The sequence below is a fragment of the Equus caballus genome, chromosome 9 (assembly GCF_041296265.1).
Source record: "Equus caballus isolate H_3958 breed thoroughbred chromosome 9, TB-T2T, whole genome shotgun sequence".
Taxonomy (NCBI): Eukaryota; Metazoa; Chordata; class Mammalia; order Perissodactyla; family Equidae; genus Equus; species Equus caballus.
In genome coordinates this window covers 68,390,510-68,462,598 of record NC_091692.1, presented here as the reverse complement: position 1 = coordinate 68,462,598, position 72,089 = coordinate 68,390,510, and the positions used below count along the sequence as shown (strand labels likewise).

General features: G+C 37.6%; 1 protein-coding gene and 1 pseudogene across 2 annotated transcripts in view; one reads left to right on the top strand and one right to left on the bottom strand.

Annotated features, from left to right (window-relative positions):
• TMEM74 (transmembrane protein 74) overlaps positions 1 to 5,373 on the top strand; it is an 8,731-nt gene extending 3,358 nt beyond the window's left edge. For both annotated transcript variants that reach the window (XM_023648863.2, XM_001495248.5), the window contains exon 2: positions 1 to 5,373. This exon is cut by the window's left edge. In XM_023648863.2, coding sequence (XP_023504631.1) covers positions 1 to 133 — 133 coding nt within the window. In that variant the 3' untranslated portion in view covers positions 134 to 5,373.
• A 29,030-nt stretch (positions 5,374 to 34,403) lies between these two features.
• Positions 34,404 to 64,228, bottom strand: LOC111775095 (large ribosomal subunit protein uL13m pseudogene; annotated as a pseudogene).
• Between the last annotated feature and the right edge of the window lie 7,861 nt (positions 64,229 to 72,089).

Genomic DNA, 72,089 nt, shown 5'->3' with positions numbered 1-72,089 from the left:
CAACAGGTTTGCTTCTTCCAAAGAGTCTGCAAAACTTTATGGTTCTTTCAACTTCAGGATGAAAACCAGTGCTAATGAAAACACCCTGGAACTGTCCTTGGTAGAGGAAGATGCTCTCACTGTACAGAGTTAATTCTACTGTTAACTCAGTTGTGTAGAGTTTACTGGTTGTGAACCTCTTGAGAGTCTGCCTTGGCATTTTTTATGAAAAAAAAAAAATCCAACATATTTCTTAAAATTTGCAGTGCAGTTTATTTGCCTGGTAAGAAAAGTTTCTTTCCCAAACTAACAGCCAGTGAGTGTTTTTGTTCTCTCTCTATTTTTTATTTAGAAGAAAAGCCATGTAAGATGCATTAAGTAAACACAACCAATGACACCTGTCCTTCTAAAGAGCTGAGACTAATTAATCTGTATTGGCCATCAGTTTCTACTTTATAGCAAAATATTTCTAATGACCCAGTGTACAAAGGATTTCTTTTACATGATATGGGATATTCTTCGGACACTAGGAGGTCCAACACACAGTAGGATTAATTAGTAACCTATTTTGTGAAAAAGAACTGAAGCACTAATCACATAATAAGGCTTACATTTAATTCTCAAAAGTGCTTATCCATTTTCTTCTAAATTTTTTCTTCCTGTAATTTGGCTAAACACTAAAATAAGGGTTTTGACTTTGAATATTTTGAAGCTTGAGGATGTTGATTATTAAGGAAAAAAAGGTAAAAATACATTTCTTATATTTAAAATTATTCCTGTACTCAGAAGTGGCAACTAAGTCATTAGAATAAACTTTCTAGTAAAAGAAAATTATATAAATCATTATAAGACCAATCCAAATTTAACCCAGAATGGTAGTGCCAGATATTAGCCAGTGTTGCATGTTCATTTTCTAGATAAAGTAAATTAGTTGCTGATATAAATTTCATTTTCTGTTTGTGGTTTAGCCATCATATGGTTACCTATGCTTTTGAAGTCTTTCTTGGTTCTCACACCCGAAAGGCAAAGTGTAAGACATTTTTAATATATTTCCAGACACCGAAGCATCTAGGCAGGTCTGAGTCATGACTGGCGGCTCAGGCACGCTCCCAGGTGACGCTTTGTTGTTGTTGTTTGAAGAAAACCTCCAATACAAGTGCAGCTAGACTCTTGGGGACTCTGCCTAGAAACGGGTATCACTTGCTCTAGGCCACGCTACAAGTCGTTGCCTCAGGATGGCTGCAGTCCTTCAGCCCACAGCCAAAAATTAAAATGAGAAGCAAGAGAAAGATTAAGGACATCGGTTGGGTGGGAATCACACACCCCACCAGAACTCACCTCCCCCCAGCCATGGTCTAGGCATCATTCTGAGCACGTTGTATCCAGGCCCTTAGTAACCGTGACATCTTGCCTCATGAAGTTCAAACTTGCTCCGTGAGAGGCATGATGAGCAACATGGTCACAACTTTACAAAACACACACCTAGCATTCACACTAAGTCACTGTCTCAGTATGGTTATGGTTCAGGAAGAGGGTGGGGAAATATCAGAAATAGCTTGCATTTTGTGACTATTCCTTGAGGTGTTTCTAACCTCCCACTGCAAGAGTTGTTTTAACTTCCAGTCCTGTGTTAGCTGGATCAGTGGGGGCATTCTTCAAGAGGACTGGAGCTGGGAATTGGGGTGGGAGTGCAGGGATGGGGAAGTGAGAAAGTGACTTCTTTGTAGATTCTAAAGCCTAATTCTAACATCTGAAGTTTTTGTTGAGGACTGTGGAATATGTGGGTGGCTTTGGCTGACGGAGTGTGTGAGTCGGGATATTTATGTGAGTGAGTTCTTGTGGGTGTCAGAGATTGATCTGATGAGTTAGGTACACCGTGTGTTACTCAGGATTAAGATGAAATGCAGAAAGGCAGGGTCAGAGGATAGTAAAAATAGAGAGGACAGGTATGTGAAACAATTATTAAGTAAAAATGAGAAATTATATGGGTATCAGAGGAAACTAGATGTAGCTCAATTACCTTACTCTGTGTGATGGACTATTACTGATTTGGAAATAATTGGGACAATATAAATATGATTTTTGTTTTCTGTTGCTGGTTCTTTGTGCTTTTTGAACAACCTTTTTGTTTTACTGTGATTCTTTGTTATGGTTTGTGTTGAGGCCAGTTTACCAACGGTATAAATTTCATATTATGGAGGTTTATAAAATATCAGCTTCTCACCTGCTTGAGGACCCACTTTGGATGATGTTGTGGCAATAGAGGAATGATCTTCTTGGCTGACTGTGTAGGCCTGAGCTGTGTGTTTTTTAAAAAATAGATTTTTAAAAAATACATATTTATTTGTAGAAGGATCAACTGAGTGGAATCAGTTGAGTTTTGTTTTTATTTATTGGTGAAACAGGATTAATTAGCCCAATTGCAGGCTAAGCTGAATTAATGTGCGGTCCAATTTTCAGCTAATAAAGGCAGACAAATTTGAAAATCAAGTGTTAGGAAGTTCTTTTCAATTCTGTTAAACTGATGATAAAGGAGAAAAAGCCAAAGCTTTCCACTTGGAAGCATTTCATGAATCTTGCAGTGGTACCAAATTATATATAGTTCTGATGTGATTGAAAGGAGATATATGTATCCCAATATATATGTATCTACCTATTCCAATTGGGAAAAGAAAGTATAAAATATTCAGGGGTAAAAATGACCTAACAAGACAGAATATATTTCTTCTTTTCCTTCCTTAAAATTTTATAACTGAAATATAATAGGAAGTAAGTGTTTACTTTTAACAACATTACTTAAATCTGCTCATATATAGGGCACATCTCTTTTAAGATTCTACTTTTATGAGGGCTGACCATTACACCAAAAAGAACCAATTCAGAAAATCAACCAGATACGTCCTTTAGTGCTGTGTTGACATAATACAGATAACTGCCTTAATCCACTTTTCCCTGGGTCTTCAGTTGTGCAGCCCTAATCCATCCTGTCAGTGCCTGAATTCAAGATGCAGATTACTTGAATTTAAGGCCATGGTAACAGACAACAAGAAACCCTAAACTTTAGACACTGTTGTTTCCAGTCAGATAAAAAGGTTTTTTGGCTCTAAATATATTTATTTAGAATTACTTTGGCAAGATCAGGTGACAAATTTTACAGACATTGAACGGATGATAGCCATGGTGTTGGTCTTGGATCCTTCTTGGAGATATATGACCTAATTTCTATCTCTTTAACATGGGGCTGGTTGTTAGCTATGAGAGTTTTCATTGCTAGACCTGTAGAAGCAAAACTCCTTTTTCAGAGGTCTGTAGTTTAGGTCTTTATTTACTAGGTTTTAGAAAACTAAACTCAGAGTCACCTTCGTAATCTGAAAAGAAGGCAGCTCATTGTTCAGCAATATGGCGCAAAGGGGTGAGTATGAGAAGGAAAGCTGCCTTTCTCCATTGCTTCTGGGTATACATGCTGCTAATGGACATTTTTAATAAACTGTTCCTTTTTAGGGCCCCTTAAACTGTTTTTGGGCAGAGCTGAAGCATTTTCTTTGCAATGTTACGTGTCCTTCCCAACCATGTGGAGCTCCTGAAGCAGACCATGTAATATGATGTCCTGGCCTCCTCATAAGAAGAATGTTTTTCTCCAGGCTCTCCATTTCATAGCCGATTTATAGGTTAGAGGAGTACAGGACTGCTTGGACCCCTGAAGTTCTTGGTGGCTGTGGGTGCTTTTACCCCCATGACTGCTACGCCGCTTGATTCCATACTATCTAGATACTTCTCTTGATATGACTATCACATGCTTTGCTGTCTGCTTAAAATATTAGTCCATCCCTCTCATACTTATTTATTTTATGGATCCAGTTGGACCAGTGCTGGCCCATGTCCTTCTAGGTGCAAATTAAGACAAACAGACTTTCCTACCAAATTCATTTGTGCCTTCCTTTTGCCCCAGGGGGAAGGATACGTGTGTGAGTGAGCACCGTGCCAGTTGAATACTGGGAATTAAGGGTCTGAACCCAAGGGGCTCTACTTATTTTCAGTTCTTTGTGACAGGCAAAGTTTCTAGGCAGGAGCATTTGAACATTTCAGCCTTCATCACAGGCGCATGCAGAACCTTACCTGGATTAATCATCTAAAGTTAGAGAAAAAATTTCTATTTATCTGTTAGGAAAAGGCTTTTCAATCTGAAGGTCAGATTCCATTGCAGCAGTTACTGCTACTACAAAAATGTGGTCTGACAAAAGAGATTCACGACCTTTACCAATGGTCACCTGTGCAGTGAGATTTAATACCAGCAGCTAGATTCCACTGTCACAAAGGAACAAGACAGATCCTTCCAGTTCTCTCTAATGGAGTCCAACCTTTCCCAGAATTGGGCATAAAGAATGACTAGGATGAAAAGAATTATAATGAAGTCTCACTGGCTTTTCTCAGTATAAAAGTGTTCATAAGAAAGAGAATTAACATATCGTTGTCTTTCAGCTGATTTCAGCCATATCATTTTATGGTTCATGGTATTCTGTAACATTCTCTCCTTCTGACTTTTATGGGCATAAACCTTGGGAAATAATTTTTCTGACTCATGCACTGACACTGTAAAAAGTAAGATGTTATTTTAAATACTTAAAGCGATTTCAAAAATCCATGGCTTACATTTAAGAGTGTACCTGTGGTTTGTGTTTGTTAGTGTGCCACTTTATGTACACTCAAGTCTATGTATGTATTAGGAGAATATTTTATAATTATAGAACTGTAATACCCAAAGCTATTGTTAGAATAATTTTCTTATAGGAAACTTGGCATGCCTTAATTTTGACTTCAAGGACAAGAGAAGTCTTTCACAGGTCATGAATGAAGAATTTGGAATCAACCTCGTAATGAGATGCCATAATTGTATAGATCTATTTTGGTTGTTCAGCATCCCACAAACCCTTGATTTATTTTTTTAATGTCTCAGTTGTAGGCTCATAAGAGTGTGACCTATTTAGAAATTATTTTACCATGTATTATTATTTTATTTCAGGGAAATATGGGCAGCAGGCAGCATTTTCCTTTGCTCCCAGTTTTAGTAAGTCTCCTTTGTTTCAGGAATAGCCATTCTTATTTTCCCGCTGCCATCTTTGTACTTCCTAGCCAGGCTCCAAACAAATGTACAAGAAGGCAAAGATGGGTTATTACTATATAGTATATTGAGAGTTTTTACTTTATGGTTCTCGCTGTGCTTTTAATTTTACTTTTCTTGCCACACAAGAAAAATAATTTGATGTCGATTATGTGTTTTTTGATATTCTAAAAGGGCAGTTATTAAAGTGATGGGCTTTTCTTAGGGTATTTGATCCTATGTTAATAGCAAGTGTGTGATATAATTTTAAAATAAAACTATTTATTAAGATGTTTTATTGTGTTTGTTAAATTTTATTTAAGTAAAACTGTGATGTTTATTTAATCTTTTAAAATAATATTTGAAATTATCTGCGCCCCCAAATTAAAAGTAATATTTGCCCTTAATTCAAGTAGAATATTCTTCTTGCTACCTATCATAAACAAAGTAAACTATGCTTTGGTTTTTTTACTTTACATGAAATAGTCAAAGCTCTTTGAGTTTCTCTAAATTACTCAGTATTGAATTTAGAGTGTGAATTGCATGATGAGGAAAAAAATATATGAAAAGATACTTTTAAAAACACTTACCTAAAAATCTAGAAAGCTTTTAGGTGAGAAACAAATACTGAATCAGCTTATGCCCCTGCTCTTAAATATCTCTTAATCTAATTTGATCTCCATTTTCATTTGAGGGATGCATCATAATTTATATTATTAAGGAGAATTTTATCCTTATTATGTAGGAGTGCTGTCAAGGTTGAGAATTCTAAAGGGACAATTTGAAGTGAGGCCCCATATATTGCTCCACTTATTTAAAACAAAAGTTATATCAAGATTCTTATCTACTATGAAGGAAGAAAATCTAGTGGGTTTTTTTCATATATATATTTTTTGCCAGAAGACTCTTTTTTTGGTTAACCGCCTCTGATCATTGGGAACGAGCTACATGATGCTGCCGCAGTTCCAGGCTCCTGCTCTCTGACCGTTACAGGTCAGCAGACAGGCTCTCAGGGACCCAGTCTGACACAGCTACTTTTTCAAATTGTGCTGGTTGTCAAGGGAAAAAGAGAGTCTGAAAGGTCTGGAACAGGCACTATACTTCCTCACCACTTGTTAGCCAGAACTAGTTACATAGTTCCACCCAAGCCGGGAAATGCGGTTCCAACACATGCCCTGAAATGGGGGCAGTTAGGACTGTTTGGCAGATGACACTAATGACCCCCATAATTTCTAAGGTCTTTGTGTTGTTAAAGCCCATTGTGTATCAATGAACATAAAACAATCTTACATTCTCTAAGGACCACTTGATCAATTTATTTTTGATATTTTTATATTGAGGGCAAAAAAATTTATTCTAAAACAGCTCCAGAAAAAGCACAATTTAATAGTTCTTTATTAAAAATGCTTAAATAGGGAAATGATCACAATTTACCTTAATATTATCAACATGATTTTTGTTGTAGTATTTTATAATGAAAATTAGGATATTAAAATAAGTCAGTAACCAGTGCTTTCAGCTCATGGGCAAGAGGAAGTACCTTCTTGAGTCCTTACCATGTATTCTTCAATTTATACCTTAGTCATTTAACTCCCACAACATTCCTGTAAGACAAGTATTATTATCTGCATTTTATTTTATTTTTTTCGTAATGGTCACCTCCCCCTTATCTGCATTTTCAAAATGGAAATCTGAAGCTCAAGGATATTAGATGGCTAGCCAAAGTTATGCAAGTAAAAGCAGAGGAGAAAGGATTGAAACTTAGGACTGCTTCCCTAAAAACCCATTTATTCTAAGTTAGAAGAAATATTACCCTTCTTGCAAAAGAAAATCAATTTATATTAGCTATCTTATTTTATAATTTATCATTTTACAAAATAAAATGGCAGTCGTGGGATTTGAGAACTGTTTCTATAAGGAAACCATACCAATATTTTGCTTTTAGATAATATAGTTGTTTGTCAAATTATAAAACGAAATTAAACCTATCAAAACTAGCAGCCATCCTACTCACTGCCCTCACTGAGGTTCAGATAAGCCTGCGCTGACATTTCTTGGAGCTGAAGAGAAAATAAAATTCTTCCTACGTGCACTATAGTTCTAGGATTATGTAGTCTCCAATAAGGAATCCAAAGATGGAAAGAAAGTCATATTTGAATGCTTACTGGTGCCAGGCATTCTGCTTTCATGTACAGTGTCTTGCTTAATCTTTATAATACATGATATGAGAAAGGCTTCAACCACGGAAATAAATGACTTGAGGTTTGAATGCCTGCCCGCTCCTCTACTCTTATCAAGTCATCTGAGACATAATTTCTTCATCTGTAAAATAGGGATAATACTGTTTGCTTTTGCAGGACTCTGATTAAACTTAAATGAGATAAATGAGATGAAGGCTGGGAGAGGATCCTGCCTGGTGTGCCATCTTTAGATCCAGCATTATCTTAAGTGGGCTACTTTGTAACAGCAGAACCTGGGTTTTTGGGCACTATGTTCATGTTGAGTAAGTACTGACTGAGAAATAACTGAACTGGGCCATCATCACCATCAAAAATAATCTCCTTCCCCTTTGCCTCCTTCTGCTCTTCTCCTCCACCTCCTCTTTCTTCTTCTACTTTTCCTTCTCTTCTTTTTCCCTTCACTTTTCCTCTTCCATCATCATCATCATCTATGTGGAAACTGTTCGTTTGGAGGGCTCTTATTTCCACCATCATAGATATGTCCAAGAGAGAAAACTTATTTCTCTCCATGAGACATAAAATCAATCTGGAAAGCTGTCTTTTGTTTAATTGTGAGGTACAATGTGCCAATATCTTGTGCCGTAATCCATCCTCCAGACATTGAATCCTCGGGACCACAGCTCCAATGATCAGCATGCTATATGGCAGAAAACTCAGTTATCTTTTGAATAGAAGAATTTCATCATAGAAAAAGTCCAACAAAACCCTTTTATTTGGTTGAAAATCTTTGTTGTTTTTTTTTTTGTTACATTCGTAGTGTTAAAACTTAAAAGATTCCATTCAGTGAGCACTCTGGCAAAAGGCTGTTCTCCTTCAGTGCCATTTATCCAGACCGGAGAGTTCATGCACTTATATTGAATTTGTCTCTGAATTTTATTTAACCTTGCCCACATTCTGCCAAATTAGCAAAATTAACTGCTGGAATACAGATGACAGTAAGGACAATTGCTAAAAATTGAATTCATTTTCCTTTGGTACTTAAATGGCATAGTCAGCAATGCCCCCTGCTGCTAAGTGGATCCATAGCAGAGAAACCAGGGGCACCAGAGACGGAAGAGGGCAAAGCCAGGACCTGCATTAAATCATACCTTATATGAGTGATGAGCTCAGAAAAGAATTCTCTGGTTGCAAACAGAATGAAAGGGGATTGGGAGAGACTGTTGCTGTATCCAAACGGGAATAGATGAGGCTAAGGGAGACTTTGAGAGAGAGGTTCATGTACGACACGGCCTTACGTCAAAGATCACATTCAGGGCATAGCTGTTTTGGATAATGTCAAAAGAGACGTTATGAAGCTGAGAAAGGGAAGCCAGGGGTCAAGAACCAAAGAAACAATTCAGGCTAAAGACAGGAGAATTTTGAGTATGGTTTTTGCACATGAAACTGATGGAAGCGTGTAGCACAGAAGCCTGTTTCTGAAAGAATTTCATTGCCAAAGAAGCCTTTGACTATTTGAGCCTTAAAAAACAACACTCGGGCCAAAACTTGTACTACTAGGAAGCAGACCTAAAAATTTGTATAGGTCCCAAGGAGGGCATACTCTTGAATCTCCAGTTTAGATGTGGTGATGGAGAATAAAGGACAAGGAAGAAACTCCTAGAGGGTTGAACAGGGGCCTTATGGAAGAATGGACAAGTGAGTTTCTTCCAGAAAACAGAACAGCCTCATCAAGAAATTTACCCACTCCCAGGGCAGAAGGACTGCGTAATGACTGCCGGACAGAATTTCAGCATTTCTGTGGATCAATGCTGTCTTGGGTTATAATGTCCCTGTCCCATCATTTTATATTGTATATGAGGTATAACTTGTCTTGTTTGTTTATAGTTTTCTAGATTCCAAAAAAAGAGACATCCAGACTTCTGAAGAAGAATGAGCACATCCTGGAGGTCTTGGACTTGGAACTGGAGGCAATATCTGGATGGATCTTTGAGTCATCCTTTTTGGGAGTTGAGTATGCTTTGTGTGTAAGGAGAAGGGATAAACCATGGCAGACCTAACAAAGATCATGCCCCATTTCCCTGGTATGGAGTTGTTGCTAGAGAGCAGTGGTCTAATTAGGGACTACATTTCCCAGCTCCCTTTTCATTTAGGCGGAGCCAAATGACTAATTTGCACCAATGGCATGTGAGCAAAGTGATGTGTGTCACTCCTTGACTGAAGTCAAGAAACCTGCATACCTTTATTTGCTTCTCTCCCCCTTCTGTTGGTAGGATGAAGCTGATGGTTAATTTTATGTGTCAACTTGACTAGGCTAAGTGATGCCCAGACAGTTGTAAAAACATTATTTTTAGATGTGTCTGTAAAGTTGTTTCTAAAAGAGATCAGCTTTTGAATGGGGAGAATGGGTAAAGAAGATCACCATCACCAATGTGGGTGGGCAGCATCCAATCTGTTGAGAGCCTGAACAAAAAGGTAAAGGAGGGGTGAATTTGCTCTCTCCTGAAGCTGCAACATCCATCTTCTGGCACTGGCATTCCTGGTTCTGGGGCGTTCAGGCTCCCGCCGAGACTTACTCCGACTGAGACTTACACCGTCAGCTTCCCTGGTTCTCAGGCCTTTGGGTTTGGACTGGAACTATACTATTAGCTTTTCTGGCCCTCCAGTTGGCAGTTAACAGATTGTAAGACTTCTTAGCCTCTGTAGTTGTGTGAGCCAATCTCTCATAAGTCTGTTTTTAAATATCTATGTCTATTTCTGTTTATCTATCTATCTCTTATTGATTCCATTTCTCTGGAGAACACGGACTGACACACTTCTCAAGAAGAGCTTTAAAGCCACAATGAAGATGTCAAAGCCTCCATCAGCCTAGCTAGGGGGGCTGCCTTCTCCACTGTTATTCAGGAACCTAGGCTGATAGAGGCTCTGTCATCTTCAGCACGTGGCTTCCAAGGTCACCCTGGTTATCAATATTTAGCTAGCATAGAAAAAGAGACAGCATGGAGGTTTTCACATTCAACCCAGAGTTTAACTGGTTAATACACTTGCTTAAGGTTAAAGCTAGTACATGATGGAGCTGAGACTTCTCACCCAGCTCTGACACAAAGATCCCTGCTGTTTGTATCTATAATAGGCTGCCATTTACTTCTGTAGTTCTTTTCGCCTTAACTGCCTGTCCTTCCCTCTGCCAAGGCCAGCCTCACTGATGATTACTCACACCATCATTGATCTCTCTCTTCTTTAAATGACCGTAGCACTTAGTATCTGTATTACACAATGCACTCAGTGTAAACTGCCTTATATTGATCACTAATTGTTTCATGCATTAGATTTTTCTTTCCAATTAGACTTTAAACTCAGGGAGGGCAAGGACCCTCTCTTATCTCTGTAGCACCTAGATCAATACTAATTTGTACCAGCCTCTTGATGATCGTTCATGACTTGCATAAATAGGAACATGATGAATTCTCCCATTATGCCAAAAACAAATAGTTTGGCTACAATACTAACGTAGCCTCTTATCCTGATTTCCATCATAAGGAAAGAACCCACGGAAGGAAAAACCCTCTAGAGGAGAGCCATGAAGTGGATTAAAGCAAGAAACCACGATGCAAGGGAAAAGGTAAAAGAACAATGAATTCCTCTTGCAGAGCCAAAGGCTAAGGCACTACCTAATAAAAACTCACTCATTTTTAATAGGTGATATGCAGAATCATTCACTCTCACCAGGAATCAAAACATTCAAGTTAAAATATTAAACGAATATAATTTTTATCATCAAATTGGGAATATTTTTTCCTTTTTAAAAGTAAGACAATGTTGCCATGAAAAATGCTATCTCGTACATTACCTCATGGGAGCATAATTAATACATGTCTTTCTGGAACACAAATTAACAGTATGTATCTGGAGTCTTCAAAATATCCTTTGTCCCAGTATCCCACTTTAAGAAACATGGAATAGGGGCTGGCCTGATGGCACAGTGGTTAAATTTGCACATTCCGCTTCTCGGCAGCCCGGGTTTCACTGGTTTGGATCCCGGGTGCGGACATGGCACCGCTTAGCACACCATGCTGTGGTGGGCATCCCACATATAAAGTAGAGGAAGATGGACATGGATGTTAGCTCAGGGCCAGTCTTCCTCAGCAAAAAGAGGAGGACTGGCAGTAGTTAGCTCGGGGCTAATCTTCCTCAAAAAAACAAAAAAAAAGAAACATAGAATAGAAATATTCAAATAGATGGATAAAAGTTTGTTTACAAAGATATTTTTTACTGTATTAGCTAAATGAGTGAAATACTGAAAACAATCTCATAGCTCAACAATAAGGGGGTTGCCAAAATGAGGTAGGCCCATAAAATGGATTGCTGTAAAATCACTAAACGTAATTTTCAAAGATTTTTAAGGATATGGAGAAATGTTCATAAAATAAAATTCAGTGAAGAAGTTTATGATACAGATTTTTTCTCAAATAGAGCATCATTCCAATTACATGCTATATATGTGATTTATATATACATAAGACAAGAAGGAAACATTAAAATGTACAGTTATATATATAATTTTATATATTAGGTTCTATATAGAGAGAGTGAGGTTATTGGTAATTTGTTTTTTTGTTGTACTTTCTAAATTTTTCTTTCCATTTTATTTTATAAATGTTCTTTTAACCTTTTAACAAACATTTTTGTAAGACTTACTAATGCTAACATTGATTCAAGAGATTTACAAATATCAACTCATTTAATTTAACCTTCATAAGAACCCTATGAGGTAGGTACTATTGTTACCTCAATTTTATTGACGATGAAATGGAGGCACAGAGAGGCTTAAAAATTTCCCCAAGGTCACACGCCTAGTAAGTTGTGGAAGAAGGATTTGAGCCCATTCAAAAGATTGTGAAAAAGTTTTGAAACCAGAAAACAAAATAAAGTAATTTTTAATTGGAGAAAATAACAAATTATGAATTAATTATCTTGACCTCCCTGGGCTAATATAAGAAGATAAGAAAGCAATGTGAAGAATTTAGTTATCCATCAGGAAAACTATTCTGATACCCTGGATTATTATGCTGGAATGAGCCATAAGGCAAAATGTGGGAATTTCTCAGTGGGGCCATAAAAATGGGATGAGTGGTCATCTGGTGTAGGAAATGTGTTCTTGCTGAGAGGGGAAAGGGGGCTCCCGAGGTCCCTGCCAGGCCTGTGATTCAGTGATTCATGAAATAATACAGCAGAGTTGGATGACCCAGTTTGTCCCCTAATTACATTTATATTCTCATCCTTTAAAGGGGCCACATAGACAAGACACTCCTTCCTGTAAATATAATAATTTGATATTTTTTATCTACAACTTAGAATAACAAATGTAATCTAAATACTTTCTAAGAAAAGGGAGAGAGTGCACTGTTCTCTTACCTTTCTTCTCAGACTTGAATAAGTCGATTGAAGAAAATATAGTAGAAAGAAGAACTTGTCAGCATCTTGTCAGGTAAGTATAGGAATTGCACCACATAAATAGCTGCCATGAATAATTTATGTAGTAGCTAGATGGCACTATTTGTGCTGAACTGTATACTTCATCAGTTTTCCTTCCTCTTCTTTTGAGGTTTTTCTGGGTTGAAGTTTTGTGTCAGAATATACGTCAGAGAAAAAAGAAATATTATCTGTTTAACAATCAAAAAATATTCTAATTTGCTAAGAGAACTATAGTTATTCTGAGTTGTTTTTATTGTTGACTTCTATCCAATTGCAAAAGGAAAACAGTTTAGTAGAAAAATCACTAATTTATTTTCTCACTGCACTAAACCATATTGGTTTTAAAAAAAGGAATTTTCCCATTTTATAACAGTGGACCCGTTTTGTGGCTGTTTACTCACAGATTGAACGTCCTCCTCCTAGGGGAGGGGAGGGGACGGTAAAACTACTCTACGTAATAATAATGAGGAACTTGATGGTTGGACATAGGCAGCCAGGGAGAAAAGAGAAGGACAGAGGAGAAAAGAGCAGAGGGAGAGGGCCAAGAAAGTGGTTAGAAGCTTCAGAGGAAAAGTCTACTTGGTGACAAATTCTTGTTTGCAAAGATGTCTTGAAGCTTGAAGATCAGGGATCTACGTATTTAATATTAAGCTGTTCCCTGTTCCTGATTATTCAGTATGTTCTCTCTCAATGTATTCAAACCTTTCATGTAAGTCAGCCATATATAATAGCCTCTTACTGGTGGAGCCATGGGGAATTTAAGGATGGAGCATAGAAGAGAAGGGCAGGCCCTTGGTGTTACCCCTCTGCTGCAGCCCACATGTTGGAGGCATTAGCAGCTGAGGGGGATGGTTGTTCCAGAATTTCATGATCTCTAGGGAAGCAGGAGAAAGTTTGAACCAGATCTAAGAGCAGAAGGTAGCTGCTGGCAGTAGCAGAAAAGCAGGCTCTGGTATGCACTGACTCACCTTTAATTTCTCTCAAACCTACTGGAGAAAGGTGGTCCTTGAAAAGAGTTGTGATGGGGGGAGGGGAAGGAAGTGAGGATAGGTGAAGGGTGAACACTGCCAACACTTGCATTAGAGGAATAAATGGTAGAAATCGGGGTAAGAGACAACAACTATATGTCATTGTTATGTAAACTGAACTTTATTCTATAGATAATGGAGGACTTATTGATATTTTTTTAATAAGAAAAATGACGTAATCAGAATTCAGTTTTAGAAAAAACCTCAGGTGATAGGGCAGAGATCAGATTGGGAAAGTGGGTAAGGGCAGTTGGGAAGCAATAGGAAGAGGTCGAGGAGAAATGATGAACTAGAAGAGTGAAGGAAGAAACTGAAAACAGATAATAAGTTAGGCATTTCAAAGATTAAAAAATAAAACTGATGATTGATTTGAATGGGATGGGGGCAGTGAGAGAAATTGCTTAGAAAAATTTGTCACTAACCAAGGTATGAAAAGCATATGCAAAAGCACTAGGTTTGGCAGAAAAGATACACTGAGTTTGAGGACTATGGGGACATCCAAGCGAAGATGTCTAGTGGTCAGTGGAAATATGGGTCTGGAGTACTGGAATGAGGTTGGGTTTATTTATGATATTAAGCTATGTGACAATATTCTCTCAACCCAAAAGTGGGGCTCAAGGTCTTTCAAATTTTCAATGGTCAGTGAAATTACTTTCATGAAAAATTTCGCAATCTAAGAATGTGGAAGCATATTGTTAGATTTTAATTAATCATCTTTTTTTAAATTAAAGATTGGCACCTGAGCTAACAACTGTTGCCAATCTTCTTTTTTTTTTTTTCTGCATTTTCCTCCCCCAACTCCCCCAGTACATAGTTGTATATTTTAGTTGTGGGTCCTTCTAGTTGTGGCATGTGGGATGCCACCTCAATGTGGCCTGACGAGCGGTGCCATGTCCTCGCCCAGGATCCGAACCAGCAAAACCCTGGCTGCCAAAGCAGAGCACGCGAACTTAACCACTCGGCCACGGGGCCAACCCGCTAAGTAATCATCTTTAAGTAAAAGAATAAAACCACTTGAAATCAAATGTCCCTGGAAAATCCTGGATATATGGTCACTATACTTAAATCTCATCCAAAATTTCAAAGAGGATCGATGCAATTTATGATGTTAAACCAAAGCTTAACAATAAAAAAGAATAATTTAAAGTCAATCACAAGGAAGAAAAGAGAATATAAACTGTATACCTGAAATTAGTCGATAATCACAATAAAAGTTTAAGTTAACCGTAAGGTTTCTATTAAACAAAATAAAGAAAGTGAAGAATATTGGCTCATAGTTACAAAGTATTGATGAAAAGAAAGTCTAGATATTAATTTAGAGGGAGAAACACCTCCTGGCACAAAATTCTAAGAAGAATTTATTGTGTGGATCTTTACATAAAGGACAATGAGTAACATAATGGAAAAGAGGTTTACCAAAGTACAGAAATGTTTTTCAAATGGATGCTTCCAATATATTAATATATTGTTAAATAGTTATATATGTGAAATATATTAAAAACTAAGGACATATTATTAAGACCAAAGGGAGGATACCTTTTCAGAAAACTAAGCTACTATAGCCCATGTTGCTTTCTTTTTGTTGGTGGTGTTGTTTTTGAGGAAGATTAGCCCTGAGCTAACATCTGCTGCCAATCCTCCTCTTTTTTCTGAGGAAGACTGGCCCTGAGCTAACATCCATGACCATCTTCCTCCACTTTATATGTGGGACACCCACCACAGCATGGCTTGCCAAGCAGTGCCGTGTCTGCACCCGGGAACCAAACCAGAGAACCCCGGGCCGCCAAAGCAGAACGTGCGCACTTAACCTCTGCGCCACTGGGCTGGCTCTCCCTGTTGCTTTCTGATGAGAACTTAATTAAGGAATGGAGCTGAAATTCTCTTGAGAACTGGAAAGTTAACATGCTTCTCTAACTCTCAAATATTGGATTTTTCAAGGAAGCTTCTAACAAAGTTGTTAACCTCTGATCTTTTGTTGTGGAATTCTCTGATGAGTTCCTAGATTGTTGATATTTTGTGTGTGGATGAAAGAAAATTTCAAATGTCTCAAGTGTCAGACCTATAGGGGAAGAATTGAAATTCTGTTGTGAAGATTTCAGAGGCTCCTTTTTATGGTGACTCATATGAAAGTTCTTACCCTCTCTCTGAATGGGAGCCACTGGGGACCTTGCAAAAGTCCCTCTAACTTGGAAAATTATTTTGAATTTGTTCACTCCGAATTTTCATACCATAAAGGGTGGAGAGTATGATTTTAGCTTGAAAACTTTGAATGTTTATATTGGTAATTTGTTACTTTGGCCAAAAAGGTAAGCTCTTCATTGCCTTTGTAGAGAACAACCTGAAGAGCCCACAAGATCCAAATAAAATAACCCAATAATTAATAATAAAAATAATAATAATAGTTATTTTTCATTATGGCTTTCACTGGGCACCTTCGTTATCTCTTTTAAAATCCTGCTGTATAAGGTCATTGAGCATTGCCTACTTAAATATTAGGGAATGCCAGTGAATGCAAATGTTCTCATTGTTAATTAGATTATGCTAATACTACTAAAAACAATGTGCTTGCTGTTTTTCATAATACTCTCATATGGAACAAACAAGCTGGTTCTTACAAACTCTTCCAAAATAAATTTCATAGAGAGAAACCCCCCCAAAAGAAGGTTTGGTCCAAATGCTAGGAGCACTTTAGACTTTAGAAGAGGATACACCATTTCGGTTATTATACGTCAAATGTCAGGACTTAGGGTAGAAATATAGAGGGTCAATGTATTTAAAAGCTCTACCTCTAGGGATTGTGAATTATTCAAGAAATCATGGGCTTTTCTTAGTGGTAAAAGTAAAGACTATCATTTACATTAATAAATGAATTTGATAAGGTATTTTCTGTTTTGATACAAGAGGCTGTCTGTGAAGAAATGGCTTTTAAGGAAACAATATTTTCCTCTGAATGATAGTTCATAGTAGAACCATTGCTAATCATGGTATTGAAATCCCTCTAAGGTGGTCTGCAGATGGATCCTAGTGAAGGCTCAGAAGGCTGTCGGATTGAAGCACAGCATCCTGCGGGCGTTCTATGCCTCTATAGGGCCCTTCCAGGTGGGGCTGAACTCCAAACTGGACCAGGTTTCTAAGAAATATGTTCTTATATGTACCATATCGGGTCAAAAGTCGAACATCAATGTGAAATGAAATTGTTCTAGCTGGCCTACTTATATGTTTATCAAACTTTTTTACTGGAAAATTAGCTAAGAAAGAATCCCATAACATTGGACATGCAGAAATAAACTTTTTAAAACCAGGTCCGTTCTTTCCCATTTATCATCTCTGTTCCCTCTGCTAGATTTTTCTATTTCATGTCCTAGTATGCTAAATGTATATATATATATATATATATATATATATAATTCCAAAATGTTAAGACCTTAGCTAGGTTGTTTTGTCTATGGGGTCACCAGGCTCATAACCACCTCGTTAAGCCCTGGATAATGAGGGCTCTGAAGAAGACTGACTTAAAATTGCAGTATCACTGATAGCTGGGGAAAAGAGTACCACAGGTTAGGCAGATTTGGCAGACCTGATCCTCTGCTCTCAGGATTGGCTAAGCTCTGATCTCCAGTTCAAACCTGGAACTGAGTATCAAGGCCAACATTAGTGTAGGAATGGCAAACGTACACTATACAATCTTCAACTCTTACATCCAATTCCAACCACGGGCAAGGCAAGCTTGAGAGAACGTGTTGAGTTGTGTACCTGGAAATTATAACTATATTGATTTAATATGATGAAAACTGAAGAGAAAGAGACTGCAAGGCCCAGGCACATCAGAGCCCTAAAAATATGTGAGAGCAGGTGGATGAAGACTGATAAACTCAGCTTGAATGAGTTCTTATGGATTTCCTGCAGCTGGAGAACATGAGGAAGTGAGTTCATCTCTGGCAAAACTGGGACTAATTTTATTCTTACAGGTGCCTAGCAGAATGCACAATGTCCTTAAAGGTCAGATACAAGCCTTTTTAGCATCCAGTAAATTGGAAGCAGAGATCAAAGCAGAGTGAGAATGGACCGGAGGAAGAGGCACTGCTCCTCTCGCAGCAGTTCAAGCTCATGTTCCCTCTGTCACCACTCAGACATGACCTCCACCAGCTAAGCCTAAAGAGCAAGCACAGCAGAGAGAAATGCCCTGTCTCTTTGCATGGCATCTGCAGGATGAGGCAGCCATATGGCCTTTGTCTTAAACTACTAACTTTATCATGCATACAGAAGGGATAGTGAAGTTTCTTCATCTTACACTCAAAGCAACCCCTACTTCAGAATAGGAGAAAATGTATATGGCATCTAGTAATTCACTTTTTTACTCAACCTCCATTCTCCTGCTCATCTGTCATAACCAGAACTTTATTCTCTCCTTTATTCATCTTTACCTTCCCTTTATCACTCTAGGAAAGTAGTAGTGTCTTTTTTTAGTCAAGCTAAATATTTGGGAGTTTTAATTTGTGTTGTTTTTATTTTTGTTTTGTTTTGTTTTGTTTTGTCTTGATTATAGAAAATGTCAAGTCTACTGAAATTCAGAAAAAGCTCTGTGGCTTATAGATGTCATCTGTACTGCTGAATTAGTCTTTCTTCTTCCATTGTTTGCAGTTGGTTTGCCATGTTGCTGTCACCCAGACTTGCCATTTAGACATCCTCTCCTTTATCTTGGTTGTGTTGTGGAGTCAAGAGAGAAATGAGATATCCCCCAAAATGCTATCATATTTTCTCTCTAAGCATAGGAAGAGAAGTTTCTGAAGCCTCACTTATTCTCACACCTTCCATCTTCTGGAGGTGAAACAAAAAGGAAAAGGAAAAAAGTAAGTAAAATTCATGTCTTACCAGTTGCTTTCTCTCTAAGCACTTTTTCAATAACTCTTCCACTTTCTTTTCCTAAATACTGTTATGTTAAACTGCAGGTGTGAAAGAATATTTAAATAATCAGAAACCTATAATATTACTATGTGGAAGAATTATTGTTTAATTCTGAGATTATGCAAATAGTCAGTTAACTCATACCTGCCTGTGGGATAACTCTGGAGATCATTATAATTTCCCATTCAAGAATGCAGATTCAAGAATTCAGATACAGATTTCATTAGTTGAAATAAAGATATTGGTCAGCAAAGTTTGAGCTTTTTACTAGAGAAGTGCCCTGCACATCTGCTTTGAGTGCTAGGTGTTGATATGTATTTATTCCTCAAAATACCATAAGGGGAGACATTCTTACTTAAGTGATAAATGAATACTTTCTGATGACCTTCATGATCATTCCCAAGTAATCTAAACCACAGATACCAAGTTCAAACATCGATGGTCTATTGTCCATTTTATATTATTTATAAAATTTCCAAAAGTAGTGACTATTGGAGTTTATTTTGTTTAAAACATTCTAATGCTATGCAAACTGTCTCTTGTCTAGATTTGTATTTACGTAGCTAAATTCCAGGAGAGGATTTTTAGTGCTTTAGAAGCACAGTTAACATATTTCAGAATTATCTAAAATGCAACTCTTTGCCCTTAATTGCTTTGGCTTGGTGTTCGTTGTGGCTGACTCATAACACCTACTTTATCTGAGCTAGTTTGAGGCATTTGAGAGCGTTTCAATGGGGAAAAGGGTTGGTTTCTTAGATTTATCAATAGGAATAGAAGAAAGGTTTATTTAGGATTCAGCCAGATACATGGGACAGTTTCATTCCATGAGAAATATGGATTAGGTCAAGATGAGACTGAAAGACTGTGGTAGGGAAAAATAAAACATGTTGGAAGAAATTTATTCTTATAAATTCTTTCATTCGTTCAATAATTTTTTTACTGATTGACTGCTATATTCTAGGAATTTTGCTAGGCAACAGAATATAAGGGTAAGAAAAACCAAACCAGAAGCTACCTATCCTCAAGGAGTTTTAATCTAGTGAAGGAGTCAAATACGAATCAAATTATCACATATGGAAATAGTTATAATTGATGATAAGTAAAACAAAGGAAAAGGATAGATATGAGTGTATCATGGGGAAGGAAATGTATATAAGGAAGTGACACTGGGGCTGAGACCTGAAGGTGGATTATGGTGGAAAGATAAATGCTATTATTCAGGTCATTGACATCATCAAGATAGGTTGTAACCACAGGGTTGAATTTAAAATCCCTAAATACTCATGAGAGAGTCTGAAAAGAGGAACATATTAAGAAACTAGAGAAAATGAGGAGCCAACATTAAGCCCTGAACTTGTGTATTGCTAAATTTGTTTAGGTTTTTGCCTATTCATGAGTATCTACTCCTAAGGATATTTATCCTTAGGAAAATGTATAAAATAATTCAGGATAGTTTCCTTCATGTTGGAGTAAATCCAGCATGATGGAGGCTGCAACCCTTCATGTTAGAGTGTATTAGTACTTTTATTCTTTGACTCTGAAATTTTAATCAGTTATTCTTAGAGAGATGGGGAGATTATAGTCTCTGCTGGGTTTTTTTGTGTGCAAAGAGGCTTTCCTTCATGAAGCACAATTAGTTCCTCCCCCAAACCCTATTAAAGATGATGCCCATTCTACCAACTTTCCTCTTTGGTCTGGATAGCAAGTAGAATGAAACATTGGTGAATCATTTTCAAACATTACTGGATTGAGTTCTGATGAGTTCATTAGTGTAGGAGGCATTGCATTAGGTAGAGAAGGATTCTTTACTGGCCTCTCTTCCAAAAAGTCGTTCAGAAAGGCACCAACCCCTTGGTTAGATCTGTTTTGTGTTGTGATCTGATGGAAATAGTGATTGACTGATTTTTTTTGGAAGTGAAATTTATTTGTATATATTTTTTAGAATGAACTCTTAAAATATATTTCATAAAGGAATTGCCTAACTTTTGGAAGGTTTGGTTGATGTTAAGGAATGTCCTCATATAAGGACTAAACAGAAGAAAGAATTCTGTTGCCCACTGGAAGAGTTTTAGGGCTGCATATAATTTGGATAGAGAGGGAAATAGGAAGAGGGTAACATTCTTTTGCCTGTACCTTCTGTCAACAAAGACCTTGGATGTGAGACTATCAGTTTCCAGGTCCTGGAGAAGAATATGAAGTTCTGTTTAGAAGCTGTTAAAATATCCTCCAAGATGGCAAAGGCATCTTTGTTTCAGGCCTGAGCTAGCTGCAGAACTATTCCTATGGTCTCATTTTAAAAGATACGTAAACAATTTTTATAGATCATTATTAATAAGAATTCACATCTATTGGATACTTACTGTATTCCCACCTCTGTGCAGATCTCTTTATATTATTTCCTTTAATCCTTACAACAACTCTTTAAGGTAGGTTATATTTAAACAATGGGAAAACTGAGGTGTAGAGAGATCAGAAAACCAAAGTAATATCTAGTAAGTGGATGACCCTGGACTGGAGCCCAGGTTTCTGACTGGGCTCTTAACCCAGGAAAACATGTTCTTAATCACTGTGGCATATGACTTTTCATCCCCAGAGCCTAATATCATATCAGTTATACTGAAGATGTTTACTGGATTGACGGAGGAATGGATTGATGAATGAATAGAAGCAAAAATAAGGTAAGTTAATTCAATGAGATTCTCTTGCAAAGGAAAAAATAAAATAGTAAAGATTTCGACTGTAGTAAAATAACACACACACACACATACATACATACATACATACAAACACACACACAGCAAAACCACTCACCAAGCACCCTATACAAGTGAAGAGTGGTTAAAAACCTTCCAGGAAAGCTGCTAGATAGGTGGATTTCTTCTCAAAGAAGTGTCTCATAGTATTTAGAGGGAGGGAGAAAGAGAGAGACAGACAGACAGAGACAGAGACAGAGTGAGACAGAGCCCTGAGTTTTCACTTTCATTCAGTAATTCAGGAGCTGGGGTATCAGAGCTGCAAGGAAAAGAACACTGCAATCAGAAGAAGCCCTTTAATTGACATAGCCCAGCCAGCTATGACCCAATCCTCAAGCAAACAAATCACCTCCTTTCCCTTCTGCCCTGCAGCTTGGCTTGAGTGCTGAACCAGGAAAAGCTGTTGGAGTTGTAGCACTTACAGGATAGTTCACTATAGATCATAGTATACGGTTACATCCCTGTACCCTCTTCAGGTAATGACACCTTTGGCTAAGGCTCATATCAGTCATCGGGTATGACATTGCTGCAGCCAGACTAAAAAATAACATGGAGAGAATTTTGAAAAGGGCAAGGGGATAATTGCTTCTCTTCTAAGGAGAGCTTCAGGCACTCAGCCAAGTAAAGGTTAAGACAAGTTAATGTTGCAGTCAGAGCAAGAACAAGCCACAAGCATTTGCTGCCTCGCACACTCTTGCCAACAGATGCATTCTGTCAAAACCACACTCAGAATGGGCTTGCTAATAATCATCTGGCTCTGCTACTGGCAGCTCAACTCCTGAGATAGGATCTGTGACCAGCAAAGCCTGTGAGAAACAGCATTGCTTCCCTGGTGCACTTGGCTTTTGAACCTAGATCGCCAATCCCAAGAGACCGGTTTGATCCTTGTTCTGCTTTATCTAAGCTGCTTGTCTGTTCCACTCGGAATCATCAGATCCATCATGGGGTCTGTATGTCAGCATGCCCTGAATGTCATAGTGGAAGCCTTCTAAGCAGCACTTTGCATCATGCATATTAGATAATTAAGCCATATAAAATTGTTCTTGTTAGAGGTCAAAATATATAGTGGTTCAACTCAACACGTTTATCTCACCCCATTTTGACTGTACAAATATACATATATATTGGAATAGTATCTGTGTTCTGTTTATAATTCCAACCACTGAGTGCATAGCTTAAAGTAAGTAGAAGATGGGAAAGGGTATTTGCTCATCCCTTAGCTATTTATTTAATGCCACTTGCCTCCTTCACTACAACCAAGCCTCAGTTTCCACAACCATAAAATAGCTATGGCAGTATTGCACCTTAGAGGGTGCTTATAAGAATCAAAACAAATAGGAATATAATGATATACACCTGAAATTTATATATTATAAACCAATGTTACCTCAATAAAAAATAAAGATTTACCCATACTAAAAAAAAAAGAGAGAGAGAACTATATAAAACTACCTGGTATATAGTGGTTTCCAAAAAATGGTGGCCTTCTCTTCTCTCTCTCTCTGTCTCTCTCACCCTCTCCCTTTTCTCTTTCTCTGTTTCTATCCTTCTTCATTCTTTCTTCTGTTATAGCTGGTTTTGATTTACCATTTGAGTCATTTAGATACAGATAAAATTAACATGAAATCAGGAGTCAGGAAACATGAGTTCCAGCTTTATATCTGCCACTAATAATTTACGTGACCTTAAAACGTCTCTTACCAGCTCAGGACCCGAACTTTCCCCATTTGTAGAATATGTGTGCTTTGTGGTGGGAGTGGGAGGAATATTCACTTAATTATTTGGCTATATAACATCAAACATCCGTTAAGAATCCTTAATATCATTGACTAACCTTATATTCTATTTCGTACTTAGTAAAGTGTTGTTTTTCTTCCTATCAGCAAAACTAAGCTGGTGAAAAGAATTATTTGATAATAATTGTTAAAATGATACATATAAATACCGGCAACATCATCACTACCTTTGTAGAAAATATGAACATAATTGTATTAATTAAAATAAGGATTAGATATGAAACAAAAAGACTATAATAGTATTCAGAAGCATATTTAAAATTATTTTCTCATGTTTCTTGATAGATTATAAAAAGACGCTGAAATTAATAATTCTCAATTATAATACTGATTAGGGAGCCAACAACAAATCGGTTCTGATAATCAGAACCATTGAAGCTTTTTATTTGATCCTTTGGTTCATAATAGTGGGAAAGCTATCCTTACCTTGCCTTTTTATTGTAATACTTGATAGTATCAAAATAGCTTCCATAGAGACCAGCATTAAGGTCCAGAATCCCTATGATTTTTTTAAAGGAAAAAAAATCTGGCAGTTCTTTTTACCAGTAGACTTCTCGCCCTTGAAAAATATAACCAGCTGTTGAAATCAGTTAATAATGTATGTGTTAAAAAACTCAAAGAATACACAATTAAATTTCATTTCTCTTTAGTTCTCCCCCACAGAAGAATCTGTTTTTAAAGTTTTATATAAACTTCTAACTATTTTTATGCATATGCTATATAAAAGTATTTCTAAGCATCTATGTCTCTTAAACTAGTAAAACCACATCTGCATACGGTTCCACTCTTCTATGCCTTGTTTTTCCCACTTAATTTATCTTAGGGATCTTTTCATTTCCGTACTTAGAGAGCTACCTCGTTCAGTGGTTGTATGTTTTCCATTGTATGGATATACTGCAATCAGCGTATCCATATATATTTATATATGGATATAAATAAATATATTCAACCAGTACCCTTTTAGTCGTTTCAAAATTTTTTCTATTACAAACATTGCTGCAATAAACATCTTTATATACGTGCCTTTACACATATGTCAAATATATCTGTAGGATAAATCCCTAGAAATGTAATTATTGAATGATAGGTATGTGCACTTTAAATTTTGATAACATTATCAAATTGCCTCCAAGGACACCAATAGCACATAAAACTGTTCACTTTTCTTGATACTTAATCCATCCCTCCAACTTTTGTAAAAATTATTATTTTTTTTAATAAACAAGGACTTAAGGATTAGAATTGCAGCTCCCTTTACCTTTCCCCAAGACCTTTCTTCACTGAGATGACAACTATCTCAAATTTGGTGTTTATCATTCCCACAAAGTTTTTTATACTTTTACTTCTCATATATGGATTGTATGCACGTTTTGAAATGTTACAAATATTTTATATACTTACTATAAATATGGTATATACTGTGTATACATATGTTTTTAAGCTTATATAAATTGTGTAATATCACGTCATTGTCATTTGGCAGCTGACTTTTTTTGTCACATTTTATTCTTGGGATATATCCATGTTTATCTATATGGCTTTGATTTATTTCACATTTTTCACTGCTATGTGGTGTCCAATACCCATTGTTTGAACATACCACCACTTATTTTTTCATTATCTTATGGAGGGGAATTTATATTGTTTCTAATCTTTTTGCTGTTCCAAACAATACTGCAATGAACATTTTGTTCAAGTCTCTTTTTTTTGGTCTGAGAATTTCCCTAGAGGAGTATGGAATTTTAGGTCAGAGGGTGTAAGTATCTTCAGGTTTACTAAATAATGGCACTTTGAACCCATTTATTCTCCCACCAGCAGTGTAGTAGAACTGTCAATACTTAACATCGTCCACAGCTCTTAACATTGTCTAACTTTAAAAGGTTTGCTAATCTGATAGAGGTGAAATTGTACTTATTGTCTTAATTTGCTTTTCCTCCATTACTAAGGTGCTTGTGCATCTTTTCATAAGTTTATTGGCCATTTGCGTTTCCTATTTTGTGAATTGTCTTTACATCCTTCCCCCTAGTCAGGTCAAGAGAGTCAAGCCTGGTGGGTGGGGTTTTTCTAATACCTCCCTTCACAGAGGCTATAAACCTTAGGGATCCGGGATATATGCAGGAGTCTCAGCTTGAATGCTCACTCACTGGTTTTCTGCATTCCCTTGGTTTCTGTGCTACATTTGAAAGCATATTTGTTCTGTTTTTACTTTGTGTGTGTGTGTGTTTATATAGGAATTTTTAGGGTAATTTGTCCAAGCTAGTCCTGCAACTGGCAATTTTCTGTTAGATTTACTTTTAGGTTATTATAAAATTCTTATAGAATTCATTAAATGATATAGCCTAGTTACTGATATCTCTAAGAAAGCAGCTGCATGATTGTCTGAAAGATGTTCTGCTTTTAAAAACCTCATTTTTAAATGTTCAGAGAGAAAAAAACTTTAACTCCTCTCTTCATAGCACAAGAAAAAAAACACAATTCAACAGAAAAGTGAAATATACAGAGTTCAGTACATAAATGATTCAGTGCTAAACAAGTAATGGTATAGACCTGAGAGTAAGTTGCAAAGCGTTTACTAAGGGGAAATTGCTCCTGATTTGATAAGGGCAAAGTAGAAGACGTGACCAAGGAAGTCATAGGGAAATGTAGCACACAAATGTGTTGTTAATTCTGGCATCATTAGCTCATTTTCTCTGTAACAACTACGTAAATTTTAAAAGTACAAATGTGGCTGCTTCTTGGAGGCAATAAAAGCAATTTGTTGGTTTAAAATAAAATAGAGGAGGGATCAGCTTGGTTGCATAGTCATTAAGTTCACACGCTCTGCTTCAGCAGCTCAGGGTTCATGGGTTCAGATCCCAGGTGTGGACCTACACACTGCTCATGAAGCCATGCTGTGGCCGTGTCCCACATACAAAATAGAGAAAGATTGGCACAGATGTTAGCTCAGGGACAATCTTCCTCACTAAAAAAAGAAATAAATAAAATAGAGGTGAGGCAATTTATAGCAGTGAGCACATAAATCAGCTTTGTGAAGATCCTTTCTCTGATAAAAGTAATTAATTAGCTCAGCCCATATAGAAGAATATGAATATTCTAAAAAGGGCAGCAAAAGAATAAATTTTTAGAGTATTATAATATTTGGAAATTGATCATTTTATTTTCTTATTATGAATAGTCTGTGTTGAGATAAATATTGATGTATACAATCTAAGGTAATACAGTAATACAAAAAGAATGTTATATCTTCTTTAAAAAGGACTTCATTAAAATAAGGCTACCTATTTGTTATCTTTAACTTATCCACATTGAGGATGATCCTAACCACTTAGCGTGCATAATCCTGATCAGGCATCACTGTCTGTTATTGCCAACAGTAAGAAATTCCTGGTTTCTTAAATGCTGGGCTTGTAGACTCCAAATTAGGAAATGAAAGAACAGTATATAATCTTATCCTTTTCTGCTGTTGCTCCTTTGGGTAAAGTCTCCTAGCTCTTAAGGAAACAAAAATAATTAATGGAATCACTGAGTTCTGTGGTCAAAGCAGAGGTCTGCTGGGAATAATAATCAGTGTTGGCACCATAAGATCAGAATTTATGCTATTACAGGTGAAAAGAAACTTTCCCCAGTTTAACATCATCCTTGGAGTTCCTGCAGCATGTACAAACCCAGTCATTTTGAACATAGCTAAAAGGAGATGGCAGATCTATTCTCAGAGGGAAAAACTGATTTTATTTCATACAGTGATCTCATTCAGTTTCTTTAAATTTGCAGATATGAATCTTAGGTCATGAGAAACGAACATGTTGATTTGGCCTAAGGTGAGATAAGATTCAGAAGCACAATAAAGCACTAATGTTAAATATACTGAGTATATACTATAAAATTACATCATTAACGTAGCAGCATGAGAGGATCCCCTTGCCTCTCTCCTTCAACATATAGTGAGTAAAACAGCCATAACCCAACAAGACTACATTGCCCAACAGACCAAGACACCGAGATATCCACACATTGTTACATATGAAGGTGGGTGGATTGGAGCACACAGAGGAGGTGAACCACAGGAACAGTAGAGGTGGTGCCTAGGATCTTAGACCCCAGCCACAGTGACCAAGCCAGCTGTCCCCAGCTCCAGAGAATCTGGTGGGCAGCTGTGGAGGCATGCTTGTGACTCTGGCATTGGGAGCAAAGCAGCAGTGGGAGAAAAGCCCCATGATCCTGGGACCCCAGCTGTGGTTCAGAGCCTGGTAGCAGCAACAGATGTGAGCACATGCCTCTGACCTTCCAACCACAGCTGCACCTTGTGGCCACAAGGTAATGGGCAACAGCAGAGGCAGTGCCCCATGAACCCAGCTCCCTCTCCACCCTTCCTCCCCATGCCACATGACAGAGCTTCTGACCCAGGTGATCCTGGATGCAGTGGAGATATCAGCCATCCCTGTGCCCCCAGCACCAGCAAAAGCAAGGCATCAGTGTCTCCCACCCCCACCTCCACCCAAAGGCACAGGTGGCAATGACGAGAGTACTGGTGATACCCTGAATAGACATGTGGAGGGTGGAATGTGTCAGTCTTCAAATATAGCCAGAGGCACCTTAGGTAAGAGAAACCAAAAACTGGGCTATAGCACCACTTATTGAAAAATAAAAGAAAGGCCTCTAATCACCAACTGGTTGAATAGTTAGAATCAAAACAAACAAAGCTATACCTAAATAAGAAAATTGTTTGGTATGACAAATGTACTGGCAGAAGAATAACTCAGCAAGCACCACAGAAGGCGATTGTAGCATAGTGTCACAAGAAAAAAATAACAATTCTCTAGAAACCAAACATAAAGTCACAGAAGATTGTGATCTGATAAAGAATTCAAAATAGCTGCCATAAAGAAACTCAACGAGCTACAAGAAAACTCAGAAAGGCCATTCAATGAGGTCAGGAATAAAATCAATGAACAGAAGGAATACTTTACCAAAGAGATTTAAATTCTGAAAAGGAACCAAACAGAAATTCTGGAGCTGAAGGACTCAATAAATGAGATGAAGAATGCATTAGCAAGCACTGGAAATAGAACAGACCATATGGAAGAGAGAACTAGTGAGCTCAAAGATAGAAACCTGGAAATGATACAGGTAGAAAAACTAAGAACTAAGGTAGAGAGACTAAGATAGGTAGAGACCTAAGATTTTTAAAAAATGTATAAATTCTATGAGAATTATCCAACTTCATTACAAAGGGCAACATAAGGATAATGAGTATCCCAGAAGGATAAGGAGAGAGAAATGGGAGCCGAGAGCTTATTTAAAGAAATAATAGCCAAGAACTTCCCAACCTGGGGAAGAAACTGGATATATAAATCCATAAAGGTAATAGAATACCCAATTATCTCAATCCAAAAAGACCTTCTCCAAGACGCATGGTAATAAAATTGTCAAAAATCAATGACAAAGAAGAAATATTATAGGCATTCAGGGAAATAAACCACATAACTTAAAAGGGAACCCCCATTAGGCTATTAGCAGATTTCTCAGCAGAAACTCTACAGCTGGGGGAGGGTGGAATAATATATTCAAAATATTGAAAGATAAAAACTGTCAGTTAAGAGTACTCTATCCAGCACAATTATCCTTCAGATATGAAGGAGAAATAAAGACTTTCCCAGACAAACGAAACCTGAGGGAGTTCATCATCAGTAGACCTGACTTACAAGAAATACGAAATGTTGAAAGGAGCTCTCTGACCTGAAACAAAAAGTCAAAGGAATACAAAGCTTTGAGCGAGGTGATAAATAGACAGAATCAGAATATTGCAACTCTATATCAGAATAGGTTAGTAAACACTTAATTATAACATAAAGATTAAAGGGAAAGGAAGCATTAATAATGACTATAACTACTTCACTTTGGTGATGAACTCACAATATAAAAAGGGATAATTTGTGACAACAAAAACATAGAAGGGGAAGAGGAAACGAAAGAAACCTGGTATTTGTACAGGTGCTGCTAAGACCAATGTCAGTCTACTGCCTATATTTTCTTCTAGGAGTTTTATGGTTTCATGTCTTACATTCAAGTCTTTAATCAATTTTGAGTGAATTTTTGTGAATGGTGCAAGATAATGGTCTACTTTCATTCTTTTGCCGGTGGCTGTCCAGTTTTCCCAATACCATTTTTTTTTTTTTGAGGAAGATTAGCCCTGAGCTAACATCTGCCATCAATCCCCCTCTTTTTGCTGGGGAAGACTGGCCCTGAGCTAACACCTGTGCCCATCTTTGTCTGCTTTATATGTGGGAGGCCTGCCACAGCATGGCTTGCCAAGTGGTGCCATGTCCGCACCCAGGATCTGAACTGGCGAACCCTGGGCTGCCAAAGCAGAACATGTGAACTTAGCAGCTGCGCCACTGGGCTGGCCCCCAATACCATTTATTGAAGTGACTTTCCTTTCTCCATTGTATGTTCTTGGCTCCTTTGTCAAGGATTAGCTGTCAAAAGATGTGTAGTTTTATTTCTGGGCTTTCAATTCTGAACCATTGATCTGTTTGTCTGTTTTTGTGCCAGTACTATGCAGCTTTGTAGTATGTTTTGAAGTCAGGGATTGTGATGTCTCAAAGTCAGCAGAAGGAAAGAAATAAGAAAAATTAGAGCAGAAATAAATGTAATAGAGACTTAAAAAAAACAGTAGAAAGGATTAATGAAACTAAGAGCTGGTTCTTTGAGAAGATACACAAAATTGACAAACCCTTTGCCAGACTCACCAAGAAAAAAAGAGAGAAGGCTCAAATAAATAAAATTAGAAATGAAAGAGGAGAAATTATAATAGACACTATAGAAATACAAAGGACTATAAGAGAATACTATGAAAAACTATATGCCCACAAATTTGATAAACTAGAAGAAATGGATGAATTCCTAGATCCATACAACCTCCCAAAACTGAATCAAGAAGAAATAGGAATCTGAATAGACCAATCACAAGCACAGAGATTGAAACAGTAATTGAAAACCTCCCCAAAAACAAAGTCCAGGACCAGATGGCTTCTCTTGAGAATTCTACCAAACATTCAAGGGAGATTTAATACCTATCCTTCTCAAACTATTTCCAAAACATTGAAGAATATGGAACACTTCCTAACACATTCAATGAGGCCAACATTACCTTGATACCAAAACCAGACAAGGACAACACTAAGAATGAAAATTACAGGGGCTGGCCCCGTGGCCGAGTGGTTAAGTTCGCGCGCTCCGCTGCAGGCGGCCCAGTGTTTCGTTGGTTCGAATCCTGGGCGCGGACATGGCACTGCTCGTCAAGCCACGCTGAGGCAGCGTCCCACATGCCACAACTGGAAGGACCCACAACGAAGAATATACAACTATGTACTGGGGGGCTTTGGGGAGAAAAAAAAAAAAAAAAAAAAGAATGAAAATTACAGGCCAATATCACTGATGAACTTAGATGCAAAACTCCTCAACAAAATATTGGCAAGCCAAATACAGCAATAGATTAAAAGGCTCATACACCACAATCAAGTGGGATTTATTCCAAGGATGCAGAGATGGTTCAACATCCACAAATCAATCAAGATGATATACTACGTTAAGAAAGAGAGGAATAAGAATCACATGATCATCTCACTAGATCCAGAGAAAGCATTTGACAAGATCCAACATCCATTTATGATAAAAACTCTTAATAAAATGATAAAAACTCTTAATAAAATGGGTATAGAAGGAAAGTAACTCAACATAATAGAGGCCATATATGACAAACCTGCAGCTGACATCATACTTAATGGTGAAAAACTGAAAGCCATCACTCTGAGAACAGGAACAAGACAAGGGTGCCCACTCTCACCACTCCTATTCAACATAGCACTGGAGGTTTTAGCCAGAGCAATTAGGCAAGAAGAAGAAATAAAAGGTATCCAAATTAGCAAGGAAGACCTGAAATTTGTGCTATTTGCAGATAACGTGATTCTATACATAGAAAACCCTAAAGAATCCATCAGAAAACTATTAGAAATAATCAACAACTACAGCAGAGTTGCAGGGTTCAAAATCAACTTACAAAAATCCGCTGTGTTTCTATACACTAACAACGAAATAGCAGAAAGAGAAATTAAGAATACAACCCAATTTTTAATTGCAAGAAAAAGAATAAAATACCCAGGAATAAATTTAACCAAAGAGGTGAAAGACATTTACACTGAAAACTATAAAACATTGTTAAAAGAAATCAAAGAAGATGCAAAGAAATGGAAAGATATTCCATGCTCATGGATTGGAAGAATTCACATTGTTAAGACACCCATACTTCCTAAAGCAATCTACATATTCAATGCAATCCCAATAACATTTTTCACAGAAATAGAAAAAGACTCCTAAAACTTATGTAGAACAACAAAAGGCCCCAAATAGCCAAAGCAATCCTGAGAAAAAAGAACAAAGCTGGAGGCATCACAATCCCTGTCTTCAAAATATTCTACAAAGCTGTAGTAATCAAAACTGCATGGTACTGGCACAAAAACAGACACACTGATCAATGGAACAGAATGGAAGGCCCAGAAATAAAACCATGCATCTATCGACAGCTAATCTTCAACAAAGGAGCCAAGAACATACAATGGAGAAAGGAAAGTCTCTTCAATAAATGGTGTTGGGAAAACTGGACAGCCACATGTAAAGAAGGAAAGTAGACCATTATCTTGGACCATACACAAAAATTAACTCAAAATTGATCAAAGACTTGAATGTAAGACCTGAAACCATAAAACTCCTAGAAGAAAACTTAGGCAGTAAGTTCTTTGGCATTGATATTAGCAGTATCTTTTTGAACATCATGTCTCTTCAGGCAGGGGAAACAAAAGAAACAATAAACAAATGGTACTACATCAAACTAAAAAGCTTCTGCACAGCAAAGGAGACCATCAACAAAATGAAAAGACAACCTAACAATTGAGAGAAGATATTTGCAAATCATATTTCTGATAAGGGGTTAATATCCAAAATGTATAAAGAACTCATACAACTCAACAACAACAAAAAACAAACAACCCAATTGAAAAATGGGCAGAGGATATTAACAGACATTTTTCCAAAGAAGATATACAGATGGTCAAGAGGCACATGAAAAGATGTTCAACATCACTAATTATTAGAGAAATGCAAATCAAAACTACAATGCGGAATCACCTCATGCCTGTCAGAATGGCTATAATTAACAAAACAAGAAATAATAAGTGTTTGAGAGGATCTGGAGAAAAGGGAACGCTCATATACTGCTGGTGGGAATGTAAGCTGGTGCAGCTACTATTGAAAACAGTATGGAGATTCCTCAAAAAATTGAATAGAACTACCATATAATTCAGCCATTCCACTTCTGGGGAGATATCCAGAGAACATGAAAACACTAGTTCAAAAAGACATACGTACCTCTATGTTCATTTCAGCAATATTCACAATAGCCAAGACTTGGAAACAACCTAAGTGCCCATTGACAGGTGAATGGGTAAAAATGTGGTATATACGTGCAATGGAATACCACTCAGCCATAAAAAGAGTTGAAATCTTGCCATTTGTGACAACATAGATGGACTTTGAGGGCATTATGCTAAGGGAAATAGGTGAGACAGAGAAAGCCAAATACTGTATGATTTCACTCATATGTGGAAGATAAAAAACAACCACCACCACCACATACCTAAACACAGAGAATAGATGGGTGGTGACCAGAGGAGAAGAGGGGCTGGAGGAGGGACAAGGGGTGACAGGGCACATGTGTACGTTGATGGATGGCAATTAGACTTTGGGTGGTGAACACGACATAGTCTACACAGAAATCGAAATATAATGATGTACACCTGAAATGTATATAATGTTACAAACCAGTGTTACCTCAATAAAAAGATTAATTAAATAAAATAAATAAATAAAACAAAAAGACAATAAATAAGCGTTTGAGAGGATGTGGAGAAAAGGGAACCCTCATACACTACTGGTGGGAATGTAAATTGGTGTAGTTACTATGGAAAACAGTATGGAGATTCCTCGAAAATTAAAAATAGACCTATCATATATCCGGCTAAGGTGATGGTTGGAAATTAGACTTGTGGTGGTGAACACCATGCAGAGTATATCGAAGTTGAAATATAATGATGTACACCTGAAATTTATGTAATGTTATAAACCAATGTTACCTAAAAAAAAAAAACAAAACACAAGCATACTGTAACAGATCCCGAATTTTGGTCCCTTCCATCTATTTCTAAAATAGAAATGGAAACAAGGAGATCAAGTGATTTCTCTTGTGATATTTACTGAAACAGACAGGTGAGAGGGATCCAAGAATTCTGTACAATCACTTTGTATCATACATTAAAAGAGTTCTCTGATTTATAAACATGGTAAAACTCAATTTCTGTATCATCAGGTAGATTTATACTCCCAAATTTTGGAACACTGCCTTCCATTTAGTTAGAGGTGGACAAAAACCAAATAGTTTAAAAATTTAATATAGAAAAAACAAATTACTTTAAAAGTTCAGAAACAAATTCATTCCAAACACTAATTTTCAATTACACTTTACTTCCTCATTACACAGTTTTTTGTTGTTGCTTTCAAGTGAGTATAAAATAATCCCTTGATCCTAAGACCCCTTTTAAGCACTGAATGAATGAAAAACACCAAAAAGGAAAAAATAATTTATTCTTTTTCATTCCTATATCTCCCAATTCCTGATAGACTTTTTCTTCTCCTTTTTTCTCTGTTTGCCCATCCTCTCTCATGTAAACCTTAAGTTCACTTTAATTTGGTAATAAATTTATGTTGCTGTTAATATTCAACTTCCACTCTGACCTTACTTCAAATGTGACTTTTATCAAACTATAGTACTTATTTTTCTTGTGTGAGTCTCCTATCTTAAAGAAATTTATTTATTAGGCATTTATTTGCTAATTAAGCCAATCGTTACCAGAATTCGCAATGATTTATTTCCTTAAACTCCTGTAAAAAAGCAATCTGTGAGGGTACAGATTGTTTTTGGATTGGTTAGTTTAATATAGAAATCTTAGGCTTGGGCCTTTGAGGAACAAAATCAATGCTGCCAAATAACAATTCTATTACAGCGTAAAATGTTCTCTTTAGACTTAAGTTTTGAAAGATATTACACAGTTTTTTAACCAAGTAAGCAACTTTATTCTTATCATCATTTATAACATTCAAATCAGATTACATAATAAAATAATTCTATAAAATAGTGTATTTTATTTCAATTTCCTATTGAAGGAACGTGTCCTGACCTTTCTCCACAAATTTTCAGCACTCGTAACAACTTTCTTGTCAAAATGCAGCCCTTGGTTCCCTCTGCCCTGTAAGTTAGGAGAAATTCACCAGGAAAAAGTTTCAATCACCTCATTGTTATTTTCTGCAATTTTTAGTCGTCTATAGCCAGTAATCTTCAGGTGGAGACCACATTCTTGGGAAGGCCTCTTTCTTCTTGTGTGTACACTCACCTAGATGTCTGAGTACTTTCCGTGGTTGAGGAAGCTCTTCCACTAAATTCTTAAGAATATCTTCTGGTATATCCTCAACTGGGACAAGATGCAACCTCTGCATCAGACTTCTTCTGTGAAGGTTTTTTGTCAGCATGCCATAAATAGTCAGTTGTACAATCGCCACTGGATCCTTCTGGTGAAGTTGAGCAGCTCTTACTTGTTTAAATCCACCTGGGTAGCCAGTATGTGAGGAGTATACTTTTTGTTCCCATTTTTTTCCAGAAAATGCAATGTGCCTTGTGTTCATTATGACAACATGATCCCCACAGTCACTCAGTTGATGGTACATAGGTTTATGCAATCCTTGACGTTTCATTGATGCCATAGCAGCAAGTTTCCCAGGAGGCTGCATTTTCCCATCTAAGAGATACCAAACTCAAACAAAAGTAGTGCTTGCTCATCAGGGACAATTAACTGTCCAAGGAAGGAATCACACTTGGAGCAGGCCTGGGCTAAGAGGCATCTCAGAGCAACGTATCCAAAACTGAACTCTTGCTCCTCCACCAGAAACCTACTTCACTCTCAGCCTTCCCCATCTCAGTTGATGGCACACCGACATTATACAGCTTTAAGTGAGACTTTCAACCTTATTTCTTCTGCTGTATTTTAAAAATTATTTTATAGTAATGCCTACTCTTGATCTTACAAAGCTATTGTTATGAAAGTTTTACAGTACCTTTAAAATGATTGCAGGCAATTTGAATGTTTCACAACCAAAGTTGGCACTCACTGATGTAAAGCAGACTTACAAATACAAAAAAAGTGCTGATTTCCACTTCTAGCCGTGATGGAGAAAATGGTATAAAACTTATCATGTCTCTTCAAGCAATTACAAAACAGAACAAAATATGAGGCAACTGTTTTTCAGGCATTGAATAATAAACACAGTTGAAATGTGATCCTTGACAGAAGGCAAACCCACAAGGTTAAACTCACATTTTCCCAGCAATCAGCCTGGGGACACTTTCCTGACTTCAGTACAAGAAGATGAAATGCAAGCAGAGCAGTAGTCTTACTGACTTGAAATGGCAGAGATTAGAGTTCAGGTCTGGTGAGGTGGATTAAATTTGAGGGGCAGGTTAGCAGAGAGGAGGGAAATGTACAGAAAGGGCCTCCAGAATTCTACATGGTAGAATTCTTGGCTTGATACCTTAGCTTACAGATGGGATAAGTTTGTGCAGAACAAGACTCTATGAAGAGCAACAGAGCAATTGTTGTGGATCTGAGAGATACATGGAGATACAGAAGATATAAATGGAGATTTCAGATTGTTAGGAGAAGGTAGGATTCAATCCCAAAGTGAAGAGACCACACTGAACACTTCAGACATTCAGTTGAAACCCCTGAAAGGCCAGAGTTTAGGAGTGAGGACCAAGTCCTAGAGTTAGGGCCATGTCGTAGGACTGAGGACAAAACTGAAATATTTCTATCCTAACACAGCATAAAATCAATCCTAACATGATCAAAAGGACCTAGTTCATTTAGTTATATGGCAGAATAAAATTTCCTTTTGGAATAAGATAACATAATCTATACCCTGCCTCCACATACTGATAATGCCTAGCATACAATTCAAAATTATTAGATGTGCGAAGAAGCAGGAAAATGTGATCCACAATTTAGAGAACAAAAAATGTGTTGAAACAGCTATGGAATTAGCAGCCAAGACTCTGGAATTAGCAGCCGACAATTTAAAAACAGAATATAAAGCTATTTATTTTAATACAGATTTAAATTTTTAAAAAAAGTTATAATGAGAAAACCAATAGAAGACTGCAGCCAAAAAATTGAAAGTATAACAAAGAACTAAATGGAAATTGGAAACTGAAAAGTACATCATTTTAAATGAAAAAATCACAGGATAGACTTAACTGTAAATGCAGCTCTGAAGAAGAAAAGTTGATAAAGAAAGGTTAGGAAAGATCAGTCACAAGTATGCAAACAGATTATCAGAGAAAAAAAGAAAAGACTGAAAAGCATAATGAAATACTCAAGTATTTGCGGAACAATAGCCTAACAGTGGTCCAATATCCATATCTAGAAAGAAAGGAGAGAGTGAAATGGAGGGAAAACATTTCAAAAAAGGATGAAGAGGAATTTCCTAAATTTGGTGAAAAATATAAACCCCTTGGCATATCATAGTCAGATTCTTAAAAAGCAAAGCTACAGAGATATTCTTAAAATCAGCCAGAGGAAAAAATGATGTTATACGAAGCAGAACAAAAATACAAATGAACTCTGATTTCACATCAGAAAAGCTGGAGGTCAGAAGCAAATTTGTCCAAGATATTTCTGGAACCAGAAATTGTCTGTTAAAATTTATTCTCCCACAGCAGAATTTTGGTTCTGAACATTTCTTGTTACATTTAGCCCTATTTTGTGTTTTTTTGTTGCCCTTATAAAGGAGAGCTTTCTCTCCCATTAAATTTTCTAACCAGTTATTGTCAGTATATAGTAGAGCAATTGATTTTACATATCAATTTTGTAACCAATGATCATGTTGGGTTCTTTTATAGTTTCTAGTAGTTTTTATTTTTTTTTGTGTAAGGAAGATTTGCCCTGAGCTAACACTCATGACCAATCCTCCTCTTTTTTATTTTCTGGCTTGAGGAAGATGGCCCTGAGCTAACATCTGTGCCAGCCTTCCTCTACTTTGTATGTGAGATGCCTCCACAGTATGGCTGATGAGTAGAGCAGGTCTATACCCAGGATCCAAACCCGGGAACCTGGGCCACTGAAGTGGAGTACACAGAAATTTTACCACTTAGTCATGGGGCTGGCCCCATATAATTTCTAGTAGTTGTGAGTATACTCTCTTGTGTTTTCTAAATATGTAATCATGGCGTTATTTTGCTCCAGAACAAAAAAGATCGTGTGAGAGAGGCGGGATTCAAATTCACATTTCCTGATCCCAAGTTCGATGCCATTCTACCATGCTGCAAATTGCATTTATGAGTATATGGAATAGACTGCATCTTGTATAGTATGTACTATGAGACACTGAACTTGGGCCCCTTCCTAAAAATATCTTCTCTTCTTTGCTGCTTATTGTGGGTCCTAAAATGTTTCAACCCTAAAGAATCATTTCTTTGGGTTTTGAAAGATGTTTAACCCTCGCAAACAATTCTGTTAAAGTTCACATACTGCCAAGAATAATATTATAAGGCATTTGTCCCCAAAGTGGGTCATTCCTCGCTAAATGATAAGCTCCATGAAGGGAAGAATTACTCTTCTTACTTATGAAGTATTCGATTCAGTAGGCAGTTTTCTCTAAATGATGTATTTGCTTAATTGAAGTGAATTGAAATATATAGAAAATGAATCCATCAGATGTTATTAGAGATTATCTGAAAAAAATTCCATAATCAAACCCATTTGAGCAATATTTACACAGGTGGATTTACTGTGGAATTCTCAGGAGGACTTATATTGCAATTCTCAGGGCAGGAGCTAGATTTTCAAACTTATTTTTCCATGGAGCCTTTGCATTTCCCTTAGAACATTTTAAGATGTTGAGAGTGCTGCTGAAAGGCATCAGGAGCTAACCCATATCAACAGTAATTAGCTAATAGAGAGCTGAGAGCAAAGGCCTGCGGGGTGTGGAATAGGGTGCAAACCTGCACAGAAAAGGGGGATGAAAGGAGAGGTAGGGAGACTCTAAAGATAAACTTTGCCTACATTTTCAAATTTTGCCTAATTCTCACTTTTGAACTAATGACATAATCTTGTGAGGCCAGAGAATATAGATATACAATTACTAATCCAGCATCATCTCTCAAATGCTGTGACCACCTTCTCCCTTAGTAACGTCTGCAGACCAGTCGTGGTACTCCATGTCTATCTGCAGATCAGGGTAATCAGAAGTTGGCTTCCTGGGGCTGGCCTGCTGGCACAGTGGTTATGTTCGCACGTTCCACTTCTCAGCAGCCCGGGGTTCGCTGGTTCGGATCCCAGGTGCGGACATGGCATCACTTGGCAAAAGCCATGCTGTGGTAGGCGTCCCATCTATAAAATAGAAGAAGATGGGCATGGATATTAGCTCAGGGCCAGTCTTCCTCAGCAAAAAGTGGAGGATTGGCAGCAGTTAGCTCAGGGCTAATCTTCCTCTCAAAAAATAAAAAAAGATAAAATTAAAAAAAAAAAAGAAGTTGGCTTCCGCTGCTGGAAATGACAGGGGCAAGATGGCTGGCCATGTGGAGCCACGGACAGCCCCAAGTGGAACATACTTCTCTGTGATACTCTTACCTCCCCTTTATAATTTTAACTCTCATATTTCTCCTTTATCCTATTTCCCCGTCTATTTTATATGTTTTTTTTTCTGTAAGTATTTTTGAAAACTCTGTCGATTCTTTATTAGCTGGACAGGGGCATAGATAAACAAACAAATAATATTGTGAGACACTTTAGTAGGTACTGGGGCCCAGTCTCTACCCTCACAAAGCTCCTAATCCATTGGGAGACCAACACCTAAGCAGACAATTACAATACAATGTGATGGGGTTGTATATTGGGGCAGGTACAAGGTGTAAAATGAACGCCTACGTCGTCTAGGGAAATCCAGGATGCTTCACTCTGAGATGATTCAATAGTTCATCTAATTTCAAATGCCAAGTAACTCTACAACTATTTCTCTCTGGGTGGGAAATGCATCCTGGAACTTTTTTAGTCAAAAGATCCTCCCCTCTTAAATGATTTTCTTGGAACAACACTGAAATGTTGCAGAGATGGCAAGCAGAAATCTCACCAAGTTTGAGGTGACACAGGGAAATCAATCTGTCATTAAAATGTACCTCAGTGATCTTACACAACATAGTAACAACTACTTACACTTATGGAAGGTTATTAAACGCTTTGATATACATCAAAGTCAGCAAATTATAGCCTGTGGGTCAAATCCAGCCCACCGCTTGTTTTTGTACAGCCTGCAACTAAGAATGATTTTTACATTTTTAAACGCTTGGAGAAAAAATCAAAAAAAGGATAGAATTTTTTGGAAACGTGAAATCTATATAAAGTATGAATTTTAGTGTTCATAAATAAAGTTTTATTGGAACACAGATGCATTTGTTAGCATTTGTATTGTCTATGGCTGCTTTTGCCCTACAACAGTAGAGTTGAGTATTTGTTGTAGAGACCATAATGACCCACAAAACCTAAATCATTTACTCTCTGGCCCTTTTCAAAAAAAGTTTACTGATCCCTGAGATATACCATTGTTCAGTCTGCACACGAACTATAGAGAAGTTAGGCAAGTAGTCACTCCCATTGAACCGATGAAGAAAGAGGCTAAGGAGTTTATGTTCACATCACTCGCGAGTGTTTGTTCTAGAAAATTAAATGCAGATTTCCTGACTTCAAATAGAATCTCTTTCCACTACAGTAAACATACGTTTTGGCTATTTTGCTTTCATTGTTGTTACTATTACTCTTTCAAATTTTGTCTTGTTTTGTTTTGTTTGTTTTGGGTAGGGTAAAATTTCTGGTTACTTCTGCTGACGCAGTTAAACTATCAGATCTAAAAATACTCAAGGAATCTGAAGTGAGGTCAAGTTGACTTCAAAACCCACACTCAAATTTGCTACCCAGCAAGCTCTTGCCTATTGATGCTGTGAGCTCTGGATAGAGACTAACAATAAAATAATAAAGCACTAAATAAGAGGAAATGTTGAATTCCAACCAGGGTGCAGGTGTATTAGCATTGCCCACCTTCTTCCTTTGTTGTCTTCCCTTTGCTAAGAAAATAGGATTGAGTACCTTGGTGGGCATTTTTTAAATCTCAGGATAAAAACTATCTAAATAAAGATTTTCATGTGGGTTGCTGTTCGCATCTTTCCCCACATTTTCAAACATTCTTTCTCCCCTTAGAAAGCGGCTCAGTGGAGTGTCACTGCAGGGAGGTTAAAGGCTCTATGGAGAAGAGGGGGAGGATGAGACATTATTGAGAGAAAAATAAAATTTCTGTGCAGGAATAAACTGAGCTGTCTGAACCTATTGGTATTATGAATTTTTTTTATCACCAATGAGATAAAGATCTCTAGAAGATTTTTCTGGGTTTCTGCTCTTATAAGAGCCAAGAAAAACTAAAATCAACCAAACCATAGGCAAGTCTACCAGGCAACTTCACAAAGCTGTAAAAACGACACAGCTATATATTTTGCCTTTCCTCTCATTTCTTTAACTGTCCCATTATTATATACCTGGCATTCTGAAGGATTTTTAATTTGAAAACCCTGTAGAATATTCTGCATATGTTTTCATAGATGCTATTTTTTAATAAAATCAAATTCCTCTACTTTTTCTCTCTTTAATTTCTGGTAAGGCTTTTTTGTTGTTGTTATTTTATAGTGTTTTACATAGTTGTTTTGTTCCTGAAAAGAGGAAGAAGGAGCAGGGGGAGGAGGAAAGGAGTCTGCTCCCAAATTATGCAAAAGAAGAGACAGTGAAGCTAAGTAAATACTGTGTAGTATTGCCAGGGTGTTCTTAAGAGAAAAAGCCATAAATTCAACTTATCTTACCATTTTATCCCCAAATGTAAAATTTATTCATGTACAGTAAATGACATGAGGTCATTTGCTTTCTTTTCCACTGAGAAATCCACCTCCTGAATTAATCGAGGCTTAGCCCATAACGACATACAAGGATCATTTAACATTTCCTGCCTAAAGTACGATCATTATGTTCTTGCTGATCCATTTCAAGGCTGTGCTATGCATAAAACTGTGGGCTATAGAAAGCAACACGCAACGAGGAAATACCACTTGTGCTGAAAGTGAAAATAGTCTTCAAATTGTTTTCAGTTACATCTCTTTGATTTATGGCTTTCTTGATTGAAGTGTTATAGTAGGTCATTAATAATAATAGTAACCCATATTCATATGGTGCATTCTGGTTCCCAACCCGCCTTAACTTGTATGCCTTCATTTGATCCTCACAGTAGCCTGTGAAACGAGAAGGCACATTGTTTCCAAGCTACACTGAAAAGCCCAGGCTCTTTCAGGGAGGAGGCAAAGTGACTTGATGAGGTTTATATAGGAAATAAGTAACTGGGAAAGAAAAAGAGCTCAGGACTTCTAATCCAGAACACTTTCTACAATAGCTACTAATTTAGCAAACATTTGACATTTAACATATGTGATATCACAATATGAGCAAGAATAAGAATAGTATACGTAGGATAGAATAAAAATAGTTTTACCCGAAGAAATCAGGCAACATTTCCAAGTCACACAACTAGTAGTAGTGCCACTTACCTCTTAGGTTTGATGTGAGGATTAATTAATCTAACATATGCACAGTGTTTAGAACTGTGCCTTGCACAAAGCAAGAACCCAATAAATGGAAGCTAGTACGGTAATAGTTATCCTGGCGTGGCTCACATTATATTGAAAATGAGTTTTGTTGTTTTAAATTTCTTTTTTAAATAGGTAATACATGTATAAGGCACAAAATTCTAACAGGTCAAATGGGTTTACAGAGAAAAGTCAGTCTCTCATCCCTGTCTTTCAACCATCTGATTCTGCTCCACAGGCATCCACTGTTATCCAGTTGTAAAGTACCCTGTTTCCCAAGTATTTCATTTCCACAAGTCCTCCTCTTTTTCAAAACGTTGGCTGTAATTAATTCTTTTGTTGGTTCTTTAAATTTAAATTTATGTGTTTTTGAGTGTCATTTTACACAAAGTGGAGCATGATATAAACACTGTTCTGCACCTTGCATTTTATTTACTTAACAATAGGATGAACATGTAAATATCATTTTAATTGCGCCTATTTGAGGGGGAAAATGATGCAATTAACAATTATGTGGGACCCTAGGTGCAGACCATGACATCCCATGCAAACCAGGATATAGCTGCCTTACTTAACCATCTATCTTAGACACCATCCCACATCAGCACACAAAGTGTGTCTTCATTATTGTGTACTACTTCATACATAAAAAGAGTTGTGACATATATGTGAGTTTAAAGCATAATCCCAAACCACTCAACTTAAGAACTCAAATCTTACCTTTATACCTTACACATAGACAGGTCACTTGTGTGTCCACTCCCATCCCTTTCCTCTCCTCCATAGAGGTAACAGCCACCTGAATTTTATGTTAGTAATGCCATTGCTTTTCAAAAACTAGTTTTATCACATAGGCACATATACCCAAACAATATATTATATAATTTTGCTTATTTTTTGTATTACAGTATAGGATTGTAAAGTATGAGGTCTTCAGCAACTTGCTTTTTTTTTTTACTCAACATTCTCTTCATATTTTCATCTGTATTGCTCCACATGACTGTAGTTCATTGATTCTCACTGATAGGTAATTTTCCATTGTATAAATATTCCATGGTGTATTTATTCATTCTTCTTTTGATGATGTTTGGGTTGTTCCCAGTTTTTCTGCCATTGCAAATAATGGTTCTGTGGAATTTCTTGCAAATCTTTCCAGTGTACATGTGCAAGAGTTTCTCCAAAGCACAGGAATGAAGTTATTGGTTCTTAGGATATGCATATGATCAGCTCTACAAAACAGTGCCAAATTGGTTACCAAAGAGTCTAATACCAATTTATACCCTAACCAGTAGTGAAAGTATCCATAGTTCCACACAACAATATTGGGGTACTACTGGTAAGGAAGAAGAAAGAAGAAAATGAATATGGAGTAGGCAATAAGCAATGGCTACCACGATGTCCACCCCACACCCTAAACACCTTTTTTCCCATGCATAGATCACGTACAGCCTCTTCCTAAGGGAACTAACTTCAAAGTCTCAGCCAGTTATTGCATCTCACTCAAATTTAAGAATTTCTGGCTAATGTGCACTCCTCTGTCTAACAGGTTCCAGATATGACTCCTCATGGGCCAGCTACTTATAACATAAAGAGAAGCTTTCTGCCCCAAGTAGAGAGTGGGTAGAAAGATCATGATTAAAGAGAAACAAAAATAGGGCTGGCCCAGTGACATAGTGGTTAAGTCTGCAGGCTCTGCTTTGGTGGCCTGAGGTTTGCAGGTTCAGATCTCGGGTGCAGACCTAGCACAGCTCATCAAGCTATGCTGTGGCAGCATCCCTTGTAAAATAGAGGAAGATTGGCACAGATGTTAGCTCAGCGACAATCTTCCTGAAGCAAAAAGAGGAAGATTAGCCACAGATGTTTAGCTCAGGGCCAATCTTCCTCACAAAAATAAAATAAACAAAAATAAAATAAATTTTTCAAAGCTCTTCTATTTGGAGAAATGGAGAATAAGAAACTATAGCAATCACTGGTCCATAGCTCTGAGTAAAATGCCTATCCCAGGAGCTGTCAATCCTTTGCAAGGGATGACCTTGGGGGTTCAAAAATCACAGGTTGATGCCTACAAGGCCTTGAGTTTCTTTGACAAATGATTTCCTCAAAAACTTAGTAGGCTTCCAGTCTATCAGTTCTAAGTATGTAAAATGAGAACTAATGATCTTGCTGACATATAGTCTTTGAACCTGAAGAGTCCTTTCTTTAACCAACTGGCCTCTGCTCTGCACATCCTGGTAGTCCTTAGTCTATTGCAGCTATCTTGAAGCAATTTAAAACAACAGTCTTTGTTTGGATGGCAACAGCATTAACTCCATCTTTTCCTTCAAAATCAAAAGCTTTCTTTGAGGATTCTAGATTATTTTTTTATTTCATTTGTTGTGTTCTTCATATCCAGAATTTCTGCTTTTTTTTATAGTTTTAATCTCTTTGGTGAAGTATCCCTTATTCTCACCAATTTTATTCCTGAGCTCACTGAACTATCTTTCTGAGTTTTCTTATAACCTGATGAGTTTCTTCGTGACAGCTATTTTGAGTTCTCTGTCATTTAGATTGTAAATTTCTGTGACTTCAGAGTTGGTTTCTGGAGAATTGTCATTCTCCTTCTGCTCTGAATTGTTGCTGAAGTTTCTCGTGGTGTTTAATGAACTAATCTTTTTCCAGGGCATTTGTGGTGTTATCAGGTTGAAGATTCCACCTGTTACCACTGGGGAGAATCAAGAGCTGTATTTCTGATCCCGCCCCATCTGCTGGAAGTTGTGGGGTATTATGGGTGCTTGGCCAGCTGGGAGAGCATTCACCTGGATGTGTAGATGTGCTGATGCCTCTTCTTAAGGTTGCACCAGCCTCTATACTTGGTGGGTGGGGTTTCCTCACAGGCTCCAAGCCTGGGCCACTCTTTGGGACTGCAGCAGCATTGCAGGCTCTCCTGCTGGACAGGAAAGTGATCACATGGGGGCTCAGGTCGACCACTGCCTGCTCCCACAGTTGTTCCAAGATGCACTCCCACCTTTGGGGCCATAGCAGTACTATGGGCACTCACGCCAGCCAGGAGAGCAGTTGCTCCGTGCACAGGGCTACTGGGGGTCCAGAGAGTGCTCACCTATCTCCACCACCTCCCTGGGGGTAGTCATCCACCCTCAGATGTATAGCTGTGTGGGTCTTTCAGGTATCCTGTTGTGCTATGTGGGTATCCTCCATTGATCAATGAATGTCCATTTAGTTGTAGTTTGAAGGGGGAGATATAAAGGGGATAGCTCGCTCTGCCATGTTGCTGACCTAAAAAGCTTTCTTTGATAGAGGACTCTCAAGAAAAGTTACTTGGGTCAGTCTTTGCTCTTGCTAAGGCTCTCACAGCTGTGATTAAAATTTCTTTTGTTTAGAATACAAAAACAATTGATTTTCACAATTTTTCAGTATCCAAATTTACTATCCAATTTAGATCTCAGAACACAGGCATAAAGCAACTCTCTTAGCAAGTTTGTATTCTCTTCAAAGACAGTACTCCAACTCTAATGAATCATGCTTCTTGGTATTCATAAACTTGTGTAGTCCTCACTCGTTGGATCTAGGTTGGCCCTGTAATTCACCTTTGACCATAGAATGTGGCAGAAGTGATGCTGCATGCTTTTCAAGGCTAGATTATAAGAAGTCTAGTAGCTTACAGCTCGGTTTCTCATATACTCAGTCTGGGGAAAGCTAACAACTATGTAAGAAGCATGACCACCTTGAGATGATCATGCTGTGAGGAAACTCACTTTACCCATGAGGAGAGGCTGCATGCAGAGAGAGAGATCCCAGCTTCCCAGTTCTCCCAGACATGCTAGCTAAAGCATCAGACATGTAAGGGAAGAAAGACTCTTGGATGTCCAGATCAGTCAACACTTCAGATAGCTCCAGCCCCATTCACCATCTGACATGAAATCACATGAGAGATCTTACAAGAAAATAACACAGCTGAGCCCCGTCAGCCGATAAGAACCAAAGAGATAATAATTACTGTTTTGAATCAGATAGTATTGAAGTAGTTTATTACACTGCAATAGATCATTAAAACAACTCTTCCATCTTTGCTTGTAGAATGGTCTGATGATAGTGACAACAAGTAACTCATACACTCTAATAGACTGAATTGCCCTACCATTTTTCCTAATACTATAGCCTCGGAAGTCTTATGGTCTAAAATACAACAGACAACAGTTTGACCTAATTCCGCAGAACAATCATCACCAATTTTCTAGTATGCAATGCGAGTCCATATTGTCCAATGCCCTACTTTCTTCCTTTAGTCGATTCCATATTTTATCTTCTATTACTCTTAGCACCCTCTTAGAATCCAAATTCTGATTCAATTACAGATTGCATTTGGATTCATGTAAGGGAATCCTAATTTTAAAAGTTTAATCAATTGTGAAGTTATTTTTTTGACATAGCAAGAATTCGAAGATAAGCAGTTGGGGCCGAGACAACTAGTTACTGCCTCCAATTCCCGTCACCTTCTTCCTTTGCCATGGCATTAATGATTTTTAGCTGAACACATAGCTACCATGCAGCTAAGTGGGACTATATACTAATTTCTGGCTGAGGGATGCAAATAGAAGTGTCCTATGTGACTTTTAGAAAGTATTTTTAAAGGGAGACATTATGTCCTTCTTATTGCTCATGAATTAAATGTGGATATAAAAACTGGATTATATGGCCTAGCTGCCTTCTTATTCTCAAAGTCATAAGCAACAAAATTTTTTAAGGAGTCTGAGTGCCTAACGGCTAAGGAATCAGCCATCCCTGGACGTAATTTACAAGAAAGAGAAATGAATGTCTATCTTGTTATGCCACTATTATTTTGCTCACAGCTGAAATTAATTCTAAATAATACAAGAGTCCAGAGGTGGTTCAGAAGCTCCAGTGTCAACAGTGTTTCCAGCTGCTTCTGTCTGTCTTGTCTACCACTCTCACTTTGTGGATCTCATCTTTAAGGCTACCTCATTGTAGCAAAATGGCTGTTCCTCCTTCAGCTTTCATTTGCATTCCAGGTAAAAGAAAAGAAAGAAGAGGGGCCGGCCTGGTGATGTAGTGGTTAAGTTCACACACTCTGCTTCAGCAGCCTAGGGTTCGCAGGTTTGGATCCCAGGCATAGACCTAGCACTGCTCATCGAGCCACACTGTGATGGCATCCCAAATAAAATGGAGGAAGATTGGCACAGATGTTAGCTCAGCAATAATCTTTAGGAAGATTGGTAACAGATGTTAGCTCAGGACCAATCTTCCTTGCAAAAAAAAAAGAAGAGGTGTTTCCTATATTAGGAAAAGCAAAACTCTCTAGAATCCATAGAAGATGTCATTTCTGTCTCATTGGTCAAGTTTTGACATTTAATTTACTAGCTGGGCACACTGACACCCCAAATAAAATGAAAGTTCTATTAGTAGGATAGAAGAAGAAATGGAGATTAAGGAGACCACAAGCAAGATCTGCCACAACAGTGTGTCAGGAGCCGTGCTTAGAAAGAAGGCGTTCTGAACCGGGCAGAAACTCTAACAGCTGTCTGACACAGACCCCTAACATACATCCTAAGTGGAGATATACAGCTAAGATCCATTTACAAACATATATTAAGCTTCAGTAGCGAGGAAGGACTGAATACACCTATAGAGCAGTCCCACAGGCTGTGGGTCAAACTAGAGTCATCTCAAGAAAGAGCACATACATTTAGAAGACTATTGGGCTGAAGGTGAAACCTCTGGTGAAAAGTAGCTGAGTGTAGGGGAGAGACTCCGAAACACATCAAGAGAAATCAGTTAAAGAAATAGTAAAAACAGAGAGGGAAGTTTATTAAAATGATGATGGGAAACTTTAAATAATTACATTTAGTTTGAAATGCAGCTGTGGATACAATGCAATAAGAACTGAACAGTGCTCCTAGTAGTTATTAATTTGGAGACTATGTGCTACTTATCAAGAATGGTTTTGGCAAAACAGAGAGTACCAAAACCAGTTTACAGGGAATTGAGGACTGAAGAGAAAATGAGAAAGTAGAGGTGTGTGGTAGATTAGCATACATCAGCCTCCTCTACCCTAAGTTGGCTTCTAAAGACGTTCATATCCTCTTACAAATATGAAGAACATTGCTTTGAGTAAATACTATTCAGAAAATTCCTCCTCTATTGAATTTGTTCTGTATTGTATTGTAGTGGATTGTATTGAAATTTTATCGATTTATACCTACAGGGATCCACGCTTAGCCCAGACAAGAGACGCCTGTCTTTACTGGTCCCAAGAGGTGAGTGTAGCTTAGTGTCCTCTGCCAATGTTAGAAGAGAATTTCAAAGTCAGACTGCCTTTGATGTAAAATGATGAATTTGAATATATTTTAATATTTAGATTCCACACATTTAATTTCATAAACAACTTATGCTTGCTTTTTAAATAATGCATGAACCAGATCCAAAGGACAAATATTCTGAGTGATATCGTATCTGGAGCACATGATAATTCTGCCAAGTTGATTTGATATGCAAGTCACTGAGAAATCATGTTAATTCAATCAAGAAGAATCAGGCTAGAGCCAAAGGAAATAAAGGGACAAGAAGGAACTATGTACCAGGCACTTTATACATATTAGCTGCTCATCAGTACCCTAAGAAGTTTTCATTTGGAGGTTGAGAAAAAATGAGGCTTAAGTAATTTAAGGCCTCAGTAATTTACTCAGGAGTTCATATAAAGTAAGTCGCAGAGCCAGGATACGAACCCCCAGCTTTCTGACATTCAGGTCAGCATATTTCCTACTGTACCACTCTGCCTTATACAGTAGACACTTCAAAGAAAATACGCAGGAGGTCTAAGGGGCTTTTAATAAACTACTAATGTTTCTATTCTACTTTATAGAATTAAGCATATGTTTTCAGAAATAATCTGACCACAGGGCATCTGTAATGAAGTATGATATTGAATTCTATAAAGAATAAATTGGCCTATGTTACAATCAGGTCATTTACAAATTTATGTCCTTGTTTATAATGAGTGTGATTATCAAGGTAGATTTATCATTTCTTCTAGAAAAGTAACTCAAGGTTCTATTCACATAGCCCAATAGTGTACCTACCTGCATGACAAACGATATGTATGGTAAGCAGGGGTCTGGTGAAAGTTTTGCAAGGCCAAAAATTTCAAGGTTATTTAACTGCTAAATATTTAAAACAATGAAGACATTTGTCCTGCATCAAGATCCCTTTTGGTAGCTGCTCAGATCATTTTGCTTATCAACTTGATATTTTTCTTAGATTAAAGGTTTTATGTATATGTTTTAGATTTTCCTGGAGATGAAAATTGCAGCTTTTATAAAACAGTGAGAATGTAGCTTCTTTAATGGGAAAGAAGAAATAACATTCTAAGAGTGGCATGCAGACTAATGTCTAATTATCACTAAAGTTGTCATATCTACAAATTTATGTAGGAGTACCATCAGGGAGAAGAGACTATCTATGACATTAATTCTAAGAATCATGTAATTTTCCATTCTTAAAATAATTTACAAGCCACACTTCAAGTAAAAAGAAAAAAGAAAGTAAAAAAAGCCTTGTATAATTTAAGGTAAGCAAACTGTTATAAAAAGCAGTTCTCAAATATAAAATGGATCAAACACAAAAGAGTTACTATCTTATGTTAACGGTCCACTGGTGGTGCCAGGTTGCTGGTGGAGGGTAAGGTAGGGTGGCATGGGGTTCTTTCCAAGCAGTCTTTTAGAGACCAATGGAAGCTCTGCTACTCAATGCATAGCTCCAAGGAAACCCTAGGTGGCAACATCCAGAGGGTGAAAGAGAAAAGCTCATGAAGGATCATACCCGGAGGATTTTAATTGGCCAGGCCTGGGAGAGGCTTACAAGGACATGCTGTCTCTTTTCAGGATGCACACTCACTACTCCTCATTGCCTCCAGGTCCAGCATCGCACAGTTGGAGAAATTCAAGGACTGAAGGAGTGGCGGAATCTTCCTAACTCATGTAAGCAGAATTCTGAGAACATGTATTGGACTAGATTCTAAGTGATTTAGACCTTGGTAGTCAAATCATAAGATGATATCAGGCTGATTTACTGACATGGGAGCACATTTTTAGGATTCAGAATTTAATTTGGAAGCTCAGGCACGTGGAAGTGGCATGTGGCTTCTTCAACTAGATTGATTAATTGAAGCCTGGACTCCATCATGGCTGCAACAAGTGATGGAGCAATGCTGACATTTCCCTGGCATATTTTAGATAGAGGGAGTCTAAAAGGCTGAGAAGAATGGAAATTAACCTATTATGTGCCAACTGTGTAGCAACCTTAGCCATATCCCCTAGGATACAAGATCAGAAGATATTTCCCTCATCAACACATTAAGAAATGGCAAGTAGGGATATTAGTATCTTCGAAAAACTCTGTGTTAATTGTAATCCAGAGATGGCATTGAGGGATGCCTCAAAGAAATTGGGCTCTTGGATTTCAGTAGGAATATTGGGATCTTGAACTGGTAGAGTCAAAGTGGTGATCACTAAATAATCAGATAAGGAGGGCAAAATTATCGAAATTAAAACTCAAGGGTAGAATAGTAATATGAGTGTTTTGAACACAAAAATCTATGACAATGATGGCATTTCTTCATGTGGCAGGGACTGTGGTAGACCCTCCTTATCTTATCTTAGGTTTATGTCACTATGCCTGCTCTATGTTATATAGCATCCAGATGCCCCTTCTTCATCTTAATTTCCCCCAGAATATCATGCTGGTCCATTATATTGGTAATATTATGCACTTGGACACATTGAGCAGAATAGTAAGCACCCTACATGCCTGATGAAATAGAAGCCAAGCAGAATGTGGGAAACAAGTGTAAGACTTCAGGGGCCTGCACATAAGTGAAATATCTAGGTCTAGTGATCTGTGGGCACATCCAGATATGCCCTCTAATGTGAGAGACAAGTTGCAAGTTGCTCTTTCTCACATCTCACCACCAAGAAGGAGGCACATTACCTGGACTCTTTGGATTTAGGAGGCAACATTTAACATACTTGGTGTGCTTTTCAAACCCACTTATCAGGTGACCCATAACATTGCCACTCTGGGTGGGACTTGGAATAAGAAAAGGCTTTCCAGCAGGTTCTCGATGTGTTACAAACTGCCCTGCCACTTGGATCTTATGAGCAGTAACCCAATGGTATCAGAAGTGTCTATGGGAGAAGAGATCCTGAATGGAACTGCTAGCACTAGTGAGTAGAATAATCACAGAATAAATCTCTACAACTTGGGGGGAAGGCCAAGCCTGCTTCTAACCACCATTTTCTATTTGAAAAGTAACACCTAGATTTGCTACTGGGCCCTAAAAGACTGAACACCTGATAACGAGACACCAAGTGAATATGTGACCCACACTGCCCATCATGAACTGTTATCTAATCCATTGAAACATAAAATTTAACATGCTCAGCAGTGTGTGAAACACACAAGTCAACTTCATGAGTAGATGACTCAGAGTCCCATGGTATCTGTTCCTACAACATCACCACACCCATGTCTTCATGGGCAGTTCCCTCTGGTCAAAAACAAAGAAGCACAAATTGTGGGCCTGGTTTATGAATGGGTCTACCTGGTGTGCTGGCCTCTTTCTATACGATCTCAGTGCTTACTCAATGGGCCCATGTGCAAAGGATGCCATGATGGTAAGAGTGGCAGCTCTTCATGAGCTCAAGATGGGCTTCCCCTCAACAAAGGTGAGTACTGGACCAGCCAACAGCAAAGGCAGGTGCTGAGCTTCACTTGGCCCATTCCCTGGGGTACCACCCAAGCACCAGTGCCACGTGAATTACTTTGGAGAGCCCTTCCATCATCAGGTGGTGAGCAGGGTGAAGCTATCTGTCCCCTCAGGAATAGGTAGACATTCTGGTACAGATTACCCTTTTCTGACTGCAGTACTTCTGTCAACACCATCATCTGTGAAAATGTGATCTTAATAAAAAGTTTTATTTATCACTATATCATTTACATTAGGACGCCATTTCAGATCAAATTTGCTGGCGAAAGAAATGATGAAGTGAGCTCACAGCTACAGAATTCACTGGTTTTACAGAGTATTTTAACCAATAAGTAGCTGAATTGATAGAATAAGTGAAATAGCCAGTGAAAAACTTATATATGGTGAGAGCTTGGAGCCAATATTCTTCAAGGCTGAGCTGCTGTCCTGTAGAATTTGTTATATGACTTAAACCAGTGGTAAATATGTGGGGACATCTTACGAAAAGCCAGAAATTATGGATCTGGGAAAAGAGATGGAGGTAGGAGAGGCCCCTGTCTATGACCTTGGGATCTGGAGTTGGAGATCTGAGTGCCTCCTGGAGAAGTGCTTCCACCAAGGAATATAGTCATTGTTCCATTAAGGTGGGAGTTGGAACTGCCACCTCACTATTTTGTATTTTTCAAACTCTGAGCCAACAGACAAAGAAGGAGAAAATTATATTGGCCAGAATAATTGATACTTATTTTCTGGGAAAATTGGATCAGTGCTACACAGCAAGGGCAAAGAAGACTGGTATTCAGGGGTTTACTGAGCTATTTCTCAGTACTCTCTTGCCCAATGGTACTGGTTTAAGAAAAACTGTACCAATCAATAAAGACTTGTACACTGAGGCAAAGAAGGTATGGAGCAGCAAAAAGGGGGAAATAAAAACAGCCAAGGTGCCAAGAGACAGGGGAACATAGAAAGATTGGTGGAGGAAGAAAGATATAAATATGTAGTCCTTATGACTAGCTGCAGAATCAGGGACTGTAGGGTTTATTTATTTTATTTTATTTTATTTTATTTGTGAGGGAGATTGGCCCTGAGCTAACATCCATGCCAATCTTCCTCTGCTTTGTATATGTGACACTGCCACAGCATGGCTGGATAAGCAGTGTGTTGGTCCACACCTGGGATCCGAACCTGTGAACCCTGGGCCACCAAAGTGGAGTGCGCGAACTTAACCGCTATGCCACCAGACCAGCCCCTGTAGGGCTTATTTTTATTTTAATTAATTGATTCTCTCTACCCTTTTTACTGCTACCTTATATGAAGTACACTGGTGCTAATATTTTAAGTTTCAGGTAGGATTCTGACTGAATTGGCATCACCCCAAAATGACATGTTAGCTGATAGAACTTTCTGTTCCCCTGTGTTATAGCCCGGCGTTTCATCTTGACAAAGGACAACAGTGGATGCTGAGGAGGAAAGGGGATAAACTGTTCTGGGTATTGACTGCTTGGCCCTACAATTCCACTCTTCATCATTCTCAGTCTTGGAGGATGACTTACAGAGGCAACATCAACCAAGCTCCTTTTACCTCCGGCTTCTGATAGTTTCAGCCAGTTAAAGAGTAGAGGAAAGCACAAGTCGGGGTACTTATTCTTCCTTCTGACTTTTTGTTTGACCACGGTTTAACAATGGCTGCATTTCTGAAGGACACAGCTTCTGTCAGGCAGCCTTCTTCTAAAGCATTAACCACCACCCAGTTCTGGTAGCCTGTGCTTCCTTCTGATGGCCAGCATCCTGCTGTTACCAGTCCTAGAGTGTTTTATCATCCTTGTACCTTTCCCTTAATCCTGTCCATACCTTTATAAATGCTATTTTTCTTAAATTTTCTTTAATGACTCCCTTTTTAGTATGTCATATGTTTCCTATAAGGACCCTGATGGATATAGTCATACTCAAGGTGAGAATTAAAGGACAAGAAGTCAGCCAAGTAAAGGGACAAAAGAGAAGTGTTCCAGGCAGAGAAGATAGCAAATTTAAAGGCACAGGGAAAAGATGAGTTTGCATTTTTTGAAACTGAAAGAAGGCTAGTGTGACTGGACAGAGTCAGGGATGCATCTGAAATCCTAGGAAACATCAACATTTAACGGATAAATTGAGGAAGCTGAGCCTGTGTTAGAGAATGAGAAAAAACAATCAGAAAGAGCAGGAAAAATGCGTCACGATAACAGAGGAAAGCGTGTATCAAGAAGATGGATATGCTCAACAAGTCAACTGCCCCAGAAGAGTTCTTAGGAAAGAGAAACACACTGTCTATTGATTTTGACCTTATGAAGATCATGGGCAATCTTAATATAAAAGCAATCTTGGTACAGTAATTAGAGAAGAATTCAGGCTACTGTGGGTTGAGGAGTGACATGAGCAACGAGAAAGTGGAAATAATATGAATAGAATTCTTTCTCATGGAGCTTGGATGTGAATGAAAATATAGATATAAAAAAAGTAGCATAAAAGGGGAATGTGGGTTCTAGAGAAGATTATTTTAGTTGGTGGTGGGTTTTGTTTGTTAGTGTTTAAAAGTAGAACATATTCAAGTGTGCTTACTGGCTCCAAGAAAAGAGGCAGTGGCAGCAGAGGAGAGGTTAAGGATATATGAAAAATAGGGAATAAATTATAGAATTTGCCAGATTAAAAGGCAAAGATGAGATAAAGAACATAGGTGGAAGGGTTCTCTTTGACAGGAGCGGGACATCTATTCTACTGTGAACAGTAAGAAGAAAGTTCAGGTACATATGGAAGAGATTGGATGGATAATGAGAGTAGAGGGAGACAGTAATCTTCTGAGAGAGGAAGAAAGTGGAATAATAGGAGGTTTCTATAAAATTCATTTATTCCACAAAATTTATTGACTCCTTCCTATATCCAGGTTTTTCCCTCTGCTGAAATACATGAGTGACCGTAAGCAGACAAATGCCTTAATCTCATGGAACTTACATCCTAGTGGGGAAAGCAGACAACAAATAAATGAATAAAAAAAAAATGTCAGGTGGAGATAAGAGCTAAGAAGAAAAATAAAGCAGGGAAATAGACAGACAGTAATGATAAGAGGGTTGTTGGAAGATGATACTAATTTAGTTAGGTTAGAAAAACAAGCCTCTCTCATAAGTTGACATTTGAGAAAAGACCTGAATGAAGTTACGGAGCGAGACTGCAAACAACAAGGAGACGAGTTTCCCAGTCATAACGAACAGCAAGAGCAAAGACCCTGAAGAGGGAACATACTTTGAGTGATTAGAAACAAGGAGGGGGCTGATGTGGAGCAGAGTGAATGTGGGGAGAGGGCTAGAAAAGGAATGAAAGAGCTTGGAGGGATGAGTACAGGTTGATCATATAGGTGTTTGAGAAAAGATGTCAAAGTTTGAAGTAGCTGTTACGGGAAACAAAATAGCATGTTGACTTAGGACAAATGAAAGCACTGACAGACAGCATCAAAAGCCCAGCTGAGGTTATAGATTAGGAATTTTTAATGATGCTGAACTAGGAAGTTGTTAAGAGCAGAAAATGCTTAGATTAACTCAAAGCTAGGGCTTCATATTGTGCGATAACAGAAAGAAAACAAGGCAAGAGATTTGAGAATTGTGTCAAGTGAATGATTCAAGTGATAGGCCCTGGGGTATATAGGTAAGAGAATAAAGTTAGAAGAGATCACATAGTTTGGGGAAAAATGAAATTGTATCTTTATATAGTTGCAGAGTAGGTGTGCAGAGAAGAGAAAAATGACAAAGCCTGATTTGTGGTCAGAGAGTGACACATTGGATATTAAGAGGTAGGCAATACATAAAGATACCATATGACCCAGCAATTCCACTCCTAGGAAGATACCCAAGAGAAATGAAAATATATGTCCATACAGAAACTTGTACATGAATATTTATAGCAACGTTATTCACGTTAGCCAAAAGGTGGAAACAATGCAAATGTCCACCAATGGACAAATGGATAAACAAAATGTGGTATATCTATAAAATGGAATATTATTTGGCCATAAAAAGGAATGAAGTACTGATACACGCTACAGCATGTATAAACCTTGAAAACATTATGCTTAAAGAAAAAGAAGCCAGTCTCAATACTACATGATTCCACTCACAGGAAAGTTCAGAATAGGAAAATCTATATAGACAGAAAGTAGATTAGTGATTGCTCATGGCTGAGGGGTTGGGGAATGGGGGTACAGAAGCATGATAGCTAAAGCATACAAGTTTGCTTCTTAAGGTGATGAAAATATTCTAAAATTGACTTGTTGTGATGGTTGCGCTTGCCTGTGAATAAACCAAAAATAAATTGTACACTTTAAATGGGTAAATTTTGTGGTATGTGAATTATATCTCAATAAAACTGTTAATAAAAAAGAAGTAGGCAATAAATGGGACCATGATGAAGACATGGAAGTGGGCTGCTAAACTGGGATGGAAATGAAGGTCAAGGAACTTGAAAACTAAGATATGGAATGAGACATCTACATAGACATTGACATAGGATGATATGGGATTAAAAGAGACAGAGTGAGTCAGATGCCAGAATCCTTAGTGAATGTAGGAGAGTCACTAGGATTTCAACAGACGTCAGTGATAAGCAGAAAGGGTGGCAGTGAACTATATGTCATTGAGCTACAAAGAGATGGTGTTTGTTGTTTGTCTTTGTTAAAACTTTTTAAAAAACATATAGTTTCGATGTCAATCAGAAGTAATAAGAATGCATGGTAACTTACACAGGTGTGAGAGTGGGATAATAAACACCCTCCACTTGAGAGAGCTTCAAGGTCTCAAATGTCCCCTGCTTCAATTAATGCAAGGATGAACCTAGAGCATTTGGTGAAAAATTCAGGCTCCTTCAGGAGGATTTTCTCTCTTCTTTCCTTAGCTTTTTTCTCTCCTTGCTTCTTTTTTGGAACAAAAAAAGTTCCAAAGGCTATAAAGAATTTAGCACAGAGGAAAATAATAGAAAGATGAGTTGGAGTAGGGGAAAGGGGAGGAAACATTGAACTTAACAGAGATGATGATAAATGAGACAAATACTTGAAGTAACTCGTATTTTGAATGGTGCCAAAGGATGACACGGAGGAGAAGAATGAAGAGATTCACTGGTTTTGAAGTAGCTTGAAGTTCTGGAATGAACAGACTAGATAATGCTTGATATCTGTGGAATGGCAAAGCTAGATCTTTTTTTTCAGCAACTGGCTCGTGCCTGGACTCTGTTAAGGCACAAAATGTGCCGTGCACTGGGCCATTCACTGGGATATCAACATAAATAAAACACAGTCCTGCATTTAAAAAACTCCCTGGTTATTAAGGCAATAAGCCACAATGGATAAATCTGGAAGGCATTTTCAAAATTTTTCATTAAGTTCTACTTTACATTCAATGAAATGCACAAATCTTAAGTGGAGTTTTTCGATATTTAGCCATGTTGTTGTATGTATCAGTAGTTCATTTCTTTTTATTGTTGTTCCATTGTATGAATATATCTGGTTTATGTAATCATTGTTCTCCTGTTGATACATGCCTGGGTTGTTTCCAATTTGGGGCTATTACGAATATAGTAGTTCTAAACATTCAAGAACAAGTCTGTGGATGGATGTTTCCAGTTCTCTTAGGTAAATAACAAGGAGTGTAGCTGAGTCATAGAGTACATATATGTTTAACTTTTTAAGAAATCGCCAAACTATTTTCCAAAGTAGTTGTACCATTTTGTACCCCCACCAACCATGTAAGAGAATTCCAGATGCTCCATATCCTCTAAACGCTGAGGTATTGTCAATCTTTTGTCAATGTGTTTTAATTTGCGTTTCCCTGAGGATTACTGATGTTGGGCAGTTTTTAATGTGCTTATTAGTCGTTCGCATTTTTTGTGAAGTGTTTGCTCAAATATTTTGTCCAATTTTTATGCAATGATATGCCTTATTATTACTGAATTATATGAATTCTTTATATACTTTGACTATAAGCCCTTTGTCAAATGTACTTGTTATAAATATTTTCCCCTAATCTGTTTATTTTCTTAACAGTGTCTTTTGATGAACAAAAGTTTGTGATTACAATTAAATCCAATGTATGGTTTCTTTATCCTTTCTCAAAATCTTAGCCTACTCCATGTTCATGAAAATATTTTACTGTCTTTTACTCTACAAGTTTTATAATTTTAACGTTTACTTATAAATCTATGATGCATTTCAAATTAATTTTTGAGTACGGATTGAGGTAGTAATTGAAGTGTTTTCTAATTTGGATATTCAGTTTTTCTTGCACCATTTGTGAAAAGATTTTCCTCTTCTCATTGAATTGCTTTGATGCTTTTGTTGAAAATTATTTGATCATACATGTGCAAGTCTATTTCTAGATTCTATATTTTAATTTGTCGGTTATTTTACTCATACCACACTGTCTTTACTACTGTAGGTTTAAAACATATCTTGAAGTCAGGTATGTCTAATTTTGTTAAAAGATATTTTGGACGTTCTAAGTTCTTTGCATTTCCAAATACATTTTAAAATCAGTTTGTCTATATTCTTTAAAAGCCCACAGGGAATTTAGATAATTTGTGATTATATTGAATACACACACACATATATATATATAAAATTGGGGGGAGAATGGAATATTGAGTCTTCCAATCAATAAATATAGTATTTCTTTCTCCTGCTTAGGTCTTTTGCCTTTTCTCTCAGCGCTGTTTTGTAGTTTTCAGTAAAGCAATATTTTGTGCAACTTTTGTTAAATTAATACATTAGTAGTAATGGTTTCAACACTATTGTAAATGATATTTAAAAATGTTTTAACTTCTAATTATTCATTGTCTAACATATTTGAGAGGAAAAACTGGTGGAGCTTAGAAGCGCTATGTACAGGAGTTGGGAATGGGAGTTAAGGCAGCTGGGAGGAAAGTATCAAATTCTAAGTCTATGCCTCTACATCCTGGGGATCAGAAAAATCTGCTGGTAAATTCTGAAACAAGTTGATTTAGGATAAAAAAAATTGTTTTTTTCCCTTATACTTTCCTTCTTCTGGTTTTGGTTGGTGTAGATTCTCAGAATATCTATAGATATTTTTGTAAAAATTGAGAAGAGCAATTCCTTCTGCAGGAAATAATGATTAAACTTAAAATCTTCTACAAAACAACACTTCAAAATATTGAGACATGATACAACTAAGAACAGTTTTTATATGACACACCAAACTAACCTGGTTGCTCCATTCACCCAGAGCACAAGGCTGGCTCCCTGTGTTAAGTATATTGGTAATACTCAGAGGCTTAGCATAAGAACAGAAAATTATTAGCAAGCAGAACCTAACAGATGCCATGCCCTATTTTGAGTGTGTATTTGTACTCTCTATCACCTAATACTCCCAGTGATTGAGTGCATCCTGTAGAAGAAATTTTTATTTGAAAACTCAGCACCAACCTTATTATAAACAACTGGAGCGGCATTAAATGCTTTGGCAGGCAGAAATGAGCATAGAGATTTTATGCTCCTGAGTACGATGAGTAATTTTTGCTAAATATAAGTTGCTATGTTAAATCAATATGCTGAGTTTCCAGCTATTGAGAACATGTATCCTATTAATTGATCAGGAGAATTTCCCAGAAAATTCTGAACATCTTTTTTGAGAACTCTGCTGTCTACCACTCTAATGATCTTTCATCAGGTCCATTTTCTTTGGACAATGATGTAACACAGAAATTTATTCAACTCCCTACATCTGGATAGAAAAGCAGGGAATCTAGGGTTAACAGATCTGCTCTAGGACACAAAAATGAGGCTTATAGTAAGGCAAACAGATTTAGAAAAGGAATGAAAAAAATGTGAAAATAGAAAAAGATGAGAAAAGCAAGGTAAGATGTTTTCTGAGTGAATAGAAATTTGCAGGTTCTAAAATTCCATCAAGCATGGCCGTGCTGGTTGAGCAAAGATCTTTATAATAACACATGGTTATATTATTATCCATCCCCTACTTTCTCTGATAAATTAGTTTCAACTCTGGCTGAACAAATGGATCATATCAGAACTTTTCAAAATTTCAGATTCCCAAGCCCAACATAGACTACTGAATCAAACTCTAGGAAGGCGGGTCCTGGTGGTCTATGTGTTTTTAAAAGGTCTCCAAATTAAATGAAGGTTATTTAAAATTATTAAGAATCATAGAAATAAAACTATTGTGTTTAGCTATGGAGGCAACCACTGAAGGACTGAATAGTGAAACAGTGAAAAGTGAATTCTTCTGGGGTGCGATTCTACACGCAGACGCATAGGACAAGAGATTTACTTCTCATGTTCTAGCTCTCTATACAGTTTGATTTTTTTTTCACCATGTGCACATATTATTTTAAATAATTTTTAAAAACAATTAAAATTAAAAATAAAGCTTGGGGCCAGCCCTATTGCCTAGTGGTTAGGTCCAGGGGGCTCCCCTCCCATGGCTCTGAATTCGTGGGTTCGGACCCCCAGCATAGACCTATGCCACTCATCAAGCCATGCCAAGGCAGTGACCCAAATACAAAATAGAGAAAGATGGGCACAGATATTAGTTCAGGGCCACTCTTCCTCAAGCAAAAAAGTGGAAGATTGGTAAGAGATGTTAGCTCAGGGCCAATCTCCCCCACCAAAATAAATAAATAAATAAACAGATAAAGTTCACCGGGTGACTCTAAAAAAGAGGGAGATTTGGGAAAAATTTCTCTAAGATGAGTTTTAAAGAAGTGAATGGGACAAAACAAATAAACTATGCAAAGATTTGCCCATAGGAAACTCAACTGTTAATTCACAAACACCCTCTCCCTCAGGATGGGTATTTAGCTCTCATGACTAGTATGGCCATACTAATTGTATAAATATCTAAATATTTTCCTGCCAATTGGTAATATGACCTTTCCTCTGATACCTAAGACCCTCTCAATCTACCCAGTTTCCAAAAACTAAAAAGTTAATGCCATACCAGGTATAGCAAGATGTCTCCAGGATGCTGCCCAAGACCTCTGACTGATGTCTGTTTGGACCGATCAGGGCCTCACTGGATGCTCAAAAATACGAATGGTACACCTGCTTTCCTTTTATCCCTACAGACTGATGGTTAAGTTAACTGTATGTGCTAAAGCTAACTAAGTTTTTTATTCCATAAAAAAATTGAGGAAGTCTGCATACACTTAAAGCTAAAGCTTACCCAGTTTGACATTCTGGAGGTGCACAACGAAAGGAAGGAATAAATGAACACATGAATGAATTATTCAATGCACAGTATAAAAGAACTTTATCTGAGCTGGGGAAACCACATTTTCTTTGAAATATTGGTATCCAAAAGTGGAACAAAAAGCAAGACAATCGGGGAGCCAGTTGTCTTGATTGTGTTAATAAAAGACTGAGTCTTTTTTTGGTCTGTGAAGGACAACGCCAGGGTCTATATAACAAATTGCTACCGTTTAAATCTTCAGAGCCTTGCCAATGAGTGCTTCAGCAGTCTACTACAATGCACAGCAAGAGCGATTGCCAAAGGGTCAAAGAGCATCCCAGGGGGATTCAGACATATACGCAGGCCCCAGCCCAGCCTGCCAGCTTGACTCCCCGCCCCCACTCTATTGATCATGACTGGGAGCCTTGATTTTTACGGCGTTTATTTGACTTTGTAAAGTTAAGTTTTAGAAAGACTAGCAGGCTCATGCCAAACCTGAAATGTTTTCTTTTTTAGTCAGAAGGCAATGCCCCAAAAGATTTTTGTTCAGGCAGTTGAAGATACAGGTGAAGGAGAGAAACATTTTTTAGAGACTGCTGGGGCTCCTTGAAAATCTAGATGCTTTGGAAGTATTCCTGTGGTTCTATATGGCATTAGGGGGCTTTAAGGGGTATAAGGTAACTTTAAGCAGTTCTAACTCAATTTCTTTGTCCAATAATGTTCATTTACTACACTCTTTTGCTGCAAACTGTGTTTGTGAGATTCCCCCAAGTAAGCTGTGAGTTCCTTAAGAGCTAAGAAAATGTCTTCCATCTTTATATCCACTGCAACTGGCACACAGAAGTTATTTGACCAAAGTTTTTGGAATTGAATGGAATAAAGTGGAAGTGAAAAGGAAGAGGATAAGAATGATATTTAGGAAATTAATTAAATTTTTTGCCTCTTTTTGATTCTTTAAGTGGGATAATATCTGTAATCTCATCTCATGACAAAGCATAATTTCATAGGAATATCTTTTGGAAAATACCTTAAATCTTTTAGACAAAAGATTTTGGTAGGCAGAATGCTCCCCCTGAAAGACGTCCATGCCCTAATCCCTGGAATTTGTGAATAAATCACATGGCAAAGGGGCTTTGCAGAAGTGACTGAAGTTACAGGGAGATTATAAGTTATTATCCACTTTGGCTGAATCTAGTCACATGAACCGTTAAAAGCAAAGAACTTAATTTGGCTGAAGTCAGAGACATTCAAAGTGTTAGAAAGACTCAACTCACCATTGCTGGAGAAGGCCACATGCAAAGCATAGCGAAGGCACCTGGGCAGCTCTGGGAGCAAAAACCAGCCCCTGTCTGACACCTGCAAAGAAACAGGAACCTCAGTTTTATGAACCCAAGGAACCGAATTAAGCCAGTGACCTGAATGAGTTTGGAAGTGGTTTCTTCCACAGAGCCTTCAGTTAGGAAGGCAGCCATGTAGACAACTTGATTTTAGCCCAGTAAGATATGTGTCAGACTTCTTTTCTTGTTTTTTTTTTTGGAAGATTAGCCTTAAGCTAACGTCTGCTGCCATTCCTCCTCTTTTTGCTGAGGAAGACTGGCCCTGAGCTAACATCTGTGCCCATCTTCCTCTACTTTATATGTGGGATGCCTGCCACAGCATGGCTTGACAAGTGGTGTGTAGGTCTGCACTCAGGATCTGAACCAGTAAACCCCAGGCTGCTGAAGCGGAACATGCAAACTTAACCTCTGCGCCACCAGGCTGGGCCCTGGTGTCAGACTTCTGACACAAAAAACTATGACATAATAAATAGGTTTTGTTTTAAGTTGCTAAAGTTTTAGCAAATTGTTACAGCAGCAATAGAAAATTAACACAATGATGCAGTGACTGTATAATTCTCCCATTTCTAAATAATTTGGAACTTAAAAAGTTTAATTGCTCTTACTGTAATGAGTGAAATAAGTGAATTGCCATATTTTGGCCTCCTCTTTGTTTGGAAAAGCACGTGAGTTCTTAATGAATTCATTTGTTCAGCAAATACTTATTGAGAGTCTATATGTATCAGGTACTGAGAAATGGTCTGTGAATGATGATATCAATATAGGTTACACCAACTACTTTAGGAGAAGAATTGGAAGTGATTAGATTATTTAGTGCTCAAGTAGTTTATCTGTAAAAAAAAAGGAAATGTTACTAACATTAATCATATACATAAGCTAGGACTAGCCATATTATCCCTCTGGATATAGTTTATGGTAAAGTGAAGAAGGGGCAATGAAACAGTGTTTCCCAGTGTTCTCTGGCATACTGGTGCACCTGGCTATGTGAGAAGTATTGTGTTGGGGCTGAGGAGGAAGAGAAAAGGGTTCTGTGATCAGAAGAGGACTTTTATAGACTCCCACTACCCCTTCCACTTACCTACCAATATCTGCCCCCACGAACTCTGCCTTCCTACCTGTTACCATAAATGAACTGTGTGCTGCCATCTAAAGCCAGAACCTTACTTGTGCCTATAGGAAAATTGTGTAGCAAGTCCCCCCTCTTCTCCATCATCAGTTTCTCACTCTTCTGGATCATTGTCATAAGAATACAAGTATACGAGTCTTTCTTACATCTTAAAGGGAAAATAAAAAAACTTCCCTTGGCCCTACTTCCCTCCTACCTTCTCTTTGATGCCATTTGCAACAAAACTCCTTGGAAGACTTGCTATACTTATGTCCAATTAGCCCTCTTCCAGTTTTTTCCTAAACCCACTTCATAAGGGTTTTGACTCCATCATTCTTCCAAAATTACACTTGTCAAGGTCACCGATGATTCCACATTGCTAAATCCAACGTTTAATTCTCAATCCTTATGTTACTTGGCCTGTTAGAAGCATTTGACGCAATTGCCACTGTGACCTGCTTGAGCGAGTGTCATCGTTTGTCCACCAGGACACCATATTCTCCTGGTTTAGCTATCTCCTTGGCTGCTTCTCAGTCTCCTCTGCTGGTTTGTCCCCTTCTCCCCAGCCTCTTGATATTGGAGGCTCCAAGGTTTACTCTTCCACTCATTTCTGTTTTTTACTGACACAATCTTGATGACCTCTTCAAGTTTCATGTCTTCAAATATAATTGACATGTTGATTGCTTCCAGATTTGTATCTCCAGTTAAGCTCTCCCTCCTGAACTTCTGACTGATACATCTGACTGCCTTCCCAGCATCTCCAGGTTCCATGTCTATGAAAGATCACAAACCCAAAACCAAATTCCTGATCTTTCCCTGAAAAACTAGCTTTACATACAGCCTTCACAACTCAGTTGATGAGAACTCCATCCTTTGAGTTCCTCAGGCTGAAATCCTGGAAGATATCTTTGACACTTCTCTCTCTCTTTCATACTCCCCATGTAATCTGCTAATTCTTTTGGTTCTACATGCAAAAAAGTTGCACCACTTGCACCGTCTTGACTGCTATCCTCCTAGTCAAGATCACAATGATCCCTCACGTGGATTACTGCAATGGACCCCTAATGAGTTTCCTTGTTTCTGTCCTTGCAACTCTATAGTCTATTCTCAACACAGCAGCCAAAATGATCTTTTTACAGCTTAAATATGTTCAAGTTATTTCTATGGTCAAAACCTTTCAGTAGCTACCCATTTCACTTAGAGAAAAAGCCGAAAGCCTTCAATGGCTTGCAAAAAACTCCAGGAGCTATCCTCTCTCATCTCTTCACCTGTGACTGTCCCTTTTGATCATTTTTCTTCAGTCACAATGGCCCCCTCACTTTTGTTTGAACATCAGACCTGCTCTTGCCTTAGCCTTGGTTGTTCTCTCTGACTGAAATGCTATTCTCCCAAGTATCTACTTGTATAATTCCCTTACCTCTGTCAAGTCTTTGTTCAAATGTCATCTTCTCAATGAGGGCTTTCTTGACCACCACATGAGATACTGAATGAAGTCTGTTCCCATCCCTGCACGAACTCTCTTAATTCCCCTTACATGCCTCTAATTTTTTATAGCATTTATCATTTCTATCATATTTTATAAATTACTTATCCTTATGTTTATTGTTTATTCCTCACCTCAAGCTTCCAACATGCAAGCCTCATGAGGACAAGATTCTTGGTCTATTTTGGCACTGATCTATCCCAAGTACCTCTGACAGAGCTTTGCACATAGTAGGTACATAATAAATATTTCTTGAATGAATAAAATATATATTCAAAGTTAATTGGGTTTGTTTACTGAAGAATTTCTCAAGGCCTTTAATATACTGATGAGATCTGAGAATCTCCCAACCAAATATAGTGTGCAATGTTTTCCACACTTATTTGGCCACAGAACTCATTTGTTACATAATACCTACTAACATCTCACAATACTTGGATTCCACAGTTTTTAAAAAAAGCTACATCACATAATTTTTCAGGTGCCTTCTATCTATAAAATGTATTCCACCAGGAAACGTTTTGCAATCTTAAATTGCTAGGCATGCCCTGTCGGTGCTATTTGTTAACTGATTTACTCTACTTAGAAAGAAGTAATGCACTTTCCGAGTGGCACATAAGGCCATCCAGTCAGAGATGCGAAGTAGATGAATTTTACCTTCACTTGTCTCTTTTGTGCACTTTCCTCCTGCTTTCAGTGCATTTTACTTCTGAAACCTGCAATGCTCCAATTAGTTATAGAGTTTTCAGGCCTGTTAGAGACTCTTAGAAATGATAACATATTCTTGTCATATTAAAAATGAAGAAACCTAGGCAGCGAAGGGATTTTTCCCAGGCTCTCACTGTTGGAGCCCCATGAACCAGGCCCAATTAAAACGGCCCACTACATCCAGGATAAATACAGTAGCGTATTATGTATTATACTCCAAACTTACCCAGTGCATTTTTCGCTTGTTATCAGACACTGTACCAAAATCCTTTTCTGATCCCTCCCTTCATAAATATCTAACAACTTCACTCTGATTATGACACTAATTACATATTAGCATCTCCTCTTGGAGATGCTATATTACCTCTGGGTAATTTATAGCACCTTAAATATGAAAAAATAATTCTCAAATTTCTACAATAACACATGTTCCGACTAATTAATATGATCTTTGCCACTACATCATTTTTAAAGACATGTAATTACTTCTTCCATTTTAAAGAAAAAAGAAAAAACTTCTCCTGGCCCAACTTCTCTCTCACCTTTTCTTTGGTCTCATTGTTAGCTAGACTCCTTAGAAGAGTTGCTATAGTCCATGTCTGCTCGGTTCTAGCCGAATGGACACACCTGTCTTCGGATATCTCAAAATCAGGAGTGTTTCCAACATTTGCTTCTCAAGATGCTGATCCTTTCAATTAATCTACTAATTTTCTAAACATTGAAGATAACTTAGCTGAATGTGTTCTTAATTCCAACTCCCTTGGGAAATATTTTAAAAGAATACCAGGGGGAAACATGAAGAGGACTGAGGAATTGTTGCTGTGGGAAATTGATTCCTTGTAGAACATTCTTTTGTTTAAGAAATGCTTTTGAGCCCCTATTTGCCTTTTGGGGAGTCTGGGAAAGAGAAACGAACAAAGTTTCTGTTTTTAAGGATTGTCCCAGCTAGTGGAGAGGGATAGAAAAATAAACAAATAGCTAAGTGGTGCTAAATGCTACAAATAAAGATAAAAAAGATGACATCCTTAGAAGATCTGAGAATCCATTTAGATTAGGCGCTCAGGGATGGCTTAGGAAGTGTCTTTAATCTGGATCCAAACAAGATAGCAAGTCTCTTAAAAGAGGTGAGGGAAAAGCTCTCCAGGAGAGAAGAGGGTTCTTCAAAGGCTGAAAGTGGGACTAAACTGGGTGCCTTCAAGTAAGAGAAGAAAGGAATGAGACTGTAGCTTGTGAATAAAACAAAACACAGTGAGAAATGACGAGAGTGGTCAGTAGAGGCCAGACCCAGTGGGACCTGGAGGCCAAAGAAAAGAGTCTGAGTTTTATTCTTAGTGGATTGGGAAGCCATCAGAGAGTCTTAAGCAGGTAAATGATATGGTCTGATTTCTTCTCTTCGAAAAAGAAATTGCTCTGGCTTCTGTGGGGAGACCAGATAGCAAATGGGAGGGGTAAGAGGAAGTTGTAGGAACTGGAGTTTGCCCAGCACACCTCCAAATACATCATGAAGATCTATTTTCTCTGTACTTAAGATTTCCCTGAGTACACCTAATGAGAGGCTTGAGTAAGTGTAAGTAATTTTATCTTGTTCTGCTTTTGTCTAAAACATTAAGCACTCATTTTGAAAAGAAATTGGATTTTCTTGTAATGAACATAATAATGAGTAAGTTTTTTGTTTCTGGAAAGAAAGGAAAGGATATAATGGTCTCTTAATTTTGTATATCAGGCTCCCGAAGTACTTAAATCACCATCATTATCACTACTGCTCTCATCTCACAGACTTAAAGTTGCCCAGGAATACATAGCACTGTGTGTACCTAACCCTACAAAAGTCCAACTTCACTTCATAATATGTCCTGGGAACCCTGGAAGGTTCTGAAGATACTGAAGTAAATAAGGCAGAGTCTCTGCTCACACAAAGTTCAGAATTCAGGCATGGAGACAAGACTGTAAACCAATAACTGGACTAGAACATGTGTTTTGGGAAACATGATGAGGAAATAAACATCTGCATGCGGTAGAGAGGGGTGGAAAGCTTGTTTAGGGAGGATTATTGAGAAAATGAGATATTTGAGCTCTACTCAAAGAGCAGCAAACAAGGGTAGAAAGAATGGAACCTTCCCTGGAAGGAATCACAAAGCAAATCATGGAGACTTTGAAAGTGCAAAGTGTGTTAGGGAAACAGCTAGTCCTACTGTGGGGCTCTGGCTCAGACCTGCTTCACCACGCTAAAGAAAATCAGCTGTATTGTTGCAAAAGTAAGTTCACAGTGAAATAGTTTCACAGTGTCTAAAACAGGAAATTCCTTCCTTCACTTTAAGATGGTTCCTATTTAGTTGCTTCAAAAATTGAATTTAATAATTTCTTAGGAGAAACGTTTTTAAACTACATTATCTTATTTCTTGCCACATGAGGAGTAAGCTTCACATTAATCTCTCCTTTAATGCATCTTCTTTTAAACTTATTAATATTGCATTCTGGTTCTAGCGTTGAGTGTGACATCTTTCTTGTTTCATATTTTCATTTTTTCAATAAGCTGAAAATAAGTTTAGGGCTGCTCTGGGTTATCTGGAGTGTTGATGTTAATTGTAACTCTTCTATTTGGATTTGCTTCCGTGAAAGCCATTTATAGTTTATTGCCTTAGCAATCTTTGTCACAGGAAGAATTAATTTCTTTGAAAGGTTATGGTTTGAAAGATTCAAAATGATTGCTGCCTTGCCTATTTTAGTGTAATCATTACATATATATATATATATATATATATATATATATATATATAATATATGCCAAAAATATATTTTATGAATTAGGGGATTTACAATCTTGGTCAGCCACTGAATGATGCTCTGGTATGTGAGATTATTTAAATGCTCTGATCTTGCCAAGGACATTAAGAGCATTTTGTGAAATAGTTCAAATTATTGTTAACCTAGAATGAACCTAAATTAATGTTCTGCTTCAAAATTTTAAAAATTCGTGTATAATGTCACATGGTTGTGAATCTGTGCGATTTAAATCACCGCTTAATCAGTTTTGCTAAAAACAGAATCCAAGGAAAGAAGCACCACATTGCTGCCTGCTTCACAGGATTCTCACTCACACGGAGCTCCCTCTAGGGGCCAAATTAATTACTGCGCCTCAAAGCCTACCCAAGACAGCCAAGGGATGCCCACGGGCTCAGTCCTGTGATGAGCAGTTTACATACGCCTCCATTATCCTCACAGCAACACTGAGGTAGGGAGGTCCTGTTACTCCCCTCATTCAGGAGATAAGAACCCGAGGTGTAAACAAATGAGCTGATCTCACACAGCTAGCGCATACTGACAGCAAGATTTAGAACTCTACAACTCTTAACTTCTCTACTAATGTGCTCTCAGCCGTGATAGTAATATGAAGATGAATGTTTTCAGTGCACATAAACCAATAACATAAGCATCAGGAATAAATAAAGCATTGTTTTTGTTCAGAAAAATACAGCCTAATGGAAGCAAAGTTTTCTGGGAGAAATGTAAATTATTATACATTTTATGTGCCAGGTGCTGTCTAGACATTTTAACTTACCTTGTCTCTTTAGTCCTCAAATTAACCCTATTAGATAAGCTAGGTATTTTTAAGTGAAAAACTTGAAGATAGAGGGTAAATTAGCCTGTCCAACGTCACAGAGTGAATAATGGAGAAACTGGGGATTCACATCCAAATCCTGGTTACTCCAAGGCTGGAGCTGTCTCCACTACAAATTGACTGAGCTTTGGGTAGTAGAGCTTTACATCTTTAGTCTTTCTCGCCTCATCCCCAGGCTGTCCACCATATGAGGCCATTTTAGAGCAACACGGAGGTCACTTGTATCACATGAAAAACCCAAGGATAATTGTTTACGAGAATCCATCTGTGGTAGGCAGAATAATAACCACCCCCCACTCTGAAAATATGCCCGTGTCCTAATCCCCAGAACCTGTGAATATTTTACCTTACAGAGAAAAGGGGAGTTTGCAGATGTGATTACATTAAGGATTTTGAGATGGGGAGATTATTTTGGATTATCAAGGTAGGCCTAATATAATCACAAATGTCCACCATAACTCAAAATTGATGATATATATAAATGTAAAATCTAAACCTATAAAACATCTAGTATAATACAAAGGAGAAAACATATTTGACCTAGCAAAGATTGGTTAGATTCAATGCCAAAATCATGTTCCATAACAATGAATTGTTATATGTTATACATTGAGGAATCTCAGAATAAGTATGTTGAGTGAAAAGTGTCAGACAAAAAAATAGTCTTACCATATGCTTCCATTTGTATAAATTTCTAGGAAGTGAAAACTAGTGGTAACCATTGTCAGTGGTTGCCTGGGGACAGGGTGAGGGAAAAGGCAAAACAAGAAGGAAGAATTACAATGGCCACCAAGAAATTTTTCGAAGCAATAGAAATGTTCAGTATTTTGATCACAATGATGATTTCACAATGTATACCAATGCCATAACTTATCAAATTGTGCACTTCAAATATGTCAAGTTTATTGTATGTCAATTACACCTCAATAAAGCTGTAAGAAAATCAACCAATATACTTTATCATCTCAGGAGAACTGAAAAGAAAAATAAATCATCATTTCAAAAGTTGCAGAAAGAGCATTTGACAAAATTTAACACCCATTCATGATAAAAGCTCTCCACAAACTTGAAATAGTGGAAAACTTCTTGAATATGATAAAATGTATAAAAGAAAATCTACGGCCAAATCACATTTAATGGTGAAATGTGAAGGCAAGGATGCCTGATCTTATTGCTTCCATTCAGCACTGAACTAGAATATTCTAACCCAGGTAATACAACAAGAAAAATAAATAAAAGACATGAAGATTGGAGAGAACATGGTAAGCTGTAATTATTTATAGATGACATGACTAGGAATTCTGAAAACTCTGTGGAAGAGAGAAAAGAAAATTCCTAGAAATAATAAGAGAATTTTGCAAGGGGTAACTAACACAGAAGTTTGGAGTTTTCAATTTCTTTCCTAGAACAAGTTTTGCATAATGGGAGGCATTGTGATAGCCTGAATTATTGCTTGATATTCACTTCCTCTCCCTCAATTCCATGGGAGAAATATACTTCCCTACTGCTTTGATGTTAGACCTGACCATGTGACTTGTTTTGGTTAATGAAATGTTGGCAGACATGACACAGGAGAATCTTGAAATGTATTTATGCAGTTGTGCTTGTTACCTGGAGCTCCTGCTGTCACCATGAGAAAAGCATGCCCAGTTTGGCACACTAGTCCCAGATAGAAAATGAGAGAGACTTGCAGAAGATCTGCCCTATGCAGGCTGTCCTAGTCAGACCCAGCCTAGATTAGACAATCCCAAGTCAACCCCCAGATGCATAAACTAAATACATGCTTATGCAACTGAGAATTTGTGTTGGTTGTTACACAGCAATAACTAACTGATTTCCAGATTATCTGCCTGGCTAAATGTTACAGAGAATTTTAGTATTCTCCAGAAATAAACTATATTCAAGCAAAGAGATAAATATATATTGTGGAGTAAAGAATAAAATGGAATCAATAGAATCTATGGTCAACAGATTTTCAACAAGGGTGTCAAGAATATTCAATATGAAGAGAATAGTCTTTTCAACAAATGGTGCTAGGACAACTAGATAGTGACATGTAAAAGAATGAAGTTGAACCCTTACCTCACACTATATACAAAAATTAACTTGAAATGCAACAATGACCTAAATATAAGAGCTAAAACTATAAAACCCTTAGAAGAAAATATAGAGATAAATCTTCATGACGCTAGATTTGGAAAATAATTCTACTTATAACACTGAAAGCATAAGCAACAACAACAAAAATAGACAACCTCGTCTTTACCAAAATTTAAAATTTTTGTATTTCAAAGGATGCCAAAGTGAAAGGACAACTCACAGAATGGGGGAAAATATTTGCAAATCATATATCTGATAAGAGATTTGTATCTAGAATACATAAAGAACTCTTACAACTCAATCGTAAAAAGACAACCAAATTTAAAAATGGGCAAAGATCTGAATAGACATTTATCCAAGGAAGATAAACAAATGGCCAATAAGCACATAAAAAGATGCTCACGTCATTAATCATCAGGGAAATGCAAATCAAAACCACAATGAGATATCACCTCACACAGAGTAAGGTGCCTAGAATCAGAAAGTCAGATGACAAGAGTTGGTAACGATGCGGTAAAACAGAATCTTGGTACACTAGTAGTGAGAAAGTAAAATGGTACAGCTGCTTTGAAAAACAATCTAGCAGTTTCTTAAACATTTAAACAAAGATACCATATGACCAAGCAATTCTACTCCTAGAAAAATGAAAACATATGTCCATGCAAACACTTATACATGAATGTTTATAGCAACATTATTCATAATAGGCAAAAGGTAGAAAC